Consider the following 72,089-nt stretch of genomic DNA (forward strand, 5'->3'; position numbering starts at 1 on the left):
AATTCACCACCGTTCCCTGTGATCGACACCCGACTTACCTAAGCTATACTGTAATCTGACTAGGTACACCGCCTATAAATGCATAGTTAGTCTAAGTTTGTTAGGTTATAAATATTAAAATTAGTGGGTACTTTTGTGCACATCAAGTTTTTGTTAAATTTCCCTAAATCTAGCAATTTAAAAGTATATCATAATAAAACAGTTATCAGAGTACATTCCCAAAATCATCAAATCGTGGAAACATAGGTGGATGTGTTGCGATCAAGGCGAGCGCTTCCCTTTCGAACCGGAAGTACCTGAAACCATAACCATAGAAACCATAAGCACAAAGATTAGTGAGTTCCTCAAATACCACATACCATACATATCAACATATCTGTCAGTTATCAGGCCTCACCCGGTATACATACAAACACATAAACACATGCAATAATCACAAAGACAAATATCATACAATAAAATCATCAGGCCCCGCCCAACATCGGGCCCCACCCAGTTTACATATCAGATATCATACATGCAAGAGCCACACAAACAATTAGCATCCTAATCATAATAAACTATGGGCCGACATTGGTGTCTTCAACCTACCAACACAGTGAGGAAACTCACCTCAATCCAAGATAATCGAACAAGCGAGTTGCTGCTACTGGAATCCTCACACTTAATATAATCAAATTATCCATAATCAATAATTAAGATAAATTCCCAAAACCCAAGGCCCAAACAATATTTTGTCTTCCTAAAGGGTAAAAGACCTTTTTACCCTTCTCATAACTGGTCCAACAACTCATGACCCAACTCCCAAAAGCCCAAAATGAGTTTCTTGAGAGTACCCATCGTGTACTGTTCTCTGATGCACAATGTACAAGTTGTGAAAGCTGATCCATGCATTACGCTGAGTGTACTGCTACGTACGCCCAACGTACTCGTCAGAGGGCTAAAAACTCTCATTAAGAACTTAATGCTTAAGACCAAATGTCCAAACTCAAGTCTAACCTCTAGATAAGGTCTTAAACCATAAAGTTACCAACTTTACTCCTTTGGATGGCTTAATGGACTCAAAACCCATTTTTATCCATCTAAACTTATAATATGAATACCAACTTAATCATGATTCATCAAAACCCATGAATATGATATTTTTATGGTTCCTAATAACTCCATAATGGATAAAGTTTCCAACTTTATCCATTAGAATGCTCCAACCAACCAAGGTCTAGTCTTTAAGTCTCAAAGGGACCAAAATGCATATTCTCTAACTTAGTCCATTAAGTCCAAGTCTCAGGCTTTTAGATCTGAATCAATATGATGTTTAAATGGATAAAGTTTACAACTTTATCCATAACAAGGTCACAAACTTTCAAGATCTAAAATTTATGCACTAAAATGAACAAAAGCTCATAACACCGCAAAAGTAGTTAGATCTAACAAATGCATCATTAAGATTCAAGCTTTATACCTCTAGAAGAAAGATTAAGGTGAACAAAGTCTGGATCTACAAATTCCAATGCAACCAACACTTATATAACGAGTGCCTTCTTCTCTAGGGTGCTCCAAGCACACTCCAAAGCACTTAAAAACACCTTCTTTTTTCTCACAAGGCTCAAACTAGGGTTGAGGTTTCAAGAGAGGGTGTTGGAGAGGTGGAGGGTGAGAATGGAATGGGTGTGGGGGAGTTAAGGAGCTTAAATATGGCTCAAACCACGAAAATAGGGTTTAGGAACTGATCGCGTATGCCCAACATATTCAATTTAAGCCCAACATACTAGGGATGCCCTAGTACGCCCAGTGTACGCAACTCAACCCAAAACCGCCCTAACTTCAAACGGTTATAACTTCTTCATTTCAACTCCGATTTTGACGAACTTTATATCCATGGAAAGGTGTTGACAAGCTCTACAACCCTATCAACTATCATTTTCCTTAAAACTTACCCAACTTAAATCCAAAATTCATAAAAGTCTTGAACTTTCACTTTACGGTTATGCCCTTGGGCTCCAAAGCACCAACTGAACTCTTAGATCACCTAATCTACATTATCCACATCCAAAAGGGTCTAAATCTTTCACACCCCCGAACCAGGACGACGGAAACGTCTGGAGGCAGATGACGTCATTGTGTAGTATCATAACAGTTAAATATAAATGAAACATACAACCCAAACAACATACATTGATGTTATAAATTTTAATGTTTACATAATGTGTTTGTGTAACATACACGTTCAGTTATCGTGTTTTGTAATAAATAATATTATGAAATATTATATGATATTGAACATTGAGTTCTAACAGATAGTTTTTACTAGAAATGAAGTAAAACTATGTTTAGAATCACTCGGAAAATATTGGAAGTGTTATGAGATTCCAATCAAATGTCAAATGTTAAAAATGAACGAAAATATAAAATTTGAAATAATTAAAATTTTATTATTGAAAGTTGTAAATAATTTTGTTAGAAACATTTAGACGAATACCTCATTGAATCCAAGTTATAACGAAGAAGTTATGACCAATTGAAGATCCACGAAAAAACTGACAAACACTATTTAGCGTAAAAAGTGAGTTTTCGATAAACTACTTTTTTAGCTTTAGTGATCTAAATGAAAGTTGTAGTATTTGTTAAACCGAGAATTTTCATAAAAATAACGTCTAAATCTGACTTCATATGAGAAAGTTATGATTTTTCTAACTTCCGGAATAGTAGTTTATAGCTAAAAACTTGAAATAAAGTTTGAGTGTTTTTTATCTGATGCAACCTAAACGAGAATCGAAGGTCTCATCAATAGTAGTAAAACGGTAAAAAGACAGACGAAAATGGACATCGGATGAAGAAGTTATGAATTTTTAATAGATTTTTCCTGTCCCGACCTGTTAAAAATATAATAATAATAATAATAAATTCAAAATTAGCCGACGGAGTCTAAATGAAAGCTGTAGGACCTAATTTCACCTACGCGTGCATATAAAGAACGTTAAAAACGGAGCTCGTATGCGAAAGTTATGGATTTTTGAAGTTCGGACACAAAATCCGAGAAATCACGAGAATCGAGAAATTTCGCATGGCCAGGGTTCGGCCACGTCACCCTCGCCCGCGAACTTCCCCGTGTCTGGTGAGTCATCCGATGCGCGTCACACCCTCCTCACATCGGAAGCGGAGGTCTAATCGCAAAACGTCGCGTGTCGCACCCGTGTCTCGATCTCGGACGCGCCACATGCCCCCCTCGCATGCTCGCCACCTGCCCTCTCCTCGCCTGCGAAGCTTCCGCATGGCTTCTCCTCCTCACCCCGGATCCGAGCCTCGTACCTATATAAGGGAGGTACGAATCCTCCCGACTAATGTTAGAAAATTCACACTTTTTACCCCTAAAACCTATTTTTTAGTATTCCAACTTCCCCTAATCCCCGGGATCATACCCAACACCCGAAGAACATCCCGAAGTGTCCAAAGACCCCGAGAAATTTATCTTTTCGGTTTGAAGCTCAACCCTCTCCAGGCTCGATTTTCAATTAAGCTCTCGGTTTTCATCAAAGAAAGTTAATTATAGTAAGGAAGTGTTGCCCAAATTACTATTTTAACCTCCAGTTAATTCATGGCGAGTTCAATATATAGGAACATTTGTATGTTATGTGTTATATGTGCTATGTGTTTTTTCGTGTTATTATCTTGTGTTATTATTTCATGCTATTATGGTAGCAAAAGTAGTACCATTGACCATGTGATCAGTGAAAGGACTAGTATCACAATGGTAGTGGTATGTAGCCTCTGGCCATGTAGAGCATGTCTTGTAAGAGAATGACTTCTACCCCTATGACATTGGCAAATAGTTGGATAGGGATAAAAGTCTGCAAAATCTACCAAAATGTTAATCAAAAATTATGTGTCTTCTGTGCCATTTGGGCCGAAGCTTTATTGATGTATATCAAGTTGAAATTATTGTATCTCCTTGATTGTATATATTTGAATCAAATCACTGATTGATATGGAAAGTTTGTCACTTGATTCACATATACCTTTGTTGTTCCTTGTTCCTCTTTGCTTCTGCCATATTAATGTATATATATGGCATAACGTTAAATTCTTTCTATTACTAAACTCAGTAAGCGTCACCATTTATCCCTCTCAGTGTTTATCCATTGCAAGTAATAAGGATCAAGTATAGACATATACTGTTAGAAGACTTTGAATAAATAATATTATTACTTTTGTAATTAGTGGTCATGTATGTATAAAACTATAATATCCTGGGTAGTTATGTAATAAATATAATACTTTGTAATAGTCTTAATAGTCGATCTGTATCCAATCTTTTGTAATTAAATTATCAATGTAAAATATTGTGTATAAATATGCATGTAGCATGTTTTGGAGTAATATGATGTAGTTAAATTTTAGAGAGGGGTTCTCTCAATCATATGAAAGTGTGGGTCTTTCGGTTTGTTCAAAAATTACACAACGTATGACTGAGAAATAAAACTTCCATGATGCAGCAACTCCTCAATTCCTATACTCAACATGTTTAGGATACCTGTTCACTGGTTCCCTGAGAATACAAATGATTTTGAAAACGTCAACAATGGATGTTGGTGAGTTCATAAGAATTTTTGTATGAAAAAGGTTTGTAACTGCTTTGTTTAAAATGGCTTTGTATGCTTCCATAAAATTCGATATTTTCTATAAAATGAGTTGTAAGTCTTATAACCAAGACTATAATGTATGTATAACCTTTGTATCTTCCTCTTGTAAGTATGAAAATGTATGTTCCTAGAAAACCCAATATTTTATGATGTAGGAAAAATGTAGTCTTAAACCCTACGACTAGAAGTGTAGCAATAGTGTATTGAAAAGTAGTATGTAGTTTTATTTTTATAAAACAGGTGAAGTGTGAGCTTCCCGTAAACCAATATAGTATTGTTAATCCCTAAGTGAGTTATTATAGCCATGCTTGATGTGACTGTTATGCATGTACGATGTTCTTCAGGCATCGGAATTGGTAGATATTTATCACCCCAGACTGACCCGTCTAGCTGTACCGAACAACTCAGGTATGGGGTTGTCAATCCTGTATAGATCTATACACAACTATCCCGCTCTCCCTCCAGAAGACTTTAGTTATAATGCAGGACTTAAAATGTACGCTAGGTAGGTACGGTGAAGAATATGTCTCACTATAGCATTAACAAATTTACGTGAACTACGACGCCCTTTTTTTATAATGAAGTAGTTATACCATTGAAATGTTATAAAAGTATGGTTTTGTGAATTCCAAACTATACCAATCATAGTTTGCCTTGTATGTTTTTGTGTAGACTATTTATAAAACTTTATATAAATATCAAGTTGTAATCTTGTCTAAATTTGATATATGTTACCAAAACTTAAAATACTTGGGTTTTAACCCACCATAAACGGTAGTGGCTAGAATACAACCATTTTTACTAGAAGAACCATTTTTAGTAAAAATCACAAAAATCTTGTAGTTTGTACTACTCATATTTTTCCTGTTGATATTTGTTATCACAAAATAAGATATATTTTTGTTATCTTCGAACATCAACCCTTAAAACACGATTTTTGTGTAAACAAAATGATGTTAACTACATCTTATGCAAATATTATTTCACATTCAAATAATAAGTTGAAGCATGCAAATATCCATAAGACAAATATGTTTTGACTTGTATTCCCCCTATAAGCATGTAAAACTAAAAAAATAGGGGTATGAAGCTCACATTGAGTGGTTTTGGTGGGTGGGTTTGAAGGATTGAAATGAGGATTTCGAGCTTGGCACTTGAATGAAGTGGATGAACTTCTAGGAAAAGTTATTATCCTAAGAATATCAACACACAAAAATGTGTGTAAAAATATATACTAACATAAAATCATATATAAACACTAGGGTATCATGAAAATACTTACCAGAGAAATCTAAGGATGAACTTAGGTTTAAATCATTTGAAACTTGGGAAATGGTTTTATTGAGGGCAGGATGAATGTAACAGGAAGTGGAAATGAAGAAATGGTGAGGTTTTGTGATATTAATCTCTTTTAAATAAAAGGTGTAATATTGATGTGAAGTTTACTTGGATAACTGGAGGTTAAAGTATAGGTGTTTGGTGGGTAATACGTGGGTTACTGTGATTCTTATTGGAAATGGTTGAGAAATCAAATCCTAAAATCAACTTTTCTTGTCTTATCCTCATCCTAGGCCACAAACCCTTCCAATTCACCATAATATGACCGAAATCACATGTGGTTTCGGTCCTAGGCTTAACTTTTCTTTTAGATTTTGGTCCTAGGTTCCTTTCCATGGTGATTTCGGCCTTAGTGGACCCCTAGGGTGTGTTTTCGGCCTTAGTGGGTCCTTAAGGTGTGTTTCTGGTTTTTAATGTTTCCTAGACATTGTGATTTCAGTTTTGAGTGATATAGATCACGAAGATGATGGCCTTAAAACTCAATAATTCAAGGTCCTTACATAAATACATGTTGTTATGCTACAACTATTTGATTCTTGTTTGATTTACATGAACTTTTCAAGGCTTAATTCAATATGAATTTCCAAGTGTATATTATCTTTAATTATACAAATGGTGCCCTCTTGGCTTTCAATTAACATTATTGCATCAAGTTACATAATATACATTGTAGATACCCTTATACACAAGACCCCCTTAGACTTGGTTTGACCCAAAACTTTCTAGTTGTCACAAAATCTCTCTTTCCCCCAAGGCTCGAAGCCTTATGTCAACTGGTCTTCAGGTCATGGCCCCGATTATGAAACAATTTGAAACAGGGTGTTACATGTATGGTGTGGGAGCTTTACCTTTCAATCACACTTTGCTTCCTTGTATTCCAAAGAAACTGTCAAACGGTGTCATGCTGAGGAATGTATTTCAATTAATGGCTTCACTTGGAATTGGAAAATAGAACCATATGATGTTAAATCTCTTCACGAGCTGCTACAACTATACACAAGTATTGGGAACTTGGAGAATATCCCCAAATCAAAATCAAGATTCCTTTTTAATTTGAACTTTGATGGTAGCTTCTTTATTAAGCAACTCCAGGGCTTAATAAACTCAAAATTAATTCATTATAGGTACAAAGGAATATATTAGTAAAAAATGGTACCTCTCAATGTTTGTTGCTGGGTATGACATGCCTCAATGGGAAGAATTTTGGTGGTTGCCATTCTAAAGGCTAGGATTCATATTAACAATTCAATATGTCATTATGCGGAAATAATCAAGAAATAGTCAACCACCTACTCGTAAACTGTGAATTCACCAAAGTAGCCCAAGAATCGATTTTCAAATGGATCGATTAAGGGACATGCAATTTAATAACGTGACAGAATTCTCAGACCATACTGCTTCATGGGGGAATTGCCCAAGGAAAACGCAAAAACTCAACTCTATCTTCTTCTGCTTCCTTTGGAACATATGACTAGCTTGTAATGAGGCAATCTTCAAGAACATAAAGAACTCGACTGCAAAAGTTCCCCACAAAGTAATTACCCTCTCATACTTATGGTGCAAACACATAAGTGTTAGGGGGTTGCAGTTCCTAGACGGATGGGAGCTATGCTCATATCTCGGTTTTCTAATATTTAAAATGACAAAATTACAAAAATAGTCAATTTTCTTAACTACTTTGTAGAAAATAGCAAAAAAAAAAAACCAACATTACAAAAAATAATCATCAAAATCGCAGATAGATTAAGCCCATCTAAAATTTTCCCATTTGATATGCAAATGTACAAGTCGTCAAAGCACGAGCATGCCTTATGAGTTGTACGTTCGCAGATAGTTTCTTTTTTAGTTTTTTATTTTATTTTTTCCCTATAAATACCCTCACACCTAACTAAAATGATTAAAATCGCAGATTAACTTAGTCCATCTGCGATTTCCTCTGAAGTGCATCTGCAATTTTAGGATTTTTTTTAACAAAAGTACAAATGTTTAAAGCACAAATAAAAACATAAACAAAAAATTACCCATTTTGAACTATTGCGTATATGTGCTTTAAACATTTGTATTTTCGTTAAAAAAAAAAAACAAAAAACCCTAAAATCGTAGATGGACTAAATTGATTTGTGATTTTAGCCGGTTGAGAGAGTATTTATATTGGAAAAAAAATTAAAAAAAAAAAAAAAAAACAAAAAAAAACCATCTACAAACGTACAACTTATAATAATTGTCCGTGTTTTATCGACTTGTACATTTACAGATCAAATGGGAAAATCGTAGATCCATCTGTGCTTTTGATGATTATTTTTGTAATATTTGATTTTTTTTTTCTATTTTCTACAAAATAATTAAGGAAAATGTCTATGTTTATAATTTTTTTCTTTAAAATTTAGTTTGTATTTACTCATCCGTTACTTCTCTCTTTGTTTACTATCCTTAGCTCTTTGCTAAGTGTTTCTTTGCCACTTTATACTTAATCTATTTTCTTAAAAAAAAAAAATCAAACAAAGAAATCTTAAATAAATTATACTTTCAATAGTTATGACAATATAATAATCAAATTATGAAAACGTGAAAGAAAATTACACTTTCAAGACAAGTTTGGGGAAAAAAAAAAGGGCATCATTTTCTATGTTATCACCCAATCCCTATACCACTGTCCCAACAACCCCACATTTATTGTATTTTACTATATAAAGTAGATGCCCTAAAGTAAAAAATAAGTCCTGTTAAAACTATACTTTTTTCTCTTGCAAACAAATTCAATTTATTTATAAATATACAAAAATCCTGGTTGACCAAATTTCAGTATATCTATTTTATTAAAAGTATATATAGAATATCATTAACATTGATTTCAGATTATAAGTTTTTTTTTTTTTTTTTTTACCAACAAAAGTTCGATTCAAAATTCTTATAAATTAATTAAATTATATAATAGTTAATGTCAATTATTGGAAAACAAAAAAATATTCCCTCAAGCCTTGAAATTTCGCGTAATTTTGTCAATAAATCACACGAATTAAAACCATATAAATATCTTTCCTAAAACCCACTCACCAAAACCCTCTCTCTCTCTCTCTCTCTCGCTTTTCGGCAAAACTTTTGAGCTATGATCATCCGTTACTTTGACTAGTATTTTGTTTGATCATCACCGAATAACCCCTAATCACTCGATTTTCAGCTGGATTCACGTGCATTTTCTCCAAAACGTTTGTTATGCTAATCGTCTTTCACAAGTGATTGCATTCGAGTTGCGATTTTAGGGATAAAGAAAAGGGTTTTACAGAGCACTAGAGCAGGGTTTCTTCGAAAAAGATATCAGAACACACATTGCGTTGCAGACATGAAAACGAAAGCGAATAAAGCTTACAAAAAGGAAGATTATTCTGAAGAATGGTGCTTCGTCTGCAAAGATGGTGGCGATTTAATTATTTGTGACCACAAGTGAGTTTCCGAATACTTTTTTAAGTGGGTTTTTCACACATTTGGTCCCAGAAAGTTAAATGATTTGACAGGTTTTCGTTTACAAGAGGTTGACCCTTGTTTGGATGTATATTTTCTAAACTCAAGGGTATATCGGTCTTTTAGGTTTGATAAACAGTTGAATGCATGAAGTCCCAAAATCAATTTTTCTAGACGATGTTGATCGGTCATCAATTTCTCCATCATAATATAATTTTAGGGATTTAGTCACCTCTTTTCTGAATGAAATTTAATAAAGGAAGTTACTTTAACTTGTTTCAGGGATTGTTTGAAGTCATATCATCCCGAATGCGCACAATCATCTGCAAATTCCAAACGTCGATTTATATGTGGTAAGCCACTCGCATTAACTTCAATTAAGCATAGATTTATAAAATAATCATATCATGCTAAAATATATGTTCGGATTCTATTTTCAGATCTGCATAAATGTGATATTTGTGATAGAACGTCCGATCTAGTCCATTGTTATTGTTGTCCAAAAGGTGTATGCAGACGTTGTATCAAATCTGCTGATTTTGTTCATGTGAAAGGGAAGAAAGGATTCTGCAATCATTGCTTGAAGCTTGCACTACTTGTAGAAGAAAAGAAGGATGTTGACTCTGATGGTGTATGAATATGATCACAAGTTTAAACCTTTTCATACAAATTTTTTAAAAACCTTTCTAAATTCTATCTTTAAATCGATGTTTTTGGTGTGTTTTTCAGGAAACTATCGACTTCAATAATCGTAACACTTATGAGACTTTGTATAAGGAATATTGGGAGATTATTAATAATACCGCAAAGTTAACACTTGATGTTCTAATAGCTGCAAAAGGGCAGTTAAAATCCGGAAAGAATTATGATTCAGATAAGTATGATGATCATAGTGATGACAACCAATGTTCGGATTATGAAGAAAAAGGAGATGACATGGATTTACATGAATCAGCCAAAAAAACAAAAAGATCAAAGCCCGAATCATCATCCAAAACAAAAGGGAAGTCAAAAGCGAAAGAGAAAGAGAAAATGAAACCAAACAAGGAAGAATTCATGGGATGGGGATCAACACGTTTAATCCAATTTCTTGAAAACATAGGGAAAGATACAACGAATGCGTTATCACAAAGGGAGCTTGAAAAGATTGTAAAGGGATATGGTAAGGAGAAAGATCTTATTCAGAAAAACAAGATAATTGAATGTGATGTATGGTTACGTTCTATTTTCAAGAGGAAAACGATCAAACTCAACCGAATTTATGATTCTTTGGAAACCCATTTGGCGGAAAATCAAGTGTCATCAGACGATGATGATGATGATGAATTAGGGTTTGATGATGATGATATGGATTGTAAGGAAGAGGAAGTGGTGGCATGTAAAAGGAAGAAAAAGAACAATGGAGATAAGTTAATAGAGAAGGAAGAGCCGGTGGTTGATATTACGTGTTTTCGTTTTGCATCGATTGTTCCTGAAAACATTAGGCTTGTGTATTTGAGAAGAAGTTTAGTGCAGAAACTTGAAAAAGAACCTGAGAGCTTTGAAAGTAAGGTAATAGGAAGTTTTGTGAGAGTTAAAGAAGATGCAAATGGTTTCTTTCTAAGGAATGCTTATCGCCTTATGCAAGTAACTGGTAGGTTTGTCCTTTTAAATACATGATATCACATATTTGTATGTATCATGCTCCCTATGCATATGTATGCGGTCATGCATATTTGTATGTGTGTCCATCAGGCGCCATTTGTATGACTGTATGCGGCCAGGCACCTGAAACATATGTATGCGGTCATGCATATTTGTATGTGTGTCCATCAGGCGCCTAACACATACTTCTAGTATGTAATCAAGATTCAGGTGTGATAAATACTTATCACACCTTATATCTACCGGTTGATAGATATATCAACCGGTAGATCAGGCGCCTGGTGCATACATATGTGATGTATTAAGGCACTTGATGCATACATATGTGTATGTATTAAGCACCTGGTGCATCCATACTTGTATAGTTGTATGCATTGGGTGCCTGATATGTAATGTATATAACATGCACATTGCGCCTGATGACACATGCAACATATTGTGTTGTGAGTTTATTTTATTGATTTTTACTTGCGTATTTATTTACAAGATTTATGTTTGCTTTAATGTATATGCAGGCGTAAAAAAATGTTTGGTTGGTGAAAGTGAGCAGAATTTTATGCTGCAATCTTTAGAAACGGATATATGCATTAATTTGCTGTCAGATGATGAGTTCACTGAGGTAAGGGAGTAGATAATTTATCTATGTACATGATCATTTTAACATGTTATTTCTGAAAGCCATTTATAATCAACTAACAAATATAAATTTAAATCCAACTAAAATTCAACGGTTTTGGACTTTACTAATTTCAGGAGGAATGTCAAGATCTGAAAAACAAAGTGAAATCCGGCTTACTGAAAAAGCTTGAAGTGGTAAGCTTATGAATTAACTCAATCGAGTGTTGTTTTATTGCTTATCTTATTTATTTCATCACCTATTGTTAATCTTTCGTAGGTCATTTACTCATGATTGAAAAAAAAATCTTTTAAATGTAATGATAAATAAGTATACGAAGTACAAGAGGGTACTAAATGCGCTTCTAATTTACTATTGCCAATAAAATAGCTAAAAGAAGTAAGGAGATATATAATTAAATACTTTCATATGAGCTAAATATTATTGAGACCTACTTTAAGGAGATAAAAATTAACCAAATTTACTTGTATGACAGGTTGAAGTTGAAGAGAAGGCTAGGAGTCTTCACAAGGACATTGTAACACATGTAAGTCTTTAAACACGCATTTTTATTTTACAATTCGCTACATAACTACTTGATAATATAAATATAATGCACCATATATTATTTCTTGTTTAATAAATGGTGCTTAAATAGGCAATACAACGATTCAAACATGGATTCTCCTTATTGTTTTTAGTTTATTAATGCATAATTTCAACATCTAATGATGCTTGCTATTATCATAGTGGATTCCCCGAGAGCTGGCTTTATTGAAACACCGTATTGATCAAGCAAATGAAAAAGGATGGAGAAAAGAATATCCTTTTTTAGTAGTCAATAATTAATTTGTGTATATGTTCCCATTTGAATGATATATTTAAGGGCTAAATGCAAGAAATAGCAACGTGTTTCCATTTATATCTATATTTTTATAACCTCTTACTTTCAATTTTTTAATCTTGTTAGGAAATTATACTTTCAAAAATATTTGCATTTTGATGACAATGCTATAATTGAAAATGAAAGTGTAATGTTATAAATTATAATAAACATATCAATGAAAGTAGATTGTTATTTAACCCTATGTGACTATTCTAGACTATTTGGTCCTTAACCTATGTGAGTATTTTACGCTACATGAGTATTTGGAAAGAAGGCAATTCCTACAAACTCCAGAAAATCAGACAAAATTACTTGAAAAAATCCCCACTGTGATTCCAGATATTGAAGAAGCTGAGCCTCTTGAAGATGATAAGAAAGATAACAAAGACTCACCAAAATCTATTCTAATACATTCATCATCTGGAAAATTTAAAGACATTGGGGTTACTTCAGGTATGATAAATATTTTCTTCTCGGGTAATTTACATTTTTGGTCCCTTCACTATAGTTGTTTTTTCAATTTTTGTCCCAAATAGTAATATTAACCTGGAATAATCTTTTCTTTTTTGTTTTCAAAAAATTGATTTGCAATTTAAATTTTGCAGAAGATAGTAAACAGGAAATGCCAGCATCTGAAAAATACGCAATGGCAATAAAACTCCAAAAGTTTTTCGAAAACAAGCCAAAAAAACCATCTTTTGTCAAAAAACCTACTCAATTGTTTGACTCAAGTGATGAAAAGTCAACCGTTGATATACGCAAGGAGGATCTCGAAGACATTAAAAGCTCTCAATGGTATGTTATGAGCCCGCGTGGCGATAAGGTGGGGCCCGTTTCGTTGTCGGTGCTTAAAAACTGGAGTCAAACCCGAGTTGCATTGGAGTCAAAGATTTACAACTCAAGTCAAACTGAAGAACAGGCAAAACCGTTGACCGATGTGCTTCATCTTGCTTTTGATGGAAAATAATGTTTCAAGGATTCTTTTGAAACTTGTAATTTGGGTATTTTAGTAGTCGAATTCCTATGTGCAGTTTATAAGTAAGTCTATTAGTGGTTTTACTATTGAAGGCCTCATAAAGGACCAGAGGTTTTGGGACATGGGTGATGGGTGTTTGTTTATAAGGGTTTGACTGGTTTTTTAATATGTTTAAACTAATGGTGTTTATGTTAATTGAGTGTGCTTTAAGTATAGCCTTTTGTTCTTTGAGTTCTTTCCATTATAGCATATGCATCACTAGCTTAGGTGCTATTTCTTTTTTACACTAAGAATAAAATGGTCATTTAGTCTTCTTAAAACGGTTGGTTTATTTAATTTGATTTAGAAAAGAAACATTATTCGTTATGCTGTTGATACATTCTCACAAAATCCATAGAAACAAGCTACAATTTCTAGTTATATGATGATTTGCAACATCTAAAAAATGTATGAAAATCAAATTTGTTATTTAATGAATTGTATTTGAATCATTCCATGCTCCACTTTTGAAAAAGATGTCTAGGGTTTTATTTTATTACATGATGTTCTCAGTTCCAGAAGCTTCTTTCCTATAAGCTTGTAGCCTCTCTTTCAGTTTCTTACTCTCTTCAAAATTTGCCTTCCTCTTCACAGCTTTCTATCACCGTGAAAACAAAAGAAATGAGAAACAAATACACAGCTTACACCAGATTCCGACATGTCCTCATTTTAAAATGTTAAAGAGTCTGTTTAACTGATTTTCCCATGTTTGTAAGGTTGTTGATTTCAAGTATTAAAATAAGTAAAAAGAAAGTTATTAAAGAAAGCTTACTTCCTGCCTGAAACACTTGTCGAGCTTTATCTTGAGATCTGTGCACTCACCAAAGAATTTTGCATAAGGGTGGTCCAGGTGGCACTTCTGAAACTGTTCAATTATCTACACAAAACAAAACACAAGACCAATGCCATTTAACATAATCAATAAATGTATGAACAATAAATATGAGCAAAAGAAACATGACTTTATCCAGATAAACCTCATTACCTATACACGACTTAATGGGGAAACAAAAGAAACATCACTAATTCATAAATCACTCAATTGTCTTTAACTTTGAGTAAGAGCTATGGATTTTAAATTCAGATCTAATGTGTAAAAGCATTGTTATGATTATACGATTGTTTAACATAGAAGAATAGAAAACTTACTTCAGCACACATTGGGTGCCTATGTAACGTCAAAGGAGGGTGCATTTTGTGTCTTCCAATCAAATATTCTGAAAACTGCACAAAATAAAACATTTCATAAATTTAATTTCATATTATCATAAACAACCAACAACAACACTAAAACCATATACAGGCTCTGAGTTAATCTGTCTCTGAATGAAAACATGTTGATTGTTTAGACATCTGAATAACTATGTTTGTATTATTAAAAATGACCATCTTACCCTTCTAACCTATTTTGACCGTTACTTCTATAAACTTAACTTCCTTTTCATTTTTTTCTGAAACTATTTTATACTTGAAATATATAAGTTTCAATTAATTTTTATTTTCTAATAACCTACCATCAAAATTGATAAGTTCATATAGGATGTTTAGCAACTCGAATTATATTCTCAGTAGCATAATACCACAAATGATGAAACAACTATAGATACAACATCAAACTTTCAGATAATCGACACATACACACAGTGATTTAAATATTAAAAAAAAAAAAAAAAAAAAAAAAAAAAAACACCTAGATCAAATATGACGAAAAAGATAAATTAAGTACCTTTATAACGTGGAAAATAAACCCTAATTTCTAGGAAGAAGTAAAGTGGGATTTGGTATAACGGTTGTTCTTTGAGAAAGAAACAAGAGCAGATCCTGTAAAAGAAAGCTATCTATCGTGGTGGTGTTCAACTCTAAAGAGAAAGGAAGATGATGGTGGAGGCGTCGAGGTTCAAGATCGCCGGCGCTTGTGGTTGTTGATGGGAGGAGATCGGCGAGGGAAGGAGGAGGATGGCGGTGGGAGGCGTCAAGGTTGAAGGCAGCGACGGTAGTAGACTGGAGAAGCGTAAGAAGAAGAAAAAAACGGGAGCTTGTAATGGTTGTGATGAGAGAATGCGATGGAAGAGTATTTGGGTAAAAGGGCAATGTTACCAAAATTTTGATTCAGAGTCGTTCAGACTTACCCTCGTATCTGACCAGATGATCCTCACTCGATTAAGAGGTGCGAAAAAATGGTGAACCAAAGGCTCCTAATCAGACCGATTCAGAACCTCCTCTTAATCCAGTAATCCATCAAACAGATTAAAATTTCCAGATACCTATGTGAAGATCTTAGAGAGGGTGTGGAGAGGAACCTAATCTACCGCAGAAACCTAATAATTTAATCGTGTTTGGACTTAGAGTACATATATCCTTTGAATTAAATCCTCCAAGCTCCATAATCAGCTAGCAAAGCATTAAAAAATTCAACTGATTGGAAGCATATATAAAAACAGAGAGGGAGATGAGATCTTGCCTCAAATGGGATCCGGAAGAAGCAGAAGGATTTAGCAAAAGAATAAAAAAAAAAAAATAAAAAAAAATAAAAAAAAAAAAAAAAAAAAAACTTGCAAACTGAATCGGCCGCAATGATTTACCTGGAGTGAGGGAACAGTAGGCTGACGAGGCGGAGGTGCCGATCAGCAGGGCAGACGACGGACGGCGGAGTCTAAATCAGATTGAATATTTTCTCAAAGAAGTAAAGCGCTCCTGCCTAAAATAACAGAAATGTAGAAGTGTAGAACGTAAGTAAAACCCGTCATCAGGTTTATCACAATTCAACTCGTAGAACCCTAATTTTACAGAGAACAACCAAATAGATGAAGAAACAGTATACAGGGGAAGAAAAGGAACCTTAATCGACCAACAATGAAAGATGAAGCTGATTAGACTGTTGAGCGAAATAATCAAACGAGCATACGTATCCTATTCGAGTGCCATTCAGAACTGGTGTATGTGTACCATGGACTTAGAGATGCACAACCAAACAGGACCGAACCGGATCGGATTTAATCTGGTGACCGGATTTAAACTCGCTTAGCATTTTGATCCAATAACCGGTTTCTCGTTAAAATTGATTTTTTTTTTCTTCACAGTTAAATAAGTTAAATAATATGGATCTGTCTTAAGGATTGATATTTTTTCTTCACAGTTAAATAATATGAATGTCTCTAATGGTTTACACTTAAAATCCTAGAAATCTTAAGATTAAAATATAGGAGAGGGGAATAAAGGAAAACAAATTTCCCTATGTATGTAGAAACCATGATTTAAATAGGAATATGGTTCATCTTTATAGCTGTTAGAAACCATGATTTAAATATTAAAATAATAGAATTTTAATTTAATTTAAATATATTTTCTTATCAACTACAAAAGGTTTCAAGAACCTTTTATCATTCCTTGTCAAAAGCGTTCAAAGTATGGAGGTTCTAGAAATGATCTCTTACTAAACTTTTGAACAATTATAATTTAACATGTGTACAATTAACTATTCTAATTAATCTAAAATTAATTTCCAATTAGTTCTAATTAATTCTTAATTAAATATTAACTATTTCTATTTGATATATCAATCATATATATATATATATATATATATATATATATATATATATATATATATATATATATATATATATGTGGATGTGTCTTAATGATTGATATTTTTTCTTCACAGTTAAATAATATGAATGTCTCTAATGGTTTACACTTAAAATCCTAGAAATCTTAAGATTAAAATATAGGAGAGGAATAAAGGAAAACAAATTTCCCTATGTATGTAGAGATCGATTTCTACTAGGAATATGATTCATCTTTATAGCTGTTAGAAACCATGATTTAAATATTAAAATAATAGAATTTTAATTTAATTTAAATATATTTTCTTATCAACTACAAAAGGTTTCAAGAACCTTTTATCGTTCCTTGTCAAAAACGTTCAAGGTATGGAGGTTCTAGAAATGATCTCTTACTAAACTTTTGAACAATTATAATTTAACATGTGTACAATCAACTATTCTAATTAATCTAAAATTAATTTCCAATTAGTTCTAATTAATTCTTAATTAAATATTAACTATTTCTATTTGATATATCAATCATATATATATATATTCCTCAGGATAATGTCATAAAAAACCTCATGTTTTTCAGGAATTTGCAGCTTTACCCTTTGTCAGAATTTAGGTTCGTTTATACCGCAAACTTACAAGTTTTTTTTCGATTTTACCCTTTTTACAGGTTAAGTCGGTCACCTGCTTATGTGGCAAGCCACGTGTGCGCTGAGTGTGCTGAAACTGCTGATGTGTCAGCCACATATGCGCTGACTGGCTTTATTCATTTAATACAAAAATTCTAATACATGTGGGTCAATAAAGTAGGTGGGATCGAACCCACAACCTCTAAACCACATAACAAGGCTCTTACCACTAGGCTGAACAACATTTCTTGTTTCATAACCTGAAAACATAATATATAATTATAATGTAAACTAATGAAAAAAATTAAAAACAATTATTACTATTATTATTTTCTTTTTTATAAGTTTATACATATATTTTTAATTACCGTTTAAAGGTATAAATATATATTTATAAAGGTATAAAATACGTTTTAAAGATTAAAAAATATATTTAATGGTATATATATATTTTTTAAAGCGTATTTGGTTTATTTATACATTTAAAAACGTTTTTTTTAAATATATAACTGTATCTTTCACGATTTTAAAAGTATAACATATATAGATACATATCTTTTAAGCTTCCAAAAACATAAAAAAAATACATATTTGGTTTGAACATGGATTTTTTTTTTGTATTTTCAATATAAATACAAATTGTTTTGTAATTATTAATACAAATGCATATTTTCGCATTTTTAAAACATAAATACATTTCGAAAGGTATTATATATTAAAAATTATGTTATAACACTTTAAATACACTCATAATAATAATAATAAATAATAACAATAATAATAATCGTTAAAATCATATTTAAATGTTTAGGTATTCGTAATATATATTATATGTTGAGGTTATAAAAGCAAGAAATAGTTTAGCTCAGTGGTAAGTTTCCTACATTTTGAGTGGGAGGTCGCCGGTTCAAAACCTGCGCACCTTATTTATGTTTTTAATATAATAAAGGCAGTAAATATCCATCAGCGCACAGTGGCTGACACGTCAGCAGGTTCAGCACAGTCAGCACACACGTGGCTTGCCACTTAAGGCATGTGACCGACTTAACATGTAAAAAGGGTAAAATCGAAAAAAAAAACTGGTAAGTTTGCGGTATAAACGAACTTAAATTCTGACAAAGGGTAAAACCGCAAATTTCTGAAAAACTTAAGGTTTTTTATGACATTATCCCTATATTCCTCTCCTAATATCAATCATAACTATTTCTGGCCTAAAAAATGAGATTATGAGTTGATAAAGATCTCAGCCACACTGTACAACAGTAATAACGTTGGAGAATCTCCTTTGAGCTATGATAACAACTTTAAAAATATATAAACTTCAATTTTTCAATGTTAATACTTTTACAGAAGAAATATCTCATTACAAACACACTTACAACACTCAAACATATGAATTCTAAAATTTAGTACAAACAAACTCACAGATTACGACAAACAAACCCTAAAGAATGAAAAACCATAATATTGATACAAAATGAGAGAAAATGAGAGATATCACTTGTGTGCGTATGTGTGAAAAATGTGTAGTGAGAAATAACGTTGAGATGAACATATTTATTATAACATCCTGTTTTGGATCATTTTGTGATTCACGACTCGGGGGTCGTAATTTGGGGCTTTGAGAAAGTAAAGTTTAGGCCTTATTGAAGGTTGACAAGTTTGGTAGTGAGATCTAAGCCCTTGAATCGTGAGTGAGATTCAAGGGTGAACTGTGACAATGGATCCCAATTTATAAGCAAAAGGACAAGAGACTTTTGCACAAGCTGGGGAATCAAAATGATGATGTAACACCCCGACTCTGATGTATAATATTTATATATTAAATATTTATGAGAAAACTGAGCAACTCGACGAGTGGGTGCCCCAACTCGTCAAGTAGAGACGAATTGACCATGTGGGTTTTACGACCAACTCGGCGAGTTGGCGCAATGTGTGGAAACCCTAATTCTCTAGGGTTGAGTCCTATTTAAAGGGCCTTAAGCCCTCATTACCACCTCACCAGCCACCCAACTGCCTTGTGTGAAACCCTAATCGGCCACAGTGAGCTAAGAGAGAAAGAGAGTTAAGATTTGAGTGTTTTTGTGATACTCTGGAAGAGAAGAAGAGAGTATCAAGCTTTGACCAAGAGGAGGCTTTTGGATCTAGAGGTTTTTCAAGAGTTTGCTTCAGTTGGAGGTAAAAAGATGCTAACTTGATCATTTCCTTATGAGATTTTGGGTTAGAGTGTTTATAGGGTTTTCTCCCATCCATTTTAATGATATTGAGTCACTTGAGCATGACTTGAGGTTGAAACCTCAGATCTGGAACTGTAGGTGGTTTAGTGAGCCCAAAGACTTGAACTTTATTAAGCTAGAGGCAAACTTTTGTGCATATAACCCTTGTTGGAGCTTGTATTGGCATTATGAGCTTAATATGTCATGCATGGACGTAAAACTCACAGCTTTACGTGACATTCGAGCCTTAGGGAGCCAGATCTAGAGTTTGGGGTCATGGATATACCTTAAAACGTCTAAACAAGCACATGGACTGAATGGACTCGTCGAGTCAACGAGCTGACTCGACGAGTCGGCTAGGGTTTTCTCTGCTGAGTCTGGACTTGGGTAACTCGGCGAGTTGATGAGATAACTCGATGAGTTAAGTTGGGTTTTCGCGACATTTCTAAGGAAACGAGGGGATTCGGCGAGTCACATAGATGCACTCGGCGAGTCAGGTCAACATGGACTATTGACTCGAGTGTTGACTTCTGTTGACCTTAGGGTTTGGTCAATGTAGGGATTATGGGGACCATGGAGGGGTAAAATGGTCTTTTACCCATTCCAAGAGTTGAGCTAGAGGAAATAACTTCGTTTATTTAGAGTTGTGATTTAAGTGTTATTTAGAGATAGTTATCCTATGTGTTAGGTGGAGGCTAGTTCGAGATTCGTGCACGAGGTTATTTGATTGCTTGCTTGCGAGGTGAGTCTTCTCACTATACTTTACTTAGAATGGTAATCTTGTGTGACCGGAGGGTCTTATGTGCTTATATTGAGTATTGTGATATCTTGCATTATATCTTTGTGTTTTGTGTTGTGTTGTTCTTAGCTTACTGAGTTAGGACCGGAGGGTCCGCCCGAGTTGTGGGACCGGAGGGTCCTACGGAGACACATTGATCGGAGGGTCTTATTTGAGCATAGTCATGATATGCTAATGAGATATGTGTGGTATTTTGGGTAACTCACTAAGCTTTGTGCTTACCGTGTTATGTGTTATGTGTTTCAGGTACTTCTCAGGATCACGGGAAGACACCGACTTGATTGTACACACACGAGTTGAAGATATGTTTTCGAGGATCTTGGATTGTGATGTAATTTTTTTTGAACATGTGTTTTGATAACTTGATATTCATGGGGATTTTTGTGAATGTGCCAATAAGATTAATGTGATTTTAAATGAAAGTTTTGTTTGAAAATTTACGGTGTTATAAGTTGGTATTAGAGCCTTAGGTTGAGGGATTCAGATATATCTTCGGGTGTGTCTAGACTCAAACTAAGGATTTAAGAATTTTTTTAAAAGAAATAATTTTTTCTAAAAATGAGAAAGAGTTTTAAGAGAAAAGCGAGTTGGAGCAGTGTGTACAATCAGCCAGAGCCCGAACGGTGATTTCCCAAAATACATTTACTTATTTGTGTTGGGAGATATTTATGAGATGTTAGGGAGGCATGCTAGAGATATGATAGGTATTTCATGTTAGGGCTAGAGTTGCCTGATTTGTGATGCCTTAACCTAGGAGTTGTTGCTATTTGTTAATTGCTTTGAGTATATACTGAGTAGGAGTATCTAACAGGAATTACTTAGAAATAGCTCTGAGTTGAGGGATAATCTAGGAGAGATACCTAGATGAGCATATGAAGGGTCCACTGAGAGAGTAGTCTGCTAGTCGTGAGAAATAGAGTACTTGTGAATTAGGATCCTAGGAGGAGGACTTGGGGTAACTACAGGTTGGTGTGGAAGATAGTATTGGGCCCGTACTACTGAAAGCACCGGATCTGTATGCAACCCAAGTAAGAATCCTTAGGATACTAAGGAGAAAGTAGGGATGGGTGATCGAGCGTGATATACTCGAGCGAGTCTCTAATGATTTTTGTGTTGTGTTTCAGAGACATCATGGTGGGTACACGCCACAACTCCGGGAGCAGTGGGACTAGTGATGATGAGATCCACAGGATGATTCATGAGGATGTGGTCGTAGCCATTCGAGAGGAGATATCGGAGATGTTTGGGTCTATTAAGACCACACTGATTGAGACATTTGACAATTGGTATGCTGCTTTTTCCGAGGCGGTTGCTGCTGCAGGCACTGTAGCAGTCGCCACTGCTAGGCTACAGGGAGGTGACTCGTTGTTGTTCTGGGAGTTCAGTAACACGAAGCCATTAGAGTTTTATGGGACACATGATCTAATTGCTTCCATGATATGGATCTCTGACATTGAGGGATGCTTTTATACGTGTTCATGCCTTGATCATTTGAGAGTTCGGTTTGCACTGAACCAGCTTCGCTCGGGGGCGAAGGATTGGTGGAAGTTTGTGAATACCAGTTTTATTCTTATAGACCATACTGTAGTGATGTGGGAGAGGTTCATAAAGTTGTTCCAAGATGAGTATGTTCCCCCGGTGGAGAGGGAATGGTTAGCATATGAGTTTTTGTCTCTCAAGCAGAAGACAGAGTCAGTAACTGAGATTACGAGGATGTTCCACGAGAGGGCGTTATTTTGCCTTGAGCACGTGTCCACTAAGCAGTCACGTGTGAGCCAATACTTGAGCATACTGAGGAGGGATATACAAGATTTTGTGGTGAACTCATCATACCGAACATTAAGTGAGCTTCAGAACAATGCCAGGCAGAGGGAGATTGAGCTAGAGTTACAGACTAGAGAGGAGGAGGAGTCCCGTGGTATGGACCGAAGACCAATGCAGTCGCAGCCGGCGATGAAGCAGGCTAAGCCCGCTGATACAAGAGTTGGGGGCCAGAAGGGCCACACCTGTGGAAAGTAAGTGTGGAAAGAGTCACAAGGGATCGTGTCAGGCAGGGATTTGCTACAAATGTGGCAAAGAGGAGCACATGGCGAAGGATTTCCCCAAGGGGTTTGCAATTTGCTTTCACTGCAACCAGAATGGCCATCGGAAGGCCGAGTGCCCTCAACTCATTCAGGGATCTGCACCTACTATTGTACGTGCTACTGAGAGTCGGCCAACGAAGGTTGAGACACCAAGGGTTCGTGGGAGAGCCTTTCAGCTAACAGCGGAGGAGGTCCGCTCAACATCTGACGTCGTGGCCGGCATGTGTTTCTTTATTTATATTATTTTGAGATATATTGTGCTTATATTGTGTTGTGTATATGTACTTATCTTGTGAGTTCTGTACCTGCTTTGGTGTTATTTGACTCAGGTGCGAGTCGATCCTTCATGTCTTTAGATTTTAGTCGTCACATCAGTATCTGATGTGAGGCGTTGAGTCGACCTCTGAGGGTTTCTATAGTCGACGAGCATGTGGTTTTTGCTACTGATGTGATCCGGGGATGTGTACTAGAGATATCTTGCGTTGAGTTCTCGATCGAACTGGTACCGATTGAGATGGGAGATGTCTGTGTCATAGTGGGCATGGATTGGTTGAGTCGGTTTGGAGCCATGATCGATTGTGAGCGTCAGATGGTGACTATACGAGACCCTAGTGGGGGAGTGCTTACTGTGTATAGCGAGGGTACTAGATCTGGATTAGCCTTCTGCTATGCTTCCACAGGGAGACAGAGTCTACAATAGGATTGTATGGGATTTTTGGCGTACGTGATGGATACGCGGGTTACTACAGAGAGGTTGCGTTCTATCGCTGAGGTTCCGATAATGTTTAAGTTTCCAGATGTTTTTCCAGAGGAGTTGTCGGGGGTACCCCCCGAGAGGCAGGTGGAGTTCTGGATCGATTTGGTTCCAAGAATGGAGCCTATTGCCAAAGCACCTTATCGCCTTGCGCTACTAGAGATGCATGAGTTATCCTCACAGCTCCAGGAGCTGCTGGGGAAGGGATTTATTGGACCGAGTAGCTCACCATGGGGAGCGCCAATCCTATTTGTCAAGAAAAAGGATGGTTCACACCGGATATGTATTGATTACCGGGAGTTCAACAAGCTGACGATCAAGAACCGTTATCCGCTACCGAGATCGACGATTTGTTTGATCAGTTGTAGGGGGCGTCTTGGTTCTCCAATATTGGTTTGAGATTTGGATATCATTAGATGAGAGTTTGTGATGAGGATATTCAGAAGATGACCATTAGGACTTGTTATGGGCACTACATGTTTGTGGTGATGCCTTTCGGGCTCAGCAATGCACCGACAACATTCATGGATCTCATGAAACAAATGTGCATGCCTATGTTGGATCGATCGGTGATCGTGTTCATTGATGATATTTTGGTGTATTCGAGATCCAGAGAGCAGCACGAGGAGCATCTTAGAGAGATTCTTGGAGTATTGAGGATGGAGAGGCTTTATGCTAAATTCTCCAAGTATGATTTCTGGTTACCAGAGGTCCAGTTCCTAGGACACCTCGTTAATCAAAATGAGATATTGGTCGACCCGGCCAAGATTGAGGCAATTATGAGATGGGAGGTGCTGAGATCCCCGACCAAGATCAAGAGTTTTCAGGGTTTGGTCGGATACTATCAGAGGTTTATTAGATATTTCTCCAAGATTGCCATCCCTTTCACCAGGTTGAACCGAAAGGGTGTTACTTTTCCCTAGGGGCCTGAGCAGCATGCCTTATTTGAAACTCTTCGCCAGAGATAGTACGAAGCCCCAGTGTTAGCCCTTCCCGAGGGAGTGGAGGACTTTGTAGTTTATTGTGATGCTTCTATATCCGGGATGGGTGCGGTGTTGGTGAAGAGGGGGCACGTAATAGCATATGCATCAAGGTAGCTAAAGCCTCATGAGACGAGGTATCCCACCCACGATATGGAGTTGGGGGCGGTGGTGTTCGCCCTCAAGATCTGGCGCCATTACCTGTATGGATTCTGGTGTACCGTATATACGAACCATAAGAGTTTGAAGTACCTCATAGATCAGCCCAACCTGAATATTAGACAGAAGAGGTGGTTGGATGTAGTGAAAGACTATGACTGTGAGATCTTATATCATCCGGGCAAGGATAATGTGGTAGTCGATGCCCTGAGTCGCAGAGCAGTGAGTGCTCCGATCTGAGATATGTGTATGAGGATGACAGTGATGACTCCAGTATTAGATACCATTCGAGAGGCCTAGGTGGAGGTCGTGAGTCCGACGAACTGCAAGAGGGAGTGGGTAATTGGGCATGTTTCCAAGTTTGAGACGGATATTCACGGGCTTATGATTTTCCGAGGGCGAATTTGGGTGCCCTATACAGGTGGAGCTTGTCGTATATTGATGGAGGAGGCACATAGATCGAGATTCTCCATCCACCCAGCAGCCACTAAGATGTATTTGGATCTGAAGAGAGATTACTGGTGGCCCTGTATGAAGAGGGATGTGGCATGGGTAGTTGAGAGGTGCTTGACCTGTCATCGGGTTAAGGCGGAGCACTAGCGTCAACATGGCCTGTTACTACCTCTAGAGATTACTCAGTGGAAGTGGGAATAGATTTCGATGGATTTTATCACCAAGATACTGAGGACTGCATGTGGGGTTGACGTGATATGGGTGATTGTAGACCGGTTGACGAAGAGTGTTCACTTCCTTGCTATTAGTGAGAGCTCTTCTGTAGAGAAATTAACCAATATTTATGTGAGGGAGGTGGTAGCACGACATGGAGTGTTGACCTCAATAGTGTCAGATCGGGATGTACGCTTTACTTCCAGGTTCTGGAAGAAATTTCATGAGGATTTGGGTGCCTGGTTTCATTTTAGTACCGCATACCACCTGCAGACAGATGGGCAGAGCAGGTGGACGATTCAGACGCTTGAGGATATGCTACGTGCATGTGTTTTGGACTTCGTAGGAAGTTGGGACACCTGGTTTAGATCTGTGAGATTTCTTAGAAGAATATGCATCTGGTTTAGCCAACAAAATACCAGTTTCTTCATCTGGATTGATCGAAGCCAAATTCATCATCAAAACAGAACTTGTTGGATCAACACGCTTGAGCATAGTGTCTGGAATTCGTGCAATGTTGAAACACTTCGGCATCATCCTCAATCTCCTTTCGAAAGTTGTACTTCAAGAACTTAACATTTTGTTCATTAGCAGGCACCTCGATTCCTTCTTTTTCATACATATACTGAAGAATTAAACTCCAATACCTAGCACAAGATATTCCTTGAACAACATTTGTATTCTCAACAGTTTTCAAAAATTCTTTCCACATTTGACCTGAGTAATCCACAGCAAGGTCATAGTAAATTCTTGCAACCATAACATAGACCGCCATCCTTCCTTTGTCCAAACCAACACTCCGGCCAGGAAGGCATCTGAGAAAAATACCAAAAAGAAAGTTCCAGATTGAAGGAAGACCAGACTTCTTGAACCGAATGATCTTGGTAAGTGGAGGTTGATGTCCCATTTCATTGAACATGTGGATGACTTGATCATTCGATAGAACACAATATGGTGGAGGGTTAGGAATTTCCAGAATTTGACAAAACAATTTCTTGGAAAGACGAACCTTCTTGTCATTCACCAGGTTGAAGGTAATAACATCAAGAGATTTATTGTACGTTGTTGTAGATCCCGCTAGAGATAGCCAAGACAATGGTACACCAAAAGAATTGAACATTACAGTAGATAAAACAGAATGTTTTAGAGCTAGGATCAACATTTGCAGAGCCTCTGGATATAAAGAAATATCACCTTCAACTTGCTAATTTGTGCACTGAATTTTCATAATCGGTTGTAAAGAAACATCTTCAGTTGTTTGTAATGGATCATCAAGTTGAGCAGGAGTTGCCATGATTAGGGTTTTGATCTTGAAAAACTAGCAAGAAGATCTTGGAGAAATTTGGGAATTTTGTTTAGAAAGCGTAACCAAATGAAAAACCCTTGATGATCTTTTTATAGGTAAATCTTGAATTTGAATGTAAAGCGGGATGAGCATTAAACGAGACCCGACGTGGCTCCTTAAAAATCGCACCCTATCACCACATCTCCTTGAAACCCGGAAGGAATACAAAGCGTCTTGTCAAACAGTCTGTTTGTACATTCCAATAGAATAGTAACCGTCACAAGCCTTCAGTATAGAAGTAAGGCTCTTTCACTTTTAGGATGAAAAGTGAAGTCATGTGCCAGACTATCGAAATCATTATCCTGAGTTAGTAATACTCAGAACCTCAAGGATTTCGTGAGTGTTGTGTGTCAAAAAATGAGATAAGAAACAAATAAATAAAAATGTGGATCTATGATGTCGAAACACAAAAGTTCGACATAAAAGTAGTTAAACACCGGGCAAAGGTTGTTTAGTTAATTATCAAGAGAGATAATTAACAGTTTGTGTGGTTTCCCATGAATTACAATCGAATACTTATAAAGAAGTATCGAAGTGCTTATTTTTCTAGGTTTCATGGATGGCTTAAAATTTTCGTTACATATCATCCTAAACATAAGGTGAGTAATTGTATCAGAAATTACTTGTGTGACCAGTGTAGTCAGTGACAAGTATGCTTTGGATTAATTTGTAAGTGACAATTGAAAGAATTGCTACTCACACGGAAATCATATTCAAAGAAAAATAATGTTTAGCTGGATCTTGTTGGGTAACAAATTTCTTGGGCTTCGAACATTTGATCAAGACCATTCATAATGATACAATATGATTTGGAGCATCGAAAATTTGGTACTAAAACCAATGTTTCAAGAAAATCTAGAACATAGTTCCCTATTAATTCCTTAAAAGTTTAGAAAATTGGGTTTCACTTTCATCACGGCCTCATGAATCAAGATCATAAACACATAGTTTTGATATGTCTAAGTCATGATTGGTTTGATCAATGACCTCTTGGACATATGCCATTGTGTGTGAACTGTGTTAGATGTTTGAGATGAAAAATATTGTTTCACGAATTCAATTGTACCTCTGTTATGTTTGGACCAAACAGAAAACTCTTAACTCATTTGAGAAGAGTTAGGTAGCTCAGTAGACTAATGTGAATGCAAGCCTGATTGGGAAGAAATTTTCTTAATGAAAAATTTCATTAAGGCTTTCGAAATCACACATTAAGTCAAAGGAGGCTTGGGTCGACATGCTGCAACATGCTTCTAGTGACATTCTAACTAGTACAAAGTTTTGAAAATTTACCTTACCCTAGAAACGCGAGCATGACCCTAGTAAAACTTCCTTGGAATCTGAACTATGAAAAAAAAAGACAACTTACAAAATAAAAAAAATCTTTTTGGTCTTTTATGTTTTTGAAAAGAAAGAAAATATTTTTGTGTTTTTAAATTTTTCGAAAATTAAAACAAATAACAAAAGAAAATCTTTTCGGAAATTTGATTTTTCGAAAATATAAAGACAGAACAAAAATAAAAATCTTTTTGAATTTTTGATTTTTCGAAAATATAAAGACAAAACAAAAACTTACGAATATTGTTCATATGTGCTATACACCAAACTATCGAAATCAAAGCATATCGAAGCATTGAGTATGAACAGTAACTTTTGACTTTGACAACTGTCTTGTTTCTCTATTATTTTGAATCATTCTTTCGAACAAAACCCCCTTCGATCATTCCCAATCCTATCAAAATTCTAACAAATTATTTTTCGTTCAATGCTTTTGTAAAAATATCAACATGCTAATCAGTTGTTTTTACAAAATGAACTTCAATATTGCCATCTTCCACATGATCTTAAATGAAATGATAACGAAGTGCAATATGTTTGGTTTTCGAATGTTGTACTGGATTATGACAAATGCGTATAGCACTTTGTGAATCACAATACAATGGAATCTTTTTCACATTAATTGCATAGTCACACAATTGACTCTGGATCCATATGATTTGCGAAGTGCAAGCGGCAACTGCAACATACTCAGCTTCAGCAGTTGAAATTGCAACACATGTTTGGTTTTTCAATTGCCAACTTACAAGCTTCCCATCCAAAAATTGACATCCTCCACTTGTACTTTGTCTGTCAAGAGTACATCCTCCCAGATCTAAATCTGAAAATGCTTGAATGAAAAATCCTGATTTCGAAGGATACCACAATCCTAACGAAATTGTTCCCTTGAGATAACGAAAAATATGTTTCACTGCAGTCAAGTGTGGTTCTCTTGTATTTGTTTGATACCTAGCACAATTACATACAATAAACATGATATCAGGTTGACTTGCTGTAAGATAAAGCAATGAACCTATCATATGCATGTATAAAGTAAGATCAACAGCAGGTGCATCTAACGAAGGTGTTAGCCTTGTTCCAACTGCCATTGGTACTCTTAACTTCATGCTATTTTTTATTCCAAATTTTTCTCGCAAATTCTTGGTATATTTTTCTTGATTGATAAAAAATCATTCTCTGCTTTGATGAATGTTTAAACCAAGAAAATTATTGATTTTTCCCATCACGCTCATTTCGAATTGGCTTTTCATCAAACTTTCGAATTAACTAGACAAAGTAGGGTTAGTAGAGCCAAAAATAATATCCTCAACATAAATTTGAACAAGCATTAGATGATTCCCAACTTTCTTTCGAAATAATGTGGGGTCAACTGATCTTTGTTTAAATTTCGATTGTTTTAAGAAATTGGTAAGAGTTGCATACCATGCTCTTGGTGCTTGTTTTAACCCATATAATGCTTTATCTAACATCTAAACATGATCAGAATATTCTTCATTAATAAAACCTAGAGGTTGTTCCACATAAACTATCTCTTCAAGTTCTCCATTCAAAAATGCACATTTCACATCTATTTGATAAACATCAAAGTCTTTATGAGCTGCATAGGCCAGAAATATTCTAACAGCCTTGAGTCTTGTGACAGGGGCAAAGGTTTCTTCATAATCGATACCTTCTTGTTGCGAATATCCTTTAACAACTAATCGTTCTTTACTTCGAACAATATTTCCATCCTTGCCGGTTTTATTTTTGAAAATCCATTTTAATCCGACAATCGAAACATTTTCAGGTTTAGGAATTAACATCCAAACCTTGTTTCTTTCGAACTCAGCTAGTTTAGATTGCATTGCTACAACCCAATCTGAGTGTTTCATTGCAACCTTAACTATCTTTGGTTCTATTTTTGAAATGAAAATATTAAACATGCAAAATTCTTGATGAGTATTCAGTGCCTCATTCTTTGCACAAATTTGATCTCTAGTCAAAACTCCATCTTGTGGATTTCCAATGACTTGTTCTTTTGGATAATTTCTTGTCCATTTTTCCAAAGGTGAATATACTAGATCAATGTCCAATGGTGCATCTCCGTACATTTCTTCATTTTCGGATCCTACAACAGAATTATTATCATTTAGTTCATGAAATTCATCATTTTGATTAAGATTTATGGTTTCAGTATCATTATGCTCCCCCTCAACATAATTGTCATCTTGATGCTCCCCCTCGAAACTTTTATTTCCACTACTATTCTCCCCCTTGAAAGGATGCTCCCCCTCAACATTTGAAGGTATATTCAAGTGCTCCCCTCCACTTATGCATCTAGCATACTTTCACCATTAGTAGGTATATCCTATGTAATTGTCGAATCATCAGTATGTTTCGAAGATTCAGGAGTTTGATTATCAACATCATTTACTTCAGCATCAGCAGCCCTGTCTTGAACACCAAAAATTATATCATAATAAAAAACAGATGAATTATAACTTTCAGATTCATCATTTGATTCATTAAGAATTGGTTTTTGTTCGAAACATTTTTCAACTTGTTTCACATAGTAGTCGTTAAAAGTGAGATTAAACGTCTCTTCAACTTTTCGTGTTCACTTATTTAAGACTCTGTATGTAACCGAGTTATTTGAATATCCCAAGAAAATTCCTTCACCAGCCTTAGCTTGAAATTTCAAAAGATTATATTTGAGATTCATGAGAAAACACCTGCAACCAAAAACATGAAAGAATTTGACATTAGGTTTTCGGTTATTTATGATTTCATACGGGGTAATATTGAAATGACGATGAATAAATGATCGATTCTGAGTAAAACATGTTGTTGAAACAGCTTCTGCCCAAAGATATTGTGGAAGATTTGTATATGTCAACATTGTTCTTGCTGCTTCGCAAAGAGACATATTCCTCCTTTCAACCACACCATTTTGTTGTGGTGTATATGGTGATGAGAAATTATGCGAAATTCCTTTCTCAGTTAAAAACGAATCAAACACATTGTTTTTAAACTCGGAACCATTATCACTTTTGATTTTTCGAACTTTCTTCTTTATGCTCGTCTCAATTTTCTTGATAAATTCGATCATTGTTTGAGCAACTTCAGATTTTAACCTGAGAAAATACACCCAAGTAAATCGTGAAAAATCATCAACAATAACCAAAATGTATTGTTTCTTGTTAAGAGTTTCAACAGTTGATGGTCCACAGAGGTCAATATGAAGAAGTTCCAACGGTTCAACAATTTTCGAATCTATGACAATTGGATGCCCTTTTCGATGCTGTTTTCTTTGTTCGCAAGCTGCACATAAAGTATCATTGTCAAACTTTAAAACTAGTAAACCTTGAACAAGATCTTCAACTACAAACTTATTCAGATTACGAAAGTTTAAATGTGATAAACGTCGATGCCACAACCAGCTAACATCAGATGGAGCTTTCGAAAGTAAACAAACTGAAGGTTTCCCAACAATAGGTTTTATGTCAAGAGTGAACATATCGCCATATCGTTTTGATTTCAGCAACACTTCGTTCGTTTCAACATTGGAAATGATACTTCCTTCTTCGTTAAATACAACTTGATTGTCAGTGCCCACAACAAGTTGTGAAATACTTATAAAATTATGTTGAAGACCTTCGACATAAGCAACATGATTTACTGTAAACTGTCCATTCGTTACTTTCCCGTATCCTTTTACTTGACATTTGTGATTGTTCCCGAACTTCACGGCACCAACATTATCCAAACTTCTAAAATCTCTCAAATTCTCCTTTCTTCCAATCATGTGACGTGAGCAACCACTATCAATGTACCATTTCTCATCATATTGCTCGTCACACAGTACCTGCATTCATTAAAAGAATTTAGGTACCCAAGGTTGTTTGGGTCCTTGGTTATTAGTTTGAAAAAGTGAATGAAATTTAGAACCTAAAGCCCAATTTCGAACTTTTGTTTTGAAAGTATCAATTAAGTCGACATCATTAGTTAAAGGTATCGAAATATATTTTTTCGATAGTTTTGGATTGTCACTTACTTTCTTCTCATGCTTCTCTGTGTGTTTGTCCTTTGAGATTGATTGCCATTTTTGAACTAGAGTATTTGAATCTTTCGAAGATGAACTTCCATATGAAGTATCATTCAAATACTGTTCATACACCTTCTGGATTTGATGTCGAGAAAACTTTCCTGATTGATACTTTTTCCCTATTTCCTCAAGCCAATGATTGATTATTTCCACCCCAGATGAACCTTTTATGTACGAAACTTTAGAAGCTTTGTTTGGAGATGGATTCGGAAAATTTGGTTTTTTTGGAATAAACTTTGCAGATGTTTTGGATTTATCATTCACAAATGTTTGATTGTCCGCAAACTTTTGAATGTTTTCAATTTTTCGAACATTTTCAAATTTTCGAACATTCTCGAATTGACGAACATTAACATAATTTCTATTTGTTTTATTTGATGAAAATATGTTTTGTTCGTTTCATGGTTTTAGAAAATATGAATTTGATGTTGAAAAATTTTGTTGGCTTTTTGAATGAAAACTCTAATGTTGAGCATTTGTTTGAAAAGTCTTTGAAGATAATGATTTTGAAAATTTCATTGAAGTATTTTGAGAATCAGACGAATTTGGTTGAATGGAATTTTCCTTTTTATCCAAACGAGTTGAAAACTTGGTTTTTTGCAAATTTAGACAACTACTTTTCAAACATTTTCTTGGCTAGTCTTTTTGATTGCTTTTTATTTGACGAAATTTATTTTTCCTTCGAAAAATTTTCTTGTCGAAATTTACTTTTCAAACATTTTCTTGTCGAAATTTATTTTTCCTTCGAAAGTTTTTCAACAAGATCCTTAAATTCTTGTGAATTAAGTTTTACAGTCTTATTTGTTTCATTAGATTCTTGTTTCAAAATCTCTTTTGCATTTTCTTGTTTTTCAACCCATTTTCGTTGTGGTTTTTGTCTTTGAAAAACATACGAATTCTTTATTAGATTATTTTCGACATTACTTTGATTTGAAAAGAATCATTTGTCTGATGTTTTCTTGTTATCTTCTTCAATTATTTTATTGAACTCCGGTTTGACATTTTCAACATTCCCAGTAGTGACAGACACCTGATTCGGAAATACAACATCATCTGTGCACTTCAAGTTTGGATACACCATAGTGTTTGTTTCCAGAAAACGAACACTTTTTTCAAATAACACTTTGTCGAACTTTTCAATGTCTCCAAACACTTGATCAACAACAATTCATTTAACGGTTGTTTCGTTTGAAACATTATTTTCTGTTTCAGAATTGTTTGCCACTTCGTCTTCATTCTCATCATCACTACTATCCGTTTGACTGTCACGGATACTCACATGATCAAAGTCAAAAGCATTCGAAGTAGAGGGTCTATCAGTGTCATCCTCAACCATCGAATCATCACAAATTTCTTTACCTTTTGACTTAGATGTGACTTTAATGATAGATAACTAAGAACAATCAATACTTTCATCCTCCTTAATTTCACTGATTTCGCTAAAACTATCAGAATTATCATCGATATCAGCAAAATTAGATTGAGAGTCTAGTTTCGAATTCTCAGTTCTTTTCAAAATTTTGAGTTGTTCACTTTTGGTCAAAGTATCATTCACTATCTCAACAAGTTCATCAGCATTCAAATATTCGTCTATCTTAACAATACCATAAGCAAATCGATTATCAGGCGCTTTATCGAATTATGCTATGGTTTTCTTACAATCATAGGACAAACTATTAACTTTCTCTCTTTCGAAAACAAGAAAAGATAATAACTTCCTATGTGGTTTCCTTTCTTATTTCAAATGAATAATGCAATGAAGTTAATTTACATATAATCTTTTTGTTGAATTATAGTAAATGTTTCTCTAAGCAATTAACATTTGAACATCCTTATCTTAACATTCCCTATCATTATTCACATTATTCAATTGCAATTCCAGATACTCTATCCTGCTTCGTTTCGAATCTAGCAATTTCTAGGTCTCTAACAACTGGATGTTTAGTTTCTTAGCTTCATTACTAGCAGACACCACAATTGTATCAAAGTAAGCAACAATATCATCAAAAACAATTATTTGAGAATCATAAGCTTGTAAAGGAATGTTAAAAGATTAAAGAATAAAACATACCTTTGTTTTCATCGATGATTTGTCTCCAGATTTGGTCATGAAACAATGACCAGTCACCATTTCATCCCCATCCTCTTCAAATTGTGTGAACATAGCACCATGCGTTAGATTACACATCTCTTCATCATCAGATCCTGAAGACCAGATCTGATATGTGTCATGTTCCTCACCTTCTCCTCTTGCAACCAATGACATCCCTTTCACTTTTTTTCACACCTATTCCAATTTCTCTACATAGTATGCTTCGTCCTTGACTTTATTCTTTTTCTCTTCCTTATTACGAAGCATGCAATCATTAGCCAAATGATTTGCTCCATTGCAGTAATGACAGTCAATGCCCAAATCTCCCTTAAGTTTCTTCTCAATTTTTGCTTCAGTTGCCTTCACATCATTCTTCTTGAATTTCTTCTTCTCCTCACCCACAGACTTATTGACGAAACTCCCTTTCACATTACTCCGCTTTACCTTGGAATTGAAAGGTTTCTTGAAAAACTTTTTAAATTGGTTGTCCGAGTAAAATGCAATAGCATCATCATCATAATTCATTATAAATCCTTCTTCATCCGAATCAACGTTCTCAACGGCTTCTTTCTCATACATTTTCGAAACAAGAGCTAAAGGACCTCCCAAGCTAAGTTTCAACTCTTTCAGCCATCTCATTCACTTGACTTTCTTGAGTTTTCAACTGATTATAAAAATCATTCAGAGATGAAGTATCGAAGCTTTGTTGATTCTTCACCACTGACACTCCTCCATTCCTTACGAAGTCCCATCACAAAAGTGAGATTGAACTCCATTGATGACCTTGTGATTCCATAACAATTGCATCTATAGATTAGTTCATTAATATGATCATAGTAAACTTCAACCGTTTCATTCTCTTTTTGTCTAAACTCTTTCAGCTCCATAAGACACTGCTTAACAAAATTTATCTTTGTTTTCTCACTTCCATGATATTTTTCCTTAAGAGTATTCCAAATATCCTTTGCAGTTTTACAACCATGGACATAATTGTAAACAACAGGTGGCAATGCACCTCACAATTCTCTCAAACAATGTTTTTCGTTGTTTTTCAGCCTAGTGGATTGATCAGTAACAGCAGGTGTTAATCCAGATGATCCAATAGTTTGAACATTTGATGGAGGTTGAGCAATTCCTGTAATGCAGCTCCAGAGCTCCTTGTCCAATCCGTTCAAATAATCATCCATTCGATCAGCCCACTGATCATAGTACTTTGGAATCAACATAGGAATCTTCTTAGAAGATCCTAACAGATGAGAAAATGAAGTCATCATGTTCATGTTGAAATTCGCCATTAACGTACGAATGAGATTTTTCAGAAGAACTTGAAGAAATTTGTAATTGGATGAATGAATTGATCAGAAACTCAAAATCGATTATTCGATTACACAATTCAAACGCAAAATTAAATCAAAACTATAGATCAGAGATGATTTTTAAAAATGGAACTGTGCGGAAACTTTTGAGACAAATTCACGACTCAAAAACTAGAGATTCAATTGAAAATTAGATCTATGCAGTATTGATTCCTGATCTGATACCAATTGTAGAAGTGTTTCACCGAGTATAAGAATCAAATCAGAGTAAAAATGAACACACGAAGAAAATAAGATCTGGTTCATCTCATATTACTTTCAATGAACAAGAGTACAAAACTGATAGTAAACATGGGAAAACTCTACTATCAACTCTATGTTCAGCTACTATTTATAGGAGGCTAAAAGTACAAAAAATAATAAATCTAAACATTAAGCTTCGATAAAAAAAAATGCCTTAGCAAATACATAAGGAAACATACGAAACTATCTATTACACACAAACTTCAACATATTACAAGATATTTTGACTCTACACTAAGGTTTAAAGAACTAATTACCTCTTTCACACAAACTAAGGTTTATAGACCTCGCTTGGACGCACGATATCCAACTATGGGATACGGATAAGGGGATCATTTCACAATTCAGTGGCTTGGCAACCCTCTTATCTTTGAACATAAGTTGAGCTCCTTTAGGTTTATAACATTTTCATGTTATTCAAAAATAGGGATCCTACCACAATGATTACTTAAGGTTTTAACATTTTCATGTTCTAAAAAAATTGTGATCTTGCCCCATAAACTATAGAAGATCTATAATATCTTCATGTTATCATACGTTGGGAATTTGCCCCAGATAATACACTCGAATCATAACATTTTCATGTTATCATAAGTAAGGATCTTTCTCATAAATTATATCACAAGTTGGGATCCTCCCCAATATATAACATTAACATGTTATCTATTAAACCTATGTTGTTACATAAGAATTTTATCAAATTTTATAACCTAAACAAGTTATTCTAAGAAGGGAACTCCACCGTATGATCTTATCATTAAAGATCCTCATACTTGAGGATCCTAATCGGTAAGAACCCTCATCAGTGAAGAACCTTATCATCAAAAGTTGACAGCGATCCTGAGTTCTTTCCTAAGTTGAGATTTATCCTCAGCAAATTTCGAGACTTACAAAGAAAAAGCTTGGAGATAATCAGGTTCCATCTATTCTTATTCTCAAAGAAATTTAGATAAAGGGAAGACCAATTCTCAACGAAGTAGTCAATGGAAGACCAATTCTCAACGAAGAATCATCTCAACAATGCTAAAGACCCGAAATACTTGGTCAAATAACTTTCATGAAGTCGGTCATAGAGGATCCTGAAAATATCGGACATTTTGTTGGCTAGTTTAGACTATAAATTGACACTTGTATTCTTCACACAATACATTGTTTTTCACTAGAAGCTTACTCTACAAAATCGTTCACTTATTCTTACTTACAATTCACTATAATCAACATTTTATATCAATAAAATCATCAAGGTAGGTGATCATTATCACCTCCCAACGTTTTATGCCGGAGATCCTAGTAAGGATCAAGGACTTTCCTTGTAAACCATTGTGTCATTTTCTTTTATCATTTGCAATTACATACTCTGAACATCATAGTCTATCATTCAATTTGGTTGATTAGCACTTACATAGTTTTTGACCAAAACAAATATATTATTCTACAGTACGACAATTTTAAGTTCATTACATAAGTTTCATTTGAATGACTCATGGAAGTTGGGCTAACGATAAGACCATAGTCTATTTAAGTTTTGGTTTGCAACATCTTTCAGTTTTCATATAAGGAGGTAATGTAGTTGTTTATGTACTAAAATAACTTTGAAATGTCCTCACTTGATCAAATCGCATAAATTTATTTGTAGCTCCGAAAGTTCGTCATGTATTGAAATGGCTATATTTTAGGATCGGTGGCATTAAACAGTCAAAGAAGACAAATGTTAGGTTGATGAAATAAAAAAACGAAAATAAATGTCGCTTAGAAACAAACAATGTAATTTTACAGTAAGCATGATAAGAGACATGTTAGAGTAAGTCACACTCCCGAGAAATAGAAAGAAGAAGATCAGAACCTTGAAGCAATTTTCTATATTTTTTTCATTCATGCTACCAAAAGGGAATTACATCTATTTAAATAAAAAAGTAACTACCATCTAGGAAAGGAAATGGTCAAAGACCTTATGCATGCATTACATGAGCTATTATCTAGCCACGAATGGAAATAGGAAAAGACTAATTCAACTAAGTTAATCTCTCATGCAAGTTAATTACATGGTTTAGTGGGTCACGAGTTTGGATCAGTTATCTTTCGGATTGTATCAATACCCTACCCATGAGACTCGACCTTGTCCTCAAGGTCGGAGATCGTTACTGCAATTGGACTGGACTTGACCGGAAACGGACGTGACCCCTGCAAGGTGATGGTGTTGTTGCACTGTTGAAAGGTGATTGAAGGAATTGAAAAGTCAGCTGTAAGAGGACCTAAGGATTGTAACCAATCGAACCCGAGAATAACATCAAAGCCTTTGAATGGAAAAACAAACAGCTGAACCTTGAAAGAAGCCTCATTGAGTGTGAGGGGAATGTCCGGGCAATAACCGCTGCAAAGTAGTGGTTCGCCAAGGTTGATGCAGTCTGGATCGGAAGGTGCAATTCTACAGCGATGCAGGGCTAAATCAGGTTGTGAGTGCTTCCGGAATCAACGAGGATTTGAAGTGGTTTGTGGTTGACGAATCCCGTGAGATGTAAGGCAGTAGTAGGCGCAATACCATAAAATGTTGATGTGGATAGAGCCAGAAAGTGTGGAATGTTGGGGGCCTCCTCATCAACATTAATGTGTTGTTGTACAGGAGTGTGGGAAGCATCCGTGTTGTTGTCGGCGATGAGCAAGAACTGTGGCGGATCATATTTGTGGTCGGGGTGGTACTTGGCAGGATAACGAAATCAAAGACCTGAGGCACGACGTTGTTGGAGTTGCTCAGGCGACAAGCGGGCAGTAGGTAAGCTGGTGTTTGAGGTCACGGCCGGAGCCGGTAATAGAGGGGGGTTGGGTAGTGCTTTGGAAGAAGAGGCGGGTGATTGGACGATTGAGGACAATGGTCTGGGATCGGGTGGAGAAACTGGGGAATACACAAGTTTGTCTTCAATTAATTTAGACAACCCATATGCTTGATGTAGGGTAGTTGGTCGTAGCACAACTAATTCCGTTTGGATGTCTTGTGTAAGGCCATATAGATAACAGTTAAGGAGGGCTTCAATAGAGAGCCCGGTGACCCGGTTACACAACTTCTCGAAGGCAGCTTGGTAGGCGGCGACATTGCTTACTTGTTTGAGTTTAAATAGAGAGGCTTGGTGGTTTTCATAATCTGACAGACCGAACCAGAGTTCGAGAGCCCGCGGAAATTCTGCCCAGGTAGCTAGAAGTTGGTTGTTGGCAAGGTATTTATACCAACTCAAGGCATCCACGGTGAAGTAAAATTGTGCTAAAGAGAGGTGTTGGGGTGGGGGAACTGAGTAATACGTGAAGTAATTTTCGGCTTGAAAAAGCCAGTCAAGAGGGTTGTATCTATCAAAGGTTGGGAGGTGAATTTTTGGTGGCCGGAGGTTGGTTTGCGGTGGTGGTGGCGGTGGTGGTCCGTTGATGTTGTTGGCGGGAAGAAGTTGGACAAGGTTAATCATGGTGTCTGTTTGTTTGGCAATATTAGTGGCTTGGGTTGCGAGATGAGCGGTGATGGTGTCGAGGCGGTGGAGAGATGGATCAGAACTTGTAACTGATCTTGGGGGGCGGTATTGGGGTGATCGGGTGCGGCCTTGGGAGTGTCGGAGGTGGAGCCGGACTCGGTTTTGGGAGGCATGGAGATGAAAATGAAAGCACCAATTGATAAGAGACCTGTTAGAGTAGGTCACACTCTCGAGAAATAGAAAGAAGAAGATGCAGAACCTTGAAGCAATTTTCTATATTTTTTTCATTCATGCTACCAAAAGGGAATTACATTTATCTAAATAAAGCTAAGAAAAAGTAACTACCATCTAGAAAAGGAAATGGTCAAAGTCCTTATGCATACATCACGCGAGCTATTATCTAGCCACGACTGGAAATAGGAAAAGACTAATTCAACTAAGCTAATCTCCCATGCAAGTTAATCACATGGTTTAGTGGGTCACGGGTGTGGATCAGTTATATTCCAGTTTATATCAAAGCACATATTCATGATATGTATAAGTGGTAATTCAACATATGCTTGTGATCCGATGTTTTTTTTTCCTAGGTCCCCTTTAATCCATACATGGTACCGAGTATACTGAACAAAAGTTCTTAGTCATAAGCCTTAGGGTCAGGGGCTTGACTCTTCAATCTCACCCTGCAATACTCATTGCAATACTCAGTACTCCTCACAAAGTAAACCTAATTTAGAACAACTGAAGATTACTGCAACAAAGAGATTATATGTGACTATAAGGTGCTTTACAATTGAAACGAAAGACTTTGTTTATGATTGTGTGAAGAGATTTATTTTATATATTTACAAAGGGAATTTAGAATATTCCATACTTGTGTAAAACACTAAAGAAAAGATAGATATATATATATATATATATATATATATATATATCCAAGGGATTATAAAATATTCCATACTTGTGTAAAACACTTGGGAATCCCAAAGTGTCTTTTAGAACTCGTTGTTAATTATATAAAGTTTGTTTCTTTCGTGATATGCTTTTTGTGCAAAAGGTCTCAAGTGATTCTCTAATGTTATAATTTATGGTGTGTAGTCTGTGTCCTTGGTCATTTTGAACATCTAGAATATATAATATAATAAAAGTTTGCTACTTATTCTAAATACGAATATGTTATATAGGAATATTGTAGGTTAAGTCACGAGCGAAAATACTATAGTGAAAATCACTTGGCACTCGGCTCAAGTAGTTCACAGGTCATTCCTTCGTATCAAAATACTCAACAATAACATACGAATAGAGAAAATGCATACACAAACTGACTCTGTGGCTCAATGGATAAGGCGCTGGTCTACGTAACCAGAGATTCTGGGTTCGATCCCCAGCAGAGTCGCTGTTCTCGAATTCAATCTATAAATTTTACTGCAACCTTTTAGTCTTGATTAAATATGAATAGACAAAAATAAAACAAAAATTGACTCTGTGGCCCAATGGATAAGGCGCTGGTCTACGGAACCAGAGATTCTGGGTTCGATCCCCAGCAGAGTCGTTCTTCTTGAATTTAATCTATAAATTTTACTTTCAACCTTTTTGTCTTAATTAAATATGAATAGACAAAACTAAGATAAAAATTGACTCTGTGGCCCAATGGATAAGGCGCTGGTCTACGGAACCAGAGATTCTGGGTTCGATCCCCAGCAGAGTCGTTATCTAATTTTCGACCTACTTTTTTAGTTTTCTAAAGGTCAAAGGGAAGTATTATTTTGTATCTTTCGATTATGTCTTTCAAGGAATTCAATGCCATAAACATTTTATATATGACAATTTATACGTCATACCACAATAGGATAACAAAATGTGCCACAATAGGATAACCCACTGTCCCACACACGCGTTGCATTACAACAAAAGTAACAAACACATGTATTTTAAGTCTTGTCATGCCACCTTAGTCTCATGACAACTAAAGCATGCCACTTGTTGATTTGCGTAGTCATTAGCCTAAACGCCCTTCTTTCTCACGTTTGATATATGGTGTAATCAAACTCGTCAATGCATGGTTTCCATAGTTTTTATTTCTTTCTTCATTTATCACACCAAATTCCATCATCTTTTGTCACATATGGTTACGTGCTAGATTCAATTGGTTGGGACGTAGTGTCGGAGCCGGGACAAATCCTCAAGAGTAGCACATGAGATTTTAGAATCGCATGTCGGAAATTTTAGACTAGATCGGAAAAAATTTCAAAAAAAAAAAAAAATACTATACATAAAAAAAATAAAAACTGAGGGTAGTCTAGGCTACGACAGGCACTCAAGTAGATCCGTCAATGGGTTGGATCATTTTAGTTTGGGCCTTATATTCCATTTTCCTTTTAAAACTATGCTATCCAATGTTTTAAAAATCGGTTTTTATTTGAACCTATATGATCTACTATGCTACCCCACGCACCCAAGTAGATCCGCTATTGAGTTGGGTCATTTTAATTTGGGCCTTATATTCCATTTTCCTTTTAAAACTATGTTATCAAATGTTTTAAAAATCGGTTTTTAGTTGAACCTATATGATCATTATTTTCTAGTTCAACCGATTTGACTGTCAATTCAAAAAGTTTCTATAATATTCATTTTTTTTCCTATTTTCCTACATCCACATGCTTAACATTAACTACACATAAAAACAAATTATAGATCAATCCAAATATATTAAAAAACACATAACTATAAGTTTTACATCAATCAAAGTAAATAAAAAAGAAACCAAAGTACAATATGGAAACAAAATATAGTATTAGATGAATACAACATATTAAAAAACTTCATAACATTTATTATGTATTCTTATTCAAAAAAATCTAAATAGATATGAAAAACATCGAAGTTTGTTATGCAAAATGATTCATTTTCATGTGTTCTTATTTAATTTAAACAGTTCAACCGGATTTTTGTAAAAACCGACCGATTCATTCCGATTCAGAAATACACACAAAACCGATGCTAGTTGAACTGCTCCCTTCTCCGGTTCCTGGTTGATTGGATAGTTCAAATCGGTTTTTAAAACATTGGTCTTATCTACCCTTTATCATTTCTTTTGTATCATCCATACCTGCTTAAATGTAGTATCAAATACTTTCACAAACTTGTGTATACGTGACTTTAATCCCCAAATGTAACAACCACGTTTCCTCTTTTCAGTTTTCACCTGATGCTCTGACAGACAACAATGCTTATTCTCAAAGAACTCAACTATGTATTGTTGCACATACTTTAACCTTGATATAGTTGCACAAATTCTTCTTCTAGTTTCTTCATTGTAATCTCAAAGTAATACTCATCCACATATATAACTTTAAAATATTCTCATGTCAAGTTGCAGATTATACCATCCCAAAGTTAACCGATTGTTATCATGAATTATTGTTGTTGTGGCTTCCACATGAGGAATGTTTAAGGTTGCAACACATCACACATTGCCTTAGCGTCTTCTTCCATAATTATTTCAAGCATGTTTGGTCGCTGTACTTACGGATTTATTGGTTCTTAATTCACATCCCTTCTAACTAAACCTTAGAATAATGTTTGACTTTCTTGAGGTCCGACCATAGATGGATCCATTATGGATCTCGGTCAAAAAAAAATTTAATAGTGTTAATTTTTTTGGAAAAAATCGTTTTATATTGCGGTTTTATATCGGAGAAAAATTGGACTACCCTAAAAAAATTCAGGTTATTTCTAAATGGACCAAAATACAAACTATCCCAAATGGTCCAAAATTTTTAAGCCCACACCAATTAATTTTTTGAAACAAAGAGGTATTAAGCCCAATAGTCTAATGAAAAAAGGGACATAATCATGTAATTGGTATTCTGAATTGCATCATCATTATGTGTCTTCGTCAGTCGACTTCGAATATATTCTACCCTTGCTACGATCGTCGACATCAGACATCAAACATTCTTAATTGCAAAATTCCGGCCACCTACTCGGCTCTTCCATCACAATGAAACAAATTAGTTGTAACACCCAAAGTTTCAAAGGCCAAGAAAGGAAAGAAAAGCCCTAATTTAAGGGTCGACTCGGCGAGTCCAAGGAAGGACTCAACGAGTCCGAGCGGGATCCGAGTCGAGGAATAAGTGACCAACTCGGCGAGTCGGCCAAGGCGACTCGGCGAGTAGGGTCTGTGCGAGGAAAACTCTAAATCCGGGGCTTGGAGCCTATTTAATCGCCTCATTCTTCTTCCTAGTGCTCCTTTACTGTCTCTCACACCCAGAACGCCGCACCCTAAGCCCCCATTGTGCTCATTCATGCTTTTGGCCATTTTTGAGTGATTTAAAGGAAGAAGAAGAAGTGGGAATCTTTGAAGCATCAAGGAGTGGCATTGGATCCGAAGTTTGGGGATCATTTCAGAGCATTTGAAGGTATTAAGTCGTTTCTCTCCTCCAGATTTTCCTTGGTTATGAGTTTTGGGGCTTTTAAGCCATGTTTGAAATCAATCTCGAGCTTGAGGTCCAGATCTGAGGTTGCTACCTCAGATCCATGCTTGTTTTGGTCTAGAATTCCGTAAAGTATCAGCCTTTGAGTGGATCATGGAGTCTTTTTGCCTTAAGCCCTAGTTTTTGGCATGTTTTGCCTAGATCTCCTTCTCTACACGTAAAGATTGCAACTTTACGTAGGGAATAGGCTTGGGAAGGGTAGATCTACAGTTTGGAGTCCATTCATGACTCAAAAGTCCTCTGCATGTAAGGAGAACTGAAGGGACTCGGCGAGTCCTTTGAGTGGACTCGGCGAGTAGCATGAAGTTGTGGAGAAACTCGACGAGTGGGATGAACAACTCGTCGAGTCGTATGCAGATTGCCTTGTACTCGGTGAGTCTGTTCTTGGACTTGGCGAGTCAGGTCGCGAAACCCCCAAACCCTTCGAGTTGTGACTCGAATCAGTGAGTCGGGTGGAGACTCAGTGAGTTGGACAGGTCTGGACTCAGAAATCGGTAGACTCGGCGAGTCATGGACTGACTCGGCGAGTCGAGTCGCGAATGGAAGGTATCTGATCATTTTGAACTCGGCGAGTCAGTAGGGTGACTCGGCGAGTAGGGTTGACCTGGAAGGTTGACTTTGACCAGGACTTTGACTTTGGACCAGGGTGGACTTGGTTGTCTTTCGGGGGTCAGTTAGACTCAGTGTTGCATTGATATTGGTAGTTCGGGGAGCAAGGGGAGCAGGAGTTCCGTGAGTTATCAGGCAGCAACTAGTGAGATCATCAGCAAGTTCAGTCAGTGCAGGTGAGTTTCCTTTTGTGTGAATGGGTCTAAGGCCACAATGCCAGCCCATGTAGTTATGAGTAGAAGACCCGGGGTTAGCCCTAGGCACAATATGCTAGTATTATTTTCAGGACGAGGTCCAGTAATAGCGGGCGGGTGCCCAAGGAATTATTTATATGATAATTTATACTTGTTGTCTGTGTGATACATGTATGTGCCTGGTAGGGAGGTGAGTGTGGGCGAGGTCCCGTATCTCACTAGTAGCAGTGTGTGGATGGGGTTCCATATCTCATTAGTAGCAGAATAGGGGCGAGGCCCGAACTAGAACATGAGTGAGAGTGGGCTAGGCCCGTACCTCACTACCATTAGGAGCATGGACGGGGTCCCATGACTCATCAGTAGCAGGACATGGGCGAGGCCTTAGGACAGAATTAGTTATATGTGTTAGTTATGAAATGTTTATGTGTTATTATTTGTTGGCGGGCGAGGCCCTGTGACAAGCAGGGCCTAAGCAAAACATATCTGTATCCGAGCGGGGCTCGAAGCCAGGCGGGGCCGTTGTAGCGAGCGAGGCCCGAAGTAGGGGGCGAGGCCCAAGATAGTGGGCGTGGCCCAGTATGTGCAACATGTGGTTATGCGTGGTATGTGGTAGGGTGGGGAACTTAGTAAGCTTCGTGCTTACGGTTTTCATTTTTGGTTTTAGGTACTTCCGGTAGCGGAGGGAAGAGCTCGGGGTGATCGCATGGCACACACTATAGATTAGACAGCCTGGCAATGTTTACTCAGATAATGATCATGTGTTTTGAAGACTTATACTCATAATATGTTTTGGAATGATGACTTTACTTTAAGTAATGATTTATTAAAAGAAATTTTTGGTCTTAAATTTTGGGTCGTTACAAGTTGGTATCAGAGCCTTGGTTTGAGGGATTCGGACGTGCCCTCGGGGGTGTCTGAACTCAAACTGAGGAATTGGTAAAGAAGTTTTCAAAATGAAAAGACAGTTTTGTAAAAAGGGAGTTTTGATAAAGAAAATAGTTTTAGAAAAGCAAAAAGAATTCAGAAAGATAAAAACTTTGAAAAGAGAAAAGAGGTGTGGTGCATGCAATCAACCGAGCTCAAGTAAGTACCCCAAAATACCCATATAAGTTTATGTTTTGATTATCAATTAATAGAACAGCATGCTAGATTAGGACTAAGGATCTATGGAGGATGCTGTAACGCCCGTAGATCCGAGCAAGTCAATTTAGAGGCAATATGGGTCGAAAACGACTTTTCGGAAAAAGATTATTTAGAATAAATAATTTTAACCAAGTTATAGTATAAGTCACAAGGTTTCCGTACATATAAAGAACGCCGAAATCTGAGTTATAACGAAGAAGTTATCGCCCGTCGAAGTTTTACGGCAAAACCGGCACGACACCGGGAAGCGTAAATAGTGAATTTACGATAGAGCGAGATTTAGCCTTAGCGATCTAAAAGAAAGTTTTATAATATGTTAAACTAACAACATCGATAAAAAGAACACCCAAATCTGACTTCGTATGAGGAAGTTATGATTTTTCTAAGATTTAGCATAGCAGTGCACAGCCCGAAATCTGAATTTTAGATCGGTCGATTTTTAGCCGACGGGATCTAAATGAAAGTTATAGTACTCGTAAATACCAACGCGTGGATATAAAGAACGTCAATAATAGAGCTCGTATGCGAAAGATATGGACGAAGCTTAGTCCCTACTTTTCGAGCGCGGCGAATTCGATACAGTTTTGTAAATCCGAAATAGAATGAGAATTAGACAACGAGGTCTAAATGAGAGTTGAAGATCTCATTAATAGGAACTCAACGGTAAAAAGACAGACAAAAATGGAGCTCGTATGCGAAAGTTATGGACGAAGCTTAGTCCCTACTTTTCGAGCGCGGCGAATTCGATACAGTTTTGTAAATCCGAGATAGAATGAGAATTAGCCAACGAGGTCTAAATGAAAGTTGAAGATCTCATTAATAGGAACTCAACGGTAAAAAGACAGACAAAAACGGAGCTCGTATGCAAAAGTTGCGGACGAAGCTTAGAGGCTACTTTACTATACACTTCCTATAAATACAAGGGTGAACTCCTCATATTTTCTTCACACCATAAGCCTCTCTTTCTCTCTCTAACTTCTCTCTAGCCTCCCTAAACCCCTCCCAAGTCTACGGAACCTCCCTAGCACGAGAAGAAAGCCCCGGAGCGCCCGACGGCTCCGAGAAGAAAAGCTTTCGGCTTGGAAACGCTGCTCCAGCGAAGCCCGGTTTTTAATAAAAACTCGCTGTAAGTGAGCTACGCCTATACTATATTTAATATAGATTTTATTTAATTATAGTAACATTATTAGGACCTTAAAATAATTATTTGGGCTATTATTATGAGTTATATTGAGTGTTATTTAACGCTTATATAATAGTAATAATAACTAGACTATTAATTAGTCGTGGTTAACGTTAAAAACTAAACCCTAGTGGTATTGATACTAGGTTTTGTCGAGGAAAATTGTTTTGAGATAACGAAGTGTTGTCTGAGTTCGGAATCACCACCTAATCAGGTGAGTGCATAGTCTCTTTCATCTTACACATAGATATGAAGTATATTATATAAACTACGTGCTATGTGTGCATATTATCTGAATACTTGCTGTCTATGCTGGATGAACGTTTTATACATGTTTTAAAGGATTTAAACTGTATACGTATTTTATATACACGAATATGTTGGGTATGATGATGGGTAGATGAATGATGAGAGATAGAAGATGATGTGAGTATACATTGGCAGCTATAGACTTAGTGCCTATGGGACAAACACCGGTAGCTATGGACTTAGTACCTGTTAGACGTTGGTAGCTATGGATTTAGTACCTGTTGGGAATTGGTAGCTATGGACTTAGTACCTATTAGTTAGACACTGGTAGCTATGGATTTAGTACCTGTAGGAATTGGTAGCTATGGACTTAGTACCTGTTAAGCACTGGTAGCTATGGATTTAGTACCCGATGAATAGACTATAGCAGCTATGGAATTAGTGCTTTACGAACGAATATCGGCAGCTATGGATTTAGTGCCAGTCCTATAACCCTGGAAGTAAGGGAATTTGGAATAACGAATGCAGAATAGATGACTCTTAGGAGTAAAGAAGATAACGGGGATGGGTAATTGGGTTAATTGTTTGATGATTGAACATAACAATTATATTATTGTGGGTTGAAAACCCTATGTACTCACCAGGTTTCCCAACCTGACCCACTCAGTTTATTTACATCACAGGTGGCGATATGAAGTGACATTACATTGAGAGATTTAAAGAGATGTAGATCACTAGTGTAAATAATTGTAAGTTCTGTTTATGCTTATGTTTCTGTATTAACGATGACATCCCAAACGTTTTAAGATGAATAAAAATACGTTTCTTCGAAAATGTCTTAATAACGTATTTATCGTGTTTTTCTGGGAACAAATTCCGCAACCTTTTTATAAAATGAAGTACTCTGATTTTTATAAAGCATAAACAAAATCGGTCTTTTCTGGCCGTGGTTTTGGGGATGTCACAGTTGGTATCAGAGCATTAGTTTAAGAGAACTAGGAATATGGATTTATTTCTAGACTTAAACTTAGAATGCTAAGCGATGATTGTGAGGTGTGAGCACTAGCTTATTTTAGGAATAATGCCTAAATTGCTTTTATGTGCTAAATGCTTTGCGCATGATATGATTTGTTCGGATCTATGGTCTGTTGCCGACCGGATCTGGAAACCTTATGTGTTTAGGATTCTAAGCGTTCAACTACGATATTAGAACTAGCATATAAACGTTTCGGGGTGATAAGGATGATTTAAGACGTCAATCCTAAATTAAGATCTAGATTCACCTTATTCAGTGTAGAGATTGGTGGTTGTCGAGGCCAACACAAATAATAACCCTAAATATTACACACTAAAATAGTGTATAGTGGTAAAGGGATCGAATCCACGGAGATTGGTTCAATTTGATAACTCTATGAAAAATCTCTTTGTAAAATACTTGGAATATGACAATAAATTAAAAATGGGGGTTTTGATGTTTTGAAATACTTGAAACAAACTAGAATTAACTATGATTTAAATAGACAATTGCAACAAAAATAAGAATTTGATGTAAAATCAATAAGGGAAAGATGGTTGACTTAAAGTTTTCTCACTTTGACTTTTGATGAACATATCATTAGAATTCAATGGTGCAATACTTGTTTTTAATCCTCAATTTGGCTATAGTAATCCAAGGAGCTTGAGATTACCTAGACTTTTCTTAATTGTTGAAATGGCTAGAGAAGCCCATAACAATTTCCTTAGTCAAAGTCACTAATTCCAAATAGCATGTAATTAGTGAAAGTCAACTAGCATTAAGAACCAAAAAGTCACCAAATCCAAGAGGGGTCAAATGCTTTCACCACCATGTTGGAGGAAATGTTTTTATGATTGTGTGAAGCAAAAACAACACAAAAATCATTTGTTGCTTGCTAATTTGAGGATCCTTTACTTAATCAGGAAATTAGCCAACTAATCACCACAAACACATTTAAACTCATGAACTAAAACATACAAGTAATGATAAGATGTTAAAACACAAAACATTTCCATAAAGATTCAAGAACATGTTCATGGATTCTTCAACATTCAACAAAAGTTCAAAGGATTAACCAAAAGTCAACCAAGATTAGCTTAGCCAAGCATGGCTAAACACAAAGAAACAAAGTTAGAGAAATTTGTACCAAACATTAAGCAAGAATCAAGAGGTAAAAATATGATGTTCTTCAAGGGTTCTTGGCCTTCAAAAGTCTTCAAAACTCCAGAGAGAATCTCCAAAAATCGGATGTGCAAGTGTATGCAAAAGATGGGCACCAACCTTCCTCAAATAGCTCAAAAGAAGGATTTCCGAAATTGCCCCTGCAGGGCCTTGCGCGACCCGCGTGCTGCTGCGCGGGTGGGTTGCGCGGGTGGTCCCTGGATGTAGCATCTTTGAGGTTTTGGGCCTCCATAGCTTAGCCCACTTGGCCCAGGTCGAATCCAATCACCTCCTAGTCCATTTTCTTCAAGTTTTTCTTCATTTAAAGCCCAATTTGACCTCTCTAAATCCTCCAAAGCTCGTGAAGTCGCCCGATTAATAATTTTCATACGCTTGAATGTTCCCCCGCATCTTTCAAATTTAAAGCTCAATTCTTCCAAGCCTTCAAGCAATTGACAAGTCCACCCCATGAATCACCTTCATAGCCATCAAGCATGAAATCTCCAATTCCCTTCAAGCCCAATCGCCTCGCAAGAGTGCCGCCCCGCTAGTTTCCAAGAAAATCTGCAATAATGCTCAAGAAACTAGAAAGTACCCCGAAATGGTCATAAAAATAACAAAAGGGAAAATATGCATGAAAGTTAACTAAAATGCGAATGAAATGTACTAAAATAAACTATAAAAATAAGTAAATAAAATGAAGCTATCAGAGATCAAGATGGCAAGAACCCGTAGCGGAAACGTAAATGCGAATGGGAACCGAAACCAACCCCCAGTGGTTCAACAAATACCGGTTGTTGAAGAAGTTGCGCCTGAGCCAGTCACCATGGCTGGAGTTCAAGCCATGGTTCGGGCTATGTTGGCTGAACAAAGGGAAGAAATGAGACAAATGTTGAATAGGGACGAACCTACCGTACATGTTGAACCGACAGAGCCAGTTCCCGAGCAATCTGAGGAAGGGAACTACAGCCGCCAAGTGAGTCAAGTAGGGACTCAAGGTGAGCAAAGGGATGGCCCAGAAGGGAGAAACAACAAGGATGGGCGGATGTACAAGAATTTCTTGGGTGCGAAACCACCAAGTCTCTCAGGAAGCCCGAAGCCGGTTGAGATTATGGATTGGATCTCTGAGATGGAGATGGTGTTTGAGAGCTGCAGCTGTAATGAGAAACAGAAGACTGTCTTCGCAATAAGACAGCTGAAAGCTGGAGTCTTGAGCTGGTGGAAGCTATTGGCAGATACGATGCCACGAGGAGAAGCCTTAAGGATGTCGTGGGAAGAGTTTTTGGAGCAGTTGAAAATGCAGTACTGCTCGGAGGTAGATCTGATAGACCTAAACAACGAGTTTCAGAACCTGAAGAAAGGGAAGATGAGTGTTGACGAGTATGCCACCGCATTCACCGAAAGGATGAAGCTATTCCCCTACTTGGTGCCTACTGAACTCTCCAAGATTGATAGGTTTGCTAACGGACTGCCCATTGAATTTGGCCCAATGGTCAAAATGGCAACTACTTTGAAAGCAGCTGTTAGGGCAGCTAAGAACGTAGAGGCCCAGATAAGAGAAAAAGGTCTAGAAAAAGATAAGGTAGGAGAGAAGCGGAAGTTTGAAGGATCTTCGAGGCCGAACAAGGAAAGCAAATTCTCAAAGCTTGGAGGAGCAGATGGAGGTGAAGCAAGATGGTGTGATAGATGCAAGAAGAAGCATGGTGGAAAGTGCAACGAAGAAGTGACTTGTTACAAGTGTGGGAGGACTGGTCACTATTCCAAAGACTACATGCATAATGACAATGTATGTTACGGATGTGGAGGCAAGGGGCACATGTCCAGAGACTGCCCAAGGAAAAATAAAGCAGCAAGACCAGAAACGCCACCAAGGCCGAGGGCATTTCACATGATCCTTGACGAGGCAGAGAACCATGCAAGGAATCAAGAATGAGGACTTCTTACCCGAAGATCGGATTATGCAGTAGCCATAGTTTTGTACGATGTAGCCTAGTAGAGGCATAGTCTAGGGTGAACTTGAACACCTATGTAATAGTTTCGAGAAATAATGAAATCTTCGTTTTGTTATCTGGTGTGTGAAATTGTTGTGTGATTTGCTGCATGGTGACTTGGGAAACTGCGAGACGATACTTGGGACGAGTATGAGTAGGTGTGAATGGTAGTAGAGGCCTATACTACCGGAAGCACAGGACTCACACTTGGATCAGGGAAAGTCACAAGGATTACCAAGAAGCTAGTAACTGATTCTGTTTTTTTTCAAGTATGTCATTACCATCGTTTCGATAATGACTAAAAAGATTGTTAATTTCCGACCCTAGTGGTTGTACCGAATTGAGTCCGACTACGATGAGTATGTTGCGTGGTTCAGGGAACCAAGTTCGATGTAGCGTCCGAAAAAAACCAAACAATTGAAATCAAAGCGATCAATAGAAGTATCGCGTTCGTTGTTAAAGAAGTTGGTAGCCAGAAACGCTACATGTTAAAGTGTGATTATATCACATTAGAACATGAAGGAAGGCATAGTCTATTTTAGAATTTAACTCTAAGAGACCTAAGTCTAAACGTGCATCACATGATGATAGGTCATAATTTGAAGTCTAGCCTGAGGTAGAGAGCAGGTGCACGATCGAGTACTGCATACAGTCAATGAGTCTAAAAGATAGACTTGAAGGAATATAGAAGTTATAATTATTACCTAGGATGAATAGATGACGTATGGAGTTATTATACGAGCCCTGTTTCTTTGATGATTCCGGGACGTAATCATCCTAAAGGGGAGATAATTGTAACGCCCGTAGATCCGGGCAAGTCAATTTAGAGGCAATATGGGTCGAAAACGACTTTTCGGAAAAAGATTATTTAGAATAAATAATTTTAACCAAGTTATATTATAAGTCACAAGGTTTCCGTACATATAAAGAATGCCGAAATCTGAGTTATAACGAAGAAGTTATCGCCCGTCGAAGTTTTACGGCAAAACCGGCACGACACCGGGAAGCGTAAATAGTGAATTTATGATAGAGCGAGATTTAGCCTTAGAGATCTAAAATAAATTTGTATAATATGTTAAACTAACAACATCGATAAAAAGAACACCCAAATCTGACTTCGTATGAGGAAGTTATGATTTTTCTAAGATTTAGCATAGCAGTGCACAGCCCGAAATCTGAATTTTAGATCGGTCGATTTTTAGCCGACGGGATCTAAACGAAAGTTGTAGTACTCGTAAATACCAACGCGTGGATATAAAGAACGTCGATAATAGAGCTCGTATGCGAAAGATATGGACGAAGCTTAGTCCCTACTTTTCGAGCGCGGCGAATTCGATACAGTTTTGTAAATCCGAAATAGAATGAGAATTAGCCAACGAGGTCTAAATGAGAGTTGAAGATCTCATTAATAGGAACTCAACGGTAAAAAGACAGACAAAAATGGAGCTCGTATGCGAAAGTTATGGACGAAGCTTAGTCCCTACTTTTCGAGCGCGGCGAATTCGATACAGTTTTGTAAATCCGAGATAGAATGAGAATTAGCCAACGAGGTCTAAATGAAAGTTGAAGATCTCATTAATAGGAACTCAACGGTAAAAAGACAGACAAAACCGGAGCTCGTATGCAAAAGTTGCGGACGAAGCTTAGAGGCTACTTTACTATACACTTCCTATAAATACAAGGGTGAACTCCTCATATTTTCTTCACACCATAAGCCTCTCTTTCTCTCTCTAACTTCTCTCTAGCCTCCCTAAACCCCTCCCAAGTCTACGGAACCTCCCTAGCACGAGAAGAAAGCCCCGGAGCGCCCGACGGCTCCGAGAAGAAAAGCTTTCGGCTTGGAAACGCTGCTCCAGCGAAGCCCGGTTTTTAATAAAAACTCGCTGTAAGTGAGCTACGCCTATACTATATTTAATATAGATTTTATTTAATTATAGTAACATTATTAGGACCTTAAAATAATTATTTGGGCTATTATTATGAGTTATATTGAGTGTTATTTAACGCTTATATAATAGTAATAATAACTAGACTATTAATTAGTCGTGGTTAACGTTAAAAACTAAACCCTAGTGGTATTGATACTAGGTTTTGTCGAGGAAAATTGTTTTGAGATAACGAAGTGTTGTCTGAGTTCGGAATCACCACCTAATCAGGTGAGTGCATAGTTTCTTTCATCTTACACATAGATATGAAGTATATTATATAAACTACGTGCTATGTGTGCATATTATCTGAATACTTGCTGTCTATGCTGGATGAACGTTTTATACATGTTTTAAAGGATTTAAACTGTATACGTATTTTATATACACGAATATGTTGGGTATAATGATGGGTAGATGAATGATGAGAGATAGAAGATGATGTGAGTATACATTGGCAGCTATAGACTTAGTGCCTATGGGACAAACACCGGTAGCTATGGACTTAGTACCTGTTAGACGTTGGTAGCTATGGATTTAGTACCTGTTGGGAATTGGTAGCTATGGACTTAGTACCTATTAGTTAGACACTGGTAGCTATGGATTTAGTACCTGTAGGAATTGGTAGCTATGGACTTAGTACCTGTTAAGCACTGGTAGCTATGGATTTAGTACCCGATGAATAGACTATAGCAGCTATGGAATTAGTGCTTTACGAACGAATATCGGCAGCTATGGATTTAGTGCCAGTCCTATAACCCTGGAAGTAAGGGAATTTGGAATAACGAATGCAGAATAGATGACTCTTAGGAGTAAAGAAGATAACGGGGATGGGTAATTGGGTTAATTGTTTGATGATTGAACATAACAATTATATTATTGTGGGTTGAAAACCCTATGTACTCACCAGGTTTCCCAACCTGACCCACTCAGTTTATTTACATCACAGGTGGCGATATGAAGTGACATTACATTGAGAGATTTAAAGAGATGTAGATCACTAGTGTAAATAATTGTAAGTTCTGTTTATGCTTATGTTTCTGTATTAACGATGACATCCCAAACGTTTTAAGATGAATAAAAATACGTTTCTTCGAAAATGTCTTAATAACGTATTTATCGTGTTTTTCTGGGAACAAATTCCGCAACCTTTTTATAAAATGAAGTACTCTGATTTTTATAAAGCATAAACAAAATCGGTCTTTTCTGGCCGTGGTTTTGGGGATGTCACAGTTGGTATCAGAGCATTAGTTTAAGAGAACTAGGAATATGGATTTATTTCTAGACTTAAACTTAGAATGCTAAGCGATGATTGTGAGGTGTGAGCACTAGCTTATTTTAGGAATAATGCCTAAATTGCTTTTATGTGCTAAATGCTTTGCGCATGATATGATTTGTTCGGATCTATGGTCTGTTGCCGACCGGATCTGGAAACCTTATGTGTTTAGGATTCTAAGCGTTCAACTACGATATTAGAACTAGCATATAAACGTTTCGGGGTGATAAGGATGATTTAAGACGTCAATCCTAAATTAAGATCTAGATTCACCTTATTCAGTGTAGAGATTGGTGGTTGTCGAGGCCAACACAAATAATAACCCTAAATATTACACACTAAAATAGTGTATAGTGGTAAAGGGATCGAATCCACGGAGATTGGTTCAATTTGATAACTCTATGAAAAATCTCTTTGTAAAATACTTGGAATATGACAATAAATTAAAAATGGGGGTTTTGATGTTTTGAAATACTTGAAACAAACTAGAATTAACTATGATTTAAATAGACAATTGCAACAAAAATAAGAATTTGATGTAAAATCAATAAGGGAAAGATGGTTGACTTAAAGTTTTCTCACTTTGACTTTTGATGAACATATCATTAGAATTCAATGGTGCAATACTTGTTTTTAATCCTCAATTTGGCTATAGTAATCCAAGGAGCTTGAGATTACCTAGACTTTTCTTAATTGTTGAAATGGCTAGAGAAGCCCATAACAATTTCCTTAGTCAAAGTCACTAATTCCAAATAGCATGTAATTAGTGAAAGTCAACTAGCATTAAGAACCAAAAAGTCACCAAATCCAAGAGGGGTCAAATGCTTTCACCACCATGTTGGAGGAAATGTTTTTATGATTGTGTGAAGCAAAAACAACACAAAAATCATTTGTTGCTTTCTAATTTGAGGATCCTTTACTTAATCAGGAAATTAGCCAACTAATCACCACAAACACATTTAAACTCATGAACTAAAACATACAAGTAATGATAAGATGTTAAAACACAAAACATTTCCATAAAGATTCAAGAACATGTTCATGGATTCTTCAACATTCAACAAAAGTTCAAAGGATTAACCAAAAGTCAACCAAGATTAGCTTAGCCAAGCATGGCTAAACACAAAGAAACAAAGTTAGAGAAATTTGTACCAAACATTAAGCAAGAATCAAGAGGTAAAAATATGATGTTCTTCAAGGGTTCTTGGCCTTCAAAAGTCTTCAAAACTCCAGAGAGAATCTCCAAAAATCGGATGTGCAAGTGTATGCAAAAGATGGGCACCAACCTTCCTCAAATAGCTCAAAAGAAGGATTTCCGAAATTGCCCCTGCAGGGCCTTGCGCGACCCGCGTGCTGCTGCGCGGGTGGGTTGCGCGGGTGGTCCCTGGATGTAGCATCTTTGAGGTTTTGGGCCTCCATAGCTTAGCCCACTTGGCCCAGGTCGAATCCAATCACCTCCTAGCCCATTTTCTTCAAGTTTTTCTTCATTTAAAGCCCAATTTGACCTCTCTAAATCCTCCAAAGCTCGTGAAGTCGCCCGATTAATAATTTTCATACGCTTGAATGTTCCCCCGCATCTTTCAAATTTAAAGCTCAATTCTTCCAAGCCTTCAAGCAATTGACAAGTCCACCCCATGAATCACCTTCATAGCCATCAAGCATGAAATCTCCAATTCCCTTCAAGCCCAATCGCCTCGCAAGAGTGCCGCCCCGCTAGTTTCCAAGAAAATCTGCAATAATGCTCAAGAAACTAGAAAGTACCCCGAAATGGTCATAAAAATAACAAAAGGGAAAATATGCATGAAAGTTAACTAAAATGCGAATGAAATGTACTAAAATAAACTATAAAAATAAGTAAATAAAATGAAGCTATCAGAGATCAAGATGGCAAGAACCCGTAGCGGAAACGTAAATGCGAATGGGAACCGAAACCAACCCCCAGTGGTTCAACAAATACCGGTTGTTGAAGAAGTTGCGCCTGAGCCAGTCACCATGGCTGGAGTTCAAGCCATGGTTCGGGCTATGTTGGCTGAACAAAGGGAAGAAATGAGACAAATGTTGAATAGGGACGAACCTACCGTACATGTTGAACCGACAGAGCCAGTTCCCGAGCAATCTGAGGAAGGGAACTACAGCCGCCAAGTGAGTCAAGTAGGGACTCAAGGTGAGCAAAGGGATGGCCCAGAAGGGAGAAACAACAAGGATGGGCGGATGTACAAGAATTTCTTGGGTGCGAAACCACCAAGTCTCTCAGGAAGCCCGAAGCCGGTTGAGATTATGGATTGGATCTCTGAGATGGAGATGGTGTTTGAGAGCTGCAGCTGTAATGAGAAACAGAAGACTGTCTTCGCAATAAGACAGCTGAAAGCTGGAGTCTTGAGCTGGTGGAAGCTATTGGCAGATACGATGCCACGAGGAGAAGCCTTAAGGATGTCGTGGGAAGAGTTTTTGGAGCAGTTGAAAATGCAGTACTGCTCGGAGGTAGATCTGATAGACCTAAACAACGAGTTTCAGAACCTGAAGAAAGGGAAGATGAGTGTTGACGAGTATGCCACCGCATTCACCGAAAGGATGAAGCTATTCCCCTACTTGGTGCCTACTGAACTCTCCAAGATTGATAGGTTTGCTAACGGACTGCCCATTGAATTTGGCCCAATGGTCAAAATGGCAACTACTTTGAAAGCAGCTGTTAGGGCAGCTAAGAACGTAGAGGCCCAGATAAGAGAAAAAGGTCTAGAAAAAGATAAGGTAGGAGAGAAGCGGAAGTTTGAAGGATCTTCGAGGCCGAACAAGGAAAGCAAATTCTCAAAGCTTGGAGGAGCAGATGGAGGTGAAGCAAGATGGTGTGATAGATGCAAGAAGAAGCATGGTGGAAAGTGCAACGAAGAAGTGACTTGTTACAAGTGTGGGAGGACTGGTCACTATTCCAAAGACTGCATGCATAATGACAATGTATGTTACGGATGTGGAGGCAAGGGGCACATGTCCAGAGACTGCCCAAGGAAAAATAAAGCAGCAAGACCAGAAACGCCACCAAGGCCGAGGGCATTTCACATGATCCTTGACGAGGCAGAGAACCATGCAAGGAATCAAGAATGAGGACTTCTTACCCGAAGATCGGATTATGCAGTAGCCATAGTTTTGTACGATGTAGCCTAGTAGAGGCATAGTCTAGGGTGAACTTGAACACCTATGTAATAGTTTTGAGAAATAATGAAATCTTCGTTTTGTTATCTGGTGTGTGAAATTGTTGTGTGATTTGCTGCATGGTGACTTGGGAAACTGCGAGACGATACTTGGGACGAGTATGAGTAGGTGTGAATGGTAGTAGAGGCCTATACTACCGGAAGCACAGGACTCACACTTGGATCAGGGAAAGTCACAAGGATTACCAAGAAGCTAGTAACTGATTCTGTTTTTTTTCAAGTATGTCATTACCATCGTTTCGATAATGACTAAAAAGATTGTTAATTTCCGACCCTAGTGGTTGTACCGAATTGAGTCCGACTACGATGAGTATGTTGCGTGGTTCAGGGAACCAAGTTCGATGTAGCGTCCGAAAAAAACCAAACAATTGAAATCAAAGCGATCAATAGAAGTATCGCGTTCGTTGTTAAAGAAGTTGGTAGCCAGAAACGCTACATGTTAAAGTGTGATTATATCACATTAGAACATGAAGGAAGGCATAGTCTATTTTAGAATTTAACTCTAAGAGACCTAAGTCTAAACGTGCATCACATGATGATAGGTCATAATTTGAAGTCTAGCCTGAGGTAGAGAGCAGGTGCACGATCGAGTACTGCATACAGTCAATGAGTCTAAAAGATAGACTTGAAGGAATATAGAAGTTATAATTATTACCTAGGATGAATAGATGACGTATGGAGTTATTATACGAGCCCTGTTTCTTTGATGATTCCGGGACGTAATCATCCTAAAGGGGAGATAATTGTAACGCCCGTAGATCCGGGCAAGTCAATTTAGAGGCAATATGGGTCGAAAACGACTTTTCGGAAAAAGATTATTTAGAATAAATAATTTTAACCAAGTTATATTATAAGTCACAAGGTTTCCGTACATATAAAGAATGCCGAAATCTGAGTTATAACGAAGAAGTTATCGCCCGTCGAAGTTTTACGGCAAAACCGGCACGACACCGGGAAGCGTAAATAGTGAATTTACGATAGAGCGAGATTTAGCCTTAGAGATCTAAAAGAAATTTGTATAATATGTTAAACTAACAACATCGATAAAAAGAACACCCAAATCTGACTTCGTATGAGGAAGTTATGATTTTTCTAAGATTTAGCATAGCAGTGCACAGCCCGAAATCTGAATTTTAGATCTGGTCGATTTTTAGCCGACGGGATCTAAACAAAAGTTGTAGTACTCGTAAATACCAACGCGTGGATATAAAGAACGTCGATAATAGAGCTCGTATGCGAAAGATATGGACGAAGCTTAGTCCCTACTTTTCGAGCGCGGCGAATTCGATACAGTTTTGTAAATCCGAAATAGAATGAGAATTAGCCAACGAGGTCTAAATGAGAGTTGAAGATCTCATTAATAGGAACTCAACGGTAAAAAGACAGACAAAAATGGAGCTCGTATGCGAAAGTTATGGACGAAGCTTAGTCCCTACTTTTCGAGCGCGGCGAATTCGATACAGTTTTGTAAATCCGAGATAGAATGAGAATTAGCCAACGAGGTCTAAATGAAAGTTGAAGATCTCATTAATAGGAACTCAACGGTAAAAAGACAGACAAAACCGGAGCTCGTATGCAAAAGTTGCGGACGAAGCTTAGAGGCTACTTTACTATACACTTCCTATAAATACAAGGGTGAACTCCTCATATTTTCTTCACACCATAAGCCTCTCTTTCTCTCTCTAACTTCTCTCTAGCCTCCCTAAACCCCTCCCAAGTCTACGGAACCTCCCTAGCACGAGAAGAAAGCCCCGGAGCGCCCGACGGCTCCGAGAAGAAAAGCTTTCGGCTTGGAAACGCTGCTCCAGCGAAGCCCGGTTTTTAATAAAAACTCGCTGTAAGTGAGCTACGCCTATACTATATTTAATATAGATTTTATTTAATTATAGTAACATTATTAGGACCTTAAAATAATTATTTGGGCTATTATTATGAGTTATATTGAGTGTTATTTAACGCTTATATAATAGTAATAATAACTAGACTATTAATTAGTCGTGGTTAACGTTAAAAACTAAACCCTAGTGGTATTGATACTAGGTTTTGTCGAGGAAAATTGTTTTGAGATAACGAAGTGTTGTCTGAGTTCGGAATCACCACCTAATCAGGTGAGTGCATAGTTTCTTTCATCTTACACATAGATATGAAGTATATTATATAAACTACGTGCTATGTGTGCATATTATCTGAATACTTGCTGTCTATGCTGGATGAACGTTTTATACATGTTTTAAAGGATTTAAACTGTATACGTATTTTATATACACGAATATGTTGGGTATAATGATGGGTAGATGAATGATGAGAGATAGAAGATGATGTGAGTATACATTGGCAGCTATAGACTTAGTGCCTATGGGACAAACACCGGTAGCTATGGACTTAGTACCTGTTAGACGTTGGTAGCTATGGATTTAGTACCTGTTGGGAATTGGTAGCTATGGACTTAGTACCTATTAGTTAGACACTGGTAGCTATGGATTTAGTACCTGTAGGAATTGGTAGCTATGGACTTAGTACCTGTTAAGCACTGGTAGCTATGGATTTAGTACCCGATGAATAGACTATAGCAGCTATGGAATTAGTGCTTTACGAACGAATATCGGCAGCTATGGATTTAGTGCCAGTCCTATAACCCTGGAAGTAAGGGAATTTGGAATAACGAATGCAGAATAGATGACTCTTAGGAGTAAAGAAGATAACGGGGATGGGTAATTGGGTTAATTGTTTGATGATTGAACATAACAATTATATTATTGTGGGTTGAAAACCCTATGTACTCACCAGGTTTCCCAACCTGACCCACTCAGTTTATTTACATCACAGGTGGCGATATGAAGTGACATTACATTGAGAGATTTAAAGAGATGTAGATCACTAGTGTAAATAATTGTAAGTTATGTTTATGCTTATGTTTCTGTATTAACGATGACATCCCAAACGTTTTAAGATGAATAAAAATACGTTTCTTCGAAAATGTCTTAATAACGTATTTATCGTGTTTTTCTAGGAACAAATTCCGCAACCTTTTTATAAAATGAAGTACTCTGATTTTTATAAAGCATAAACAAATTCGGTCTTTTCTGGCCGTGGTTTTGGGGATGTCACAGATGCCTTATGTGCCTGTTATATGTGCTTTTGATCTGCATGATAGTGCTGAATAATCAGTAGTAGGATAGCTTGATTAGGTTATGCCTGAGTTTATGAGTTGTGTTGCATGCTAGTTCAGATTCTTGCTATGTGGATATGATTGCTTGAGTATGTTATGGTTAGATTTTCCCTTGTCTGAATGTTGCTTGCTTTGTGAATTGTGGGATTCTAAGTGATGGGAGTTAGCCATTAGGTGGATACGTCACATCACATGTGATCAGGTTTAAATAATCTCAGAGTGTTGGATTTGGTCCTATTGCGCGGCTCTTGTTTGAGTCCAACCGTTGTAGGAACGAGTCTTTTACTTGAAGGATTATCTGAGCCTCGTCAAATGTGATGGTATCCAGGTGATGGCTAATTGGCATTGCGAGGAGGCCTTCAACAGCTGAGGACTGGTTTGAGTTGAGTCAAAGGTTTCCCTAGGGTAAGCCTAGGATGAGGTAGTGCTGGGAGCAGTAGAAGTAGAAAAGGGACCTGGTGGAGTCAAAGCAGTTCCTGAGGAAAGTACGGACAGATGTGGAAGGTAGTATGGGCCTGTACTACTGAAATTAGAGGATCCGTACTCGATTCGAGAAAGGCCGAGACAAGACCGTGAACCTGGTAGTGAGTATGTTTGGTCTCGCAGCAGAGAGGAGTATTCTGATAGTGGTTATGTTATATGTTTCAGTATGGTGACATTGCAAGAGGGACCAGCAGGCGGATCAGGTGCCGGAGAGGGATTGGGCTCGGGTTTAGGGGCCGAGCAGCTCGAGGAGCGGATGAGAGAGTTGATATCAGCGGAGGTTATGCGCAGTATTCTAGCTCAGACTCCTGTGATCTTTGGCACGGTCAAGGAGTGTATATTGGAGATTTTGGATGAGAGGCTGGGAGCCTTCCGTACTGAGATGATGGCTTTGTTGGGAGCACGTACCTTGACATTTCGGGAGTTCAGGGCTTGCGGGGCACCATATTATCATGGGGCTAGGGACCCCATCTGTGACATTCCCATTTTCATGGCCAGAAAATACCGATTTTGTTTATGCTTTATAAAAATCAGAGTTCTTCTTTTAATAAAAATGTTGCGAAATTCGTTCCCAGAAAAACACGATAAATACGTTATTAAAACATTTTCGAAGAAACGTATTTTATTCATTTTAAACGTTTGGGATGTCATCGTTAATACAGGAACATAAGCATAAACAGAATTTACATTTATCTACACTAGTGATCTACATCTCTTTAATCTCTCGGTGTAATGTGACTTCATATCAACACCTATGATATCAATAAACTGAGTGGGTCAGGTTGGGAAACCTGGTGAGTACATAGGGTTTTCAACCCACAATAATATAATTATTATGTTTAAATAATCAAACAATCAACCCAATTACCCATCCCCATTATCTTCTTTATTCTTAAGGGTCTACCTTAAGAATCAGCTATTTCTCATTCATTCATTCCTAAGGAAACAACATGAAGTCCATTGTTTGCCAATGACACATTGGTCAAGCGCAGCTGCTAATCTTGTCACTTAGGCGCAACTGCCAGAATTGGGACATTTTCTATGAGGCGCTTCTGCCGGTATTGACCTTTAAACGCTACTGTCATGGTCATAAGGCTCCCTATTAGGCGCAGCTGCCGATACTGTCCTTAGAGCGCAACTGCCAGGACGTTTACCGTAGATCTAAAACATCTACGGGTTGTGGCGCAGCTGCCAGTGCTCATCTATAGGGTACTAGGTCCACTGCTGCCAATGTATACCCATAGGGCACTAGGTCCATGCTACTAATGTTCCTATATATCAACTTTTATCGCTGATTATTCATCTACCCATGTTTTACCCAACATATTTTGTAGATATAAAATACTTTATACAGTTTACATCATTTAAAACATGTATAAAAATCTTTCATCAGCATAGAAAACAAGTATTCAGAAAATATGCACACATAGCACGTAATTTATAATAAAATACTTCATATCTATGTGTAAGATGAAAGGGACCATGCACTCACTTGATAGGTGGTGACTCAACACTCGGACAGCGCTTCGATACTCTCAAAACAACTTTCCTTCGATAAAACCTAGTATCAACACCACTAGGGTTTAGTCTACCGATATCCGCGACAAATTAATAGTCTGACTATTATTATTATTATATAAGCGTTAAATAACACTCAATATAACTCATAATAATAGCCCAAATAATTATTTTAAGGTCCTAATAATGTTACTATAATTAATTAGAAGCTATATTAAAACTAACGTAGGCGTAGCTCACTTACAGCGGGTTTTTCACAAAACCGGGCTTCGCTGGAGCAGCGTTTCCCAAGCCAAAAGGCTCTTTTCTCGGAGCCGTTGGGCGCTACGGGGCTTCCGCCTCGTGCTAGGGAGTTACCCTAGGCTTTAGGGGGTTAGAGAGGCTTAGAGAGAGAGAGTTTAGAGAGAGAAAGAAGGTTTGGGAGGTGTGAAGAAGAGGCTAGACCCAGCACCTCTATTTATAGTGCAAAAATTTGATGGACTCACCGAGTAGGGGGGACCTACTCGCCGAGTTGGTCCATGTGGTGGCCTTCTGGTGGTGCCACGTGTCCAATTCTGGTGGTGCCACGTCACCCCCTATCGCGTATCAGCCTTCAAACTTAGAAAAATCATAACTTTCGCATACGAGCTCCGTTTTCGACGTTCTTTATATCCACACGTAGGTAAAATCAAGATCTACAACTTTTGTTTAGACTCTGTCGGCTAATTCTCGACCGATCTCAAATTTAACAGTAGGAGGCATTTAGATTGTTAAATGACCGCGAAGAATTCATAACTCCTTCATACGGACTCCGTTTTCGTCTGTCTTTTTACCGTTGAGTTCCTATTAATGAGATCTTGAACTCTCATTTAGGTCACATAAGCCAAAAACCGCTCGAACTAAAATTCGAGTTTCGGGCTGTACACTGCTAAGCCGAATCTTAGAAAAATCATAACTTCTTCATACGAAGTCATATTTGGGCGTTCTTTTTATGGATTTTCTCGGTTTAACATATTCTACGACTTTTGTTTAGATCACTAAGGCTAAAAAGTCCTCCATCGTAAATTCACTATTTACGCTTCCCGGTGTCGTGCCGGTTCCGTCGCGAAACTTCGACGGGCCATAACTTCTTCGTTATAACTCGGATTTCGGCGTTCTTTATATGTACGGAAACCTTATGACATATTCTACAACTTGGTTAATATTATTTGTTCTAAATAATATTTTGTCAAAAAGTCATTTTCGACCCCTATTGCCTCTAAATTGACTAGCCCGGATCTGCGGGCGTTACACCATCGCTAGCAGCAGATGGTTGGCTGATGTTGCCAACGCATTCCGTATGAGCCGGTGTCCTGAGGAGGACAAGGTCAGACTCGCTTCCTGTCTTCTGAAGGACAGAGCGAGGGATTGGTGGGAGGAGATTGGTCACGCTTTGGGTGATGATGTTGCATTGGACGCGATGACTTGGAGTAATTTCTCAGCGAGGTTTAGAGCGGAGTTTTCGCCGATTATTGAGGTCCAGCAGTTGGCTCGGGAGTTTCAGGATTTGACGCAGACTACTGAGACTGTGGCGGAGATCACCGCCAAGTTCAGAGAGAGAGCCCTTCTTGTTCCGCAGTATGTCGCGGACGAGGAGATGAAGAAGGCACGATATCACGAGATGCTAAGGGATGACATCAAGGAGTTCGTGAGTAGGTCCGGTTGTAAGACGCTGGAAGATATGATTTCTCGGGCCAGGGAGAGGGAAATTGATTTGGAGCAGATCCAGAAGAGGAAGCCGGATGAGGTTTAGGTAGCCACAAGTTCGGGAAAAAGGCCCAAGGGATCAAAGTCGAGATCGAGGGATTATCAGGACCGCAGTCGATGCGGAAGGTGTGGCAGGACGCACGGGGGCGCGTGCAAGAGTGGAAGTAGTGGTGAGTCTGGCTGTTTCAGGTGCGGTCGGACTGGTCATTTTAGCAGAGATTGTACTGCTACCATCACTCAGGGATCAGACTTGATATGTTTTCACTGCAATCAGCAGGGCCACAAGAAGGCCCAGTGCCCCAGTTTGCTTTCTGCAGGACGGGTGATGACACCTGCCCCTGCAACTTTGAGGATCACAGACGGCCGTCAGGGCCGTGCGGAGGCGCCTGCGGTAGGAGGCCGGGCTTTTCAGATGGCTACTCTGGAGATGCGAGCAGCGCCGGACATTGCAGGTATGCGACTTCCGTTTTCAGTTCTTTTATTTTGTGCATGATTATATTGTTATGGTTCTGTATCATTAGCGGTTGAGCATTTTATTTTCGAGCGGGTTCATTGTGATCGAGTTATATGCCATTTGCATACCTTGGATATTGGTTAGTAATTAAGGGATGGGTTGTATCGAAGAAGGTTACTTAGAGTGCAGTATCCGTAGCATGCCTTGGAGAGACTCGGTATGTCTCGCTAGTTCGGAGCCGTATAAGTTTTAGAATGGACAAGTTAGATCCTTAGCTATGGTAAGCTTGGGATTCCTCAGCGGATTGATTATGGTAGCAAGGATTGGGATTTCTTCTCATCGATCATCGAGGTGTAAGCAGGATCAAAGTGGGGGAGAATCCTCCGAGTGTATAAGGGTAAGGGCACGCAAATCCAGATCGGGTATATGATTATGAGAAGGAAAGAAGGTAGTTCAGCGTTTGACGAATCGAGTAGTTCAGGGTTGGGAGTTTGAGAACTTCCCATCAGTGCGTGCGTGTAAAGGGTATTGGTGGGTATGTGGTTCGGATTCAGATTAAAGGGTCGCATGTAGGACTCGTGTGAGTCGGGATGGAGATCTTGAGGTCAGATAGCAGGAGATGTTTTCGTGTTAGCAGTCAGTGGTGGAAAGTGATGTAAGACTACGGGGCGGCCGTAGCATTCACTAGCAGTCAGTGCTGGAAGTGTTGTTAGACTACGGGGCAACCGTAGCATTTTGTAGTAGCTTTGTTGGCGGAGTCGGGGAGACGCCCTTATCTCCTAGCATTCAGATAGGGATCGGGAATGGGGAATGGATGAGAATGGTATGGAGTTGCCTGTATAGCCATTGAGAGATGAGACCTTGGAAGAGGCCACTCTAGGATATAGTCGGGTGAGACCCATGGGCGAGGCCCGTATGAGGATAGCAGTATAGGTGAGACCTGAGAGCAGGGTGGCTCAGTAGTATGGTTGGGTGAGACCCGTGGGCGAGGCCCGTGAGTTTTAGCAGCACAGGTGGGACCTGGTAAGGATCTTAGCGTCTAGACAAGGGGATCGGGGATCCCAGGAAATTGTAGTGCCAGCATGGTGGAATAGATTGAGCAGTATAGGTGGCAGAAGTATCTTCGAATGTCGCTGGGAGCGACTAGTGGTTGTGCTGGGTCAGTAATCGGTGAGAGTCGCTAATCCAGATATTGATAGGTTGGTAGGGACCAGGATGGTCTCAGTTCATTCGGAAGCCAGATAAGAATAGCAGGAGTTCTAGTCAGTAGCAGTGCGGGGATGCAGAGTATGGTGGAATTCTGTTAGTCGATCGTGGGGTGCTCGACACCGAATGATAGTAGGAAGAATGCCCAGTGGGTACTAGCAACGATGACCCGTACTGGGAGTGGCGGGAGTAATAGATTTGGTGAGGAAAGGGTCTTCACCGCGGCAGAAGGGATAGATGGTTATGGAGCATTGCCTTGGGAGAGGCAAGGAAAGCGCGTAAGGAAAGAAAGGGTGAACCCCTACGGGGTCAGTGCAGTATTTGGAGATTACCAAAAAGATTGTCGGTTGAGTAAGTTGTGCTACAGGAGGTTCAGGCTCAGGATGGATGGTGGGGCTTTGGAGGCAGATCGCCGGTAGTAGAGTATAGTAAACTTCAAGGACGAAGTTTAGTTTAAGTGGGGGAGAGTTGTAACACCCAAAGTTTCAAAAGCCAAGAAAGGAAAGAAAAGCCCTAATTTAAGGGTCGACTCGGCGAGTCCAAGGAAGGACTCGACGAGTCCGAGCGGGATCCGAGTCGAGGAATAAGTGACCAACTCGGCGAGTCGGCCAAGGCAACTCGGCGAGTAGGGTCTGTGCGAGGAAAACCCTAAATCCGGGGCTTGGAGCCTATTTAATCGCCTCATTCTTCTTCCTAGTGCTCCTTTACTGTCTCTCACACCCAGAACGCTCATTCATGCTTTTGGCCATTTTTGAGTGATTTAAAGGAAGAAGAAGAAGTGGGAATCTTTGAAGCATCAAGGAGTGGCATTGGATCCGAAGTTTAGGGATCATTTCAGAGCATTTGAAGGTATTAAGTCGTTTCTCTCCTCCAGATTTTCCTTGGTTATGAGTTTTGGGGCTTTTAAGCCATGTTTGAAATCAATCTCGAGCTTGAGGTCCAGATCTGAGGTTGCTACCTCAGATCCATGCTTGTTTTGGTCTAGAATTTCGTAAAGTATCAGCCCTTGAGTGGATCATGGAGTCTTTTTGCCTTAAGCCCTAGTTTTTGGCATGTTTTGCCTAGATCTCCTTCTCTACACGTAAAGATTGCAACTTTACGTAGGGAATAGGCTTGGGAAGGGTAGATCTACAGTTTGGAGTCCATGCATGACTCAAAAGTCCTCTGCATGTAAGGAGAACTGAAGGGAATCGACAAGTCCTTTGAGTGGACTCGGCGAGTAGCATGAAGTTGTGGAGAAACTCGACGAGTGGGATGAACAACTTGTCGAGTCGTATCCAGATTGCCTTGTACTCGGCGAGTCTGTTCTTGGACTCGGCGAGTCAGGTCGCGAAACCCCCAAACCCTTCGAGTTGTGACTCGAATCAGTGAGTCGGGTGGAGACTCAGTGAGTTGGATAGGTCTGGACTCAGAAATCGGTAGACTCGGCGAGTCATGGGCTGACTCGGCGAGTCGAGTCGCGAATGGAAGGTATCTGATCATTTTGAACTCGGCGAGTCAGTAGGGTGACTCGGCGAGTAGGGTTGACCTGGAAGGTTGACTTTGACCAGGACTTTGACTTTGGACCAGGGTGGACTTGGTTGTCTTTCGGGGGTCAGTTAGACTCAGTGTTGCATTGACATTGGTAGTTCGGGGAGCAAGGGGAGCAGGAGTTCCGTGAGTTGTCAGGCAACAACTAGTGAGATCATCAGCAAGTTCAGCCAGTGCAGGTGAGTTTCCCTTTGTGTGAATGGGTCTAAGGCCACAATGCCGACCCATGTAGTTATGAGTAGAAGACCCAGGGTTAGCCCTAGGCACAGTATGCTAGTATTATTTTCAGGACGAGGTCCAGTAATAGCGGGCGGGTGCCCAAGGAATTGTTTATATGATAGTTTATACTTGTTGTCTGTGTGATACATGTATGTTCCTGGTAGGGAGGTGAGTGTGGGCGAGGTCCCGTATCTCACTAGTAGCAGTGTGTGGATGGGGTTCCATATCTCATTAGTAGCAGAATAGGGGCGAGGCCCGAACTAGAACAGGAGTGAGAGTGGGCTAGGCCCGTACCTCACTACCATTAGGAGCGTGGACGGGGTCCCATGACTTATCAGTAGTAGGACATGGGCGAGGCCCAAGATAGGCGAGGCCTTAGGACAGAACCAGTTGTATGTGTTAGTTATGAAATGCTTATGTGTTATTATTTGTTGGCGGGCGAGGCCCTGTAACAGGCGGGGCCTAAGCAAAACAGATTTGTATCCGAGCGGGGCTCGAAGCCAGGCGAGGCCTGGAGCGGCGGGGCCATTGTAGTGGGCGAGGCCCGGAGTAGGGGGCGAGGCCCATGATAGTGGGCGTGGCCCAGTATGTGCAGCATGTGGTTATGTGTGATATGTGGTAGGGTGGTGAACTCAGTAAGCTTCGTGCTTACGGTTTTCAGTTTTGGTTTCAGGTACTTCTGGTAGCGGAGGGAAGAGCTCGGGGTGATCGCATGGCACACACTATAGATTAGACAGCCCAGGAATGTTTACTCTGATAATGATCATGTGTTTTGAAAACTTATACTCATAATATGTGTAACGACCCAATTTTTACGTCCGAAAATTTCATTTTAAAATATTACTTTAGAAAACATTAATAAATAAAAACATTGTTTGATCACACCATAACACATCGCAACCATGTTCTAAAAGGTCAAACCATACATCCCATCAAAATATCAGAGTACAATCCCAGTAAATCTCGTAAATGCGGAAACCGAAGAGTGTGTGTATGATGTGCCGCTACCGCGCCGACTCCTTCCCCTTCGGTGCAGAGGTACCTGAAAACAAAACTGTAAACGTAATCACAAAGCTTAGTGAGTTCCCCCAACGTACCACATACCATACAAACACATAACATACGTACTGCCAGGCTATTCTGGGGTGCCTGACTACCCGGTACGGCCATTCTGGGGTGCCGACCTACCCATACGGCCATTCTGGGGTGCCGTCTTACCCGTGTCAAGTCATTCTGGGGTGCTGACTACCCATGTCAAGCCATTCTGGGGTGCTGACTACCCATCGGTCCTAACAACCGATCCTTGGGGACTGGTCCCCTCCCGCTACCTCTATCGCATAACATAACAGACCAACATACAAGCATACCATCACATAGAGTCAGATAATTCTGGGGTGTCTGACTACCCAGCGGTCCTAACAACCGAACTCTACTACTATTGCATATAACGTATCATGATAGCATATAACATAACAGGTAATAGCAAACCTAGATGATATCACAAAGACGATCATCTATCATACGTCTCCTACTGGTGGGCCGGCATTGTGGCCTTAGACCCACCGCTACTGGAAGGTAACTCACCTCAAAGTAGCTGCTGAACTGATTGGGAACTAACTGACTGCTGCTGCTCCGGGAGTCCTCCGGCTGCAATTCCCACAACATACTCAATCAAACACTGCTAATCTGTCCTTTAGGTAAAATGACCATTTTACCCCTGGTCTAGCTCTAAGCCAATGCTAGAGTCAACTTTCAGTTGACCCGACTCGCCGAGTGGGTCACCACTCGCCGAGTCCCTAGCAAACCATTGTCCTGGGTCCCTGGTTCTACTCGTCGAGTCGGGCTATGACTCGACGAGTTCATCTTCTAAATGACATTCAACTCCTTCATCCTACTCGCCGAGTTGTATGAACAGCTCGTCGAGTTCATCTTCATCCGAAGAACACTTTATGCTAAGACTCGCCGAGTTGTATGAACAACTCGCCGAGTCTGTTCTTGATCTATGAAGATTGCCTTGGACTCGCCGAGTCAGGGCATTGACTCGCCGAGTCCTATCATGGGTGAGTTCAGCTTCCAACTCACCGAGTCACCCCCTGTGACTCACGGCTCAACTCGATACATCTTAAAGGGACCGGTTCAGTGACTCGCGACCAGACTCGTCGAGTCACATAGATGACTCGCCGAGTCGCAGCCATGCATCCATCCAATACACCGATTTGCTCGATTCCAGTCCATGCCATTCACAGATTTGGGCTTCTAGGACACAAATCACACGTAAAGTTTCCAACTTTACGTGTGGATATTCACTAATGTGGATTTTAGGGTGCAAAATGCCTCAAAAGGGTAGATCTAGGATGAACAAGCCACATGGGGCCATAAAGCTCACAGATCTGAGCTCCTGGAGCTCAATCTTGCCTAGATCTAAAGGTTAATCCACCTATTTACGAAACATTAAGCACAAACAAGCTTGAAGAATTGCTCAAGAGTGTCCCAAATGAAACTCTAAGCATAGAAACAGGGGAAAAACGAGATATACCTCAAGGAAAATGTTGAAATGACACAAAGATGGCTGATCTCCTTCTCCTCTTCTTGATCTACTCCTCTTTTTCCTCCAAACCTTCAAGAACACACCAAGAACACTTCAATCTCTTAAGGAAATAAGGGAAAACGATTTTGGGGGAGTTCTGGGGGTGAATGGGGACGAGTTGGGGCGGAATGAGGGTTTAAATAGGGTGCAAACCCTTGGAACTTAGGGTTTCATCCAGCAGCGGTGACTCGCCGAGTCGCTCACTTAAAACGTGTCCTGAGTCTCGTCCCTACTCGGCGAGTCGGACCTTATGACTCGCCGAGTCCAAGGCTAAAATAGGGCAATGCTCAAATAAAATTCACATACCGGAAACCAGGTGCTACAATATGTTTTGGAATGATGACTTTACTTTAAGTAATGATTTATTAAAAGAAATTTTTGGTCTTAAATTTTGGGTCGTTACATTAGTATAACCAAAATACTCATCCCTATTATGTATCAAGGTTAATTCCAATTCTAATTTTTTTGTCATTATGTTTGAAAAATTAGAAATTAACAATTAACTTTGTTAAATTAGGGACTTAGGGTTAATAGTTAACGATTATTTGTTGATGAAATTTGAAATCAAGTTATAGTTGATATATTTTTATTGTAGATTGCTATTTGTTTATTTGTTGTTGAAACTTGGAATCAAGATTATAGTTGATATATCCTGATAACTGATAATTTACTGTAGGTTGTTATTTGTTGACTATTGTTGAAACTTGAAATCAAGTTTACAGTTTATATATTTTGATTATAGGTTGATATTAAAAGTTTTTCAAAAGACATGTAGATGTTGGAGACAACAATGGTGAAGGAATTTCCAAAAAAATAAGGCCAATGAAAGTAATCAAGTTCCACAAACTAATCAACCAATGCCAAAACCAAAAGTGACACAATCTTTTTATTTGAATGATCTTCCTTCGGACCCGAGGGATAGGCCAAATATTACATCTTATAATCTTAATCAAAGGGATGAAATAAGGAGAGCATATTTGATTAAAGGGCCTTATCAACCAAAGGGGCATAATTTTGAATATACATTATTTAGTAATAAGCCAAGATGTTTTGTTGTGCAATGGTTTACTGATTTTCTATGGTTAGAGTATATCGTAAAAAATAAGAAGGCAAATTGTTTTTGTTGCTACTTGTTTGGAGATATGGTAAGGGAGCAAGGTAGAAGAGATGCATTTATAACCGAAGGCTTTGACAATTGGAGTAAAAAAGGCTCATTCCGGAAACATATGTAACGCTTGTTCTAGGTATCATTTATTTCTCTAAAATTTTAGGGTTTTGGACCGGGACTTGACGAGTTGGGTAGCTCTAACTCGTCGAGTAGGAATCGTTATGGACGCGGGATGAAGGGTCTACTCGATAAGTTGGAAGGCCCAACTCAATGAGT

General features: G+C 38.0%; 2 protein-coding genes and 3 non-coding genes across 7 annotated transcripts; 4 read left to right on the forward strand and 1 right to left on the reverse strand.

Annotated features, from left to right (window-relative positions):
- The first annotated feature begins 9,001 nt into the window (after positions 1–9,001).
- LOC145017160 (zinc ion binding / DNA binding protein) lies at positions 9,002–13,772 on the forward strand. Its single transcript, XM_078975235.1, has 10 exons — positions 9,002–9,419; positions 9,720–9,790; positions 9,878–10,068; positions 10,167–11,070; positions 11,597–11,700; positions 11,835–11,894; positions 12,194–12,244; positions 12,448–12,518; positions 12,834–13,036; positions 13,192–13,772. The coding sequence occupies exons 1-10, from the start codon at positions 9,319–9,321 to the stop codon at positions 13,548–13,550; spliced, it is 2,115 nt and encodes a 704-aa protein (XP_078831361.1). The 5' UTR covers positions 9,002–9,318; the 3' UTR covers positions 13,551–13,772.
- A 233-nt stretch (positions 13,773–14,005) lies between these two features.
- On the reverse strand, positions 14,006–16,591 carry LOC145018660 (Cytochrome c oxidase biogenesis protein Cmc1-like protein). 3 transcript variants are annotated; one of them, XM_078976532.1, is made up of 5 exons: positions 16,437–16,590; positions 16,181–16,296; positions 14,748–14,822; positions 14,371–14,475; positions 14,006–14,196 (listed from the first exon to the last, which is right to left on the reverse strand). In XM_078976532.1, the coding sequence occupies exons 3-5, from the start codon at positions 14,790–14,792 to the stop codon at positions 14,095–14,097; spliced, it is 252 nt and encodes an 83-aa protein (XP_078832658.1). In that variant the 5' UTR covers positions 14,793–14,822; positions 16,181–16,296; positions 16,437–16,590; the 3' UTR covers positions 14,006–14,094. The 3 variants fall into 3 exon arrangements, with proteins under 3 accessions (XP_078832658.1, XP_078832660.1, XP_078832659.1); XM_078976534.1 differs by lacking the exon at positions 16,181–16,296 and having other exon boundaries at positions 16,437–16,591; XM_078976533.1 differs by lacking the exons at positions 16,181–16,296; positions 16,437–16,590 and adding an exon at positions 15,325–15,916.
- Positions 16,592–40,689: 24,098 nt separating this feature from the next.
- On the forward strand, positions 40,690–40,762 carry TRNAR-ACG (transfer RNA arginine (anticodon ACG)). Its single transcript has one exon. It is a non-coding gene; the product is annotated as a tRNA-Arg (tRNA).
- An 83-nt stretch (positions 40,763–40,845) lies between these two features.
- On the forward strand, positions 40,846–40,918 carry TRNAR-ACG (transfer RNA arginine (anticodon ACG)). The gene has a single exon. It is a non-coding gene; the product is annotated as a tRNA-Arg (tRNA).
- An 84-nt stretch (positions 40,919–41,002) lies between these two features.
- On the forward strand, positions 41,003–41,075 carry TRNAR-ACG (transfer RNA arginine (anticodon ACG)). Its single transcript has one exon. It is a non-coding gene; the product is annotated as a tRNA-Arg (tRNA).
- The last annotated feature ends 31,014 nt before the right edge of the window (positions 41,076–72,089 follow it).

Source organism: Lactuca saligna, chromosome 9 (genome assembly GCF_052625555.1).
Source record: "Lactuca saligna cultivar CGN05327 chromosome 9, ASM5262555v1, whole genome shotgun sequence".
NCBI classification, from domain to species: domain Eukaryota; kingdom Viridiplantae; phylum Streptophyta; class Magnoliopsida; order Asterales; family Asteraceae; genus Lactuca; species Lactuca saligna.

Bases quoted from the DNA above. Each gene is read 5' to 3' on its own strand.
- LOC145018660 (XM_078976534.1), bottom strand. From the start codon at position 14,792: ATGCACCCTCCTTTGACGTTACATAGGCACCCAATGTGTGCTGAA. The intron at 14,476-14,747 runs GTAAGTTTTCTA...TGTTTTGTGTAG, and splicing joins GGCACCCAATGTGTGCTGAA to ATAATTGAACAGTTTCAGAA. The intron at 14,197-14,370 runs GTAAGCTTTCTT...TCACGGTGATAG, and splicing joins ACAAGTGTTTCAGGCAGGAA to AAAGCTGTGAAGAGGAAGGC.
- LOC145017160 (XM_078975235.1), top strand. From the start codon at position 9,319: ATGAAAACGAAAGCGAATAAAGCTTACAAAAAGGAAGATTATTCTGAA. The intron at 11,071-11,596 runs GTAGGTTTGTCC...ATGTATATGCAG, and splicing joins TCGCCTTATGCAAGTAACTG to GCGTAAAAAAATGTTTGGTT. The intron at 13,037-13,191 runs GTATGATAAATA...ATTTTGCAGAAG, and splicing joins AGACATTGGGGTTACTTCAG to ATAGTAAACAGGAAATGCCA.